Source organism: Pan troglodytes, chromosome X, assembly GCF_028858775.2.
Source record: "Pan troglodytes isolate AG18354 chromosome X, NHGRI_mPanTro3-v2.0_pri, whole genome shotgun sequence".
Taxonomy (NCBI): Eukaryota; Metazoa; Chordata; class Mammalia; order Primates; family Hominidae; genus Pan; species Pan troglodytes.
This window is the reverse complement of record NC_072421.2, coordinates 9,994,800-10,054,277: the sequence shown is the minus strand read 5'-3', so window position 1 is coordinate 10,054,277 and position 59,478 is coordinate 9,994,800. Positions and strand designations below refer to the sequence as shown.

General features: G+C 45.2%; 1 long non-coding RNA gene across 1 annotated transcript; it reads left to right on the top strand.

Annotated features, from left to right (window-relative positions):
- The first annotated feature begins 18,440 nt into the window (after window positions 1-18,440).
- Window positions 18,441-47,381, top strand: LOC107971213 (uncharacterized). Its single transcript, XR_008541967.2, has 3 exons — window positions 18,441-18,577; window positions 23,323-23,414; window positions 47,187-47,381. It is a non-coding gene; the product is annotated as an uncharacterized LOC107971213 (long non-coding RNA).
- Window positions 47,382-59,478: the final 12,097 nt, after the last annotated feature.

Below are 59,478 nucleotides of genomic sequence, written 5' to 3'. Positions count from 1 at the left end.
CATACCCCCAAATGTAAAAGGCAAAACTATAAAAACTCTTAGAAGATAACATAGAAAATCTAGATGACCTTGGGTTTGGCAATGACTGTGTAGCTAGAACACCAAAAGCATGATGCGTAAAAGAAAAAAAAATTGGTAAGTTGGGCATCACTAAAATTTGAAAAGTCTACAAAAGACACTGTTAAGAGAATGAGAAAACAAGTCACAGAATGCGAGAAAATATTTGCAAATTCCTTATCTGATTAGGGATTGTATTTGAAATATGCAGGCCAGCATAGTGGCTCACACCTGTTGAGGCTGCTGTGAGCTGTGATCTCACCACTGCACTCCAGCCTGGGCGACAGAGAAGACCTTGTCTCTAATTTTTTTTTAGAGTGTGTGTGTGTGTGTGTGTGCGTGCGTGTACAGATATATGTACATATGTGTATATGTATGTGTATATATATATACATATTTCTTAAAACTCCACGATGAGAAAATAAACAACTGAATCAAAGAGCAAACGATCAGAAAAAAACTCATCAAAGAGATATACAGATGGCAAATAAGCATATGAAAAGATGCTGAACATCATATATCATTAGGGAATTGCAAATTAAAGTAACAATGAGATACTACTACATACATTAGAATGGCTAAAATCCAGAAAACTGACAATCCCAGATGCTGACAGGATGCAGAACAACAGCAACTCTCATTTGTTGCTAATGGGAATGCACAATTGTACAGCTACTTCAGAAGACAGTTCGGCAATTTCCTACAAAGCCAAACAGAGTCTTACCATACAGTCAGCAGTTGTGCCCCTAGGTATTTACCCAACTAAGTTGAAAACTTACGTGCTCCAAAAACCTGCACACAGAGGTTTATGGCACCTTTACTCGTAATCACCAAACACTGGAAGCAACCAAAGTATCCTTCACTAGGCGAATGGATAAACAAACTGTGGCTCACCCGCATAATGGAATATTACTCAGCACTACAAAGAAATGGGCTATCAAGCCCCCAAAACACACAAAGGAACCTTAAATGCCTATTGCTAAGTGAAAGAAGCCAGTCTGAAAAGGCCATATACTGTATGATTCCAACCATATGACATTCTGGAAAAGGCGAAACAGATAAGACAATAATAAGATCAGTGGTTGCCAGGGGTTCAAGGAGGAAGAAGGGATGAATGGGTGGAACACAGTGGATTTTTACAGTGGTGAAACTATTCTGTGTAATACTATGATGGTGGATACACGTTATTATACATATAAGTGTGTGTGTGTATATATATTTGTCAAAATTCACAAAATGTACAACACAAAGAGGAAACCTTCATGTAACTATGGACTTTAATTAATAATAATATATGAATACTGGCTCCTTAGTTGTTACAAATGTACCACACTAACTTAAGATGTTAATAACACTGGAAGCTGGGGAGAGAAACATGTAACTCTGCACTATCGGCTCAGTTGTTCTGCAAATCTAAAGCTCTTCTAAAAAAGAGCCTATTATTTATTTTTTTTAAAAAAAGAAACACTGTGCCAAATGCTGTGGCTCACACCTGTAATCGTAGCATTTTGGAAGGCTGAGGCAGGAGAATCACTTGAGCCCAGGAGTTCAAGAACAGCTTGGACAACATAGTGAGATCCCATCTCTACAAAAAACAAAAATAAAAAAAATTAGCTGGGTATGGTGATCTGAGCCTGTAGTCCCAGCTACTTACTTGGGAGGCTGAGGCAGGAGGAACAGTTGAGCCTAGGAGTTCAAGGCTGCAGTGAGCTATAACCGTGCCACTGCACTCCAGCCTAGGTGACAGAGCCAGACTCTGTCTCTTAAAAAAAGAAAGAAAGAAAGAAAGAAAACAAAAGAAAAAGAAAAAAGACAGGAGGAAGAGATATTAAACTTCTCATGACTTACTGCCTGGTTTTCACTGACTTTAGTGTCTAATTTTCCCCAGGCCCATCTAATTTTCAAAGACTCTTGACACATGGGCCAATACTTGCTTCCATGACTGGCCTAGTCAGAAATCCCTGATCCTCCAAGGATTGACCCAAATTCCTGGGATCCACTTGCCTCACTGTTAGATTACAATCTTCATGCCTGCCCCTTTCCTACTCCACTTTTTTTTTTTTTTAGACGGAGTCTTGTTCTGTGGCCCAGGCTGGAGTGCAATGGCACAATCTCAGCTGACTGCAAACTCCACCTCCCGGTTCAAGCGATTCTCCTGCCTCAGCCTCCTGAGTAGCTGGGATTACAGGTGCCCACAACCATGCCCAGCTAATTTTTGCATTTTTAGTAGAGACGGGGTTTCACCATATTGGCCAGGCTGGTCTCTAACTCTTGACCTCAGGTGGTCCATCCTTCTCGGCCTCCCAAAGTGTTAGGATTACAGGCGTGAGCCACCACTCCTGGCCTTCTACTCCATTTTTTTTAACCAAAGTTTAGGTAGTTCTTATCATCTGTTTAGAGAGGAGAGAGGCCGAATGATATCCCTAACTTTTCATGTGATATGACTGTTATATGACTCAAAAGAAAGACCAGACAGTGCAAATAGGTCCCTAGGTACAAAGTCAAAGTAAAGTCCAAGTTTGCTTTAAATGACAATGGTATTCACTAGCTGCTATACATAAAGAACCACTCATGATAAAGCAAATTATTCATATCTGTTTCCTGAACTGATCTAGTGTGGGAAGCTCATGGTAGTGTTGTTTGGCAACCTCCAGATATATGTGTAGGCTGCACAAAAGTCCATTCTTGCTCTCCCAAGATATTGAAATTGAAGGCATGCTGGAAGTGATGATCTTTCCTTGATGTTTATAGATGTGACTTTTCTCTGAATAAGCACCCACCACGAGCTTCCCATATGAGATGAGGAAGGGGGGATGGACTTTTCAACTTCACTTACAAACCTCTGATCTTTCTTTGCTTTTGAATTTTGCTTCTAATTTTCCTTAGAGAGACTAGAACCAAAACTATGAAGGAAGCCACTTGTATAGGTGGCATTATGTGAGGTCCTACTTAGAGAGGTATACAAAGAGGAGTGAAGATAAAAAGGCCTATCACCTGTCATGGAGCTGAGATAAGGTGGATGAAAACCCCTTTTGTATCCCTTGACCTAGGTAGCCACCCAATACTTCTTTTCGTTTTTTGTTTTGTTTTGTTTGTTTTCCCTGATGTTATGGGCCAGGCTGAATAGTGTCCTCACAAAAATTTGTATGTTGAAGTCCTGATCCCCAGTACCTTAGAATGTGACTGTATTTGGAGATAGGGCCTTTAAGAAGGTAATTAAGGTAAAATGAGGTCATTTGGGTAGGCTCTAATCCAATCTGACTGGAGTCCTTTTAAGAAAAGGAGATTAGGACACAGACACGCACAGGGAGAAATCAGTCATCTATAAGCCAAGGATAGAGGCCTGAGAATAACCCAACCCTGCTAACACCTTGACCTTGGACTTTATCCTCCAGGACTGTGAGAAAATAAATGGGTGGTGTTTAAGCAACCCACTCTATTACAGCAGACTCAGCAGACTAATGCATGTGAGCTATTGCTATTTTTCTTTTTTCATTTCAAATTTTGCATTTAGTTATCATTTGAATCCTGAAAGTACTTTGCATTTGGCATGGAGGTGTTCATGTACAGTATCATATTTGATTCTTCCAGGTCCTCCCTGAAGGCCCAATATTCAGAGGATAAAATTGAACTCAAAAGGTTAAAGAATTGAGAGAAGGGCCGAGCGCAGTGGCTCACGGCTGTAATCCCAGCACTTTGGGAGGCCAAGGCGGGCGGATCACTTGAGCCCAGGAGTTCCAGACCCGCCTGGGCAATGTGGCAAAACCCCGTCTCTACAAAAATACAAATAGCCGGATGTGGTGGCGCATGCCTGTAGTCCCAGCTACTCAGGAGGTTGAGGTGAAAGTATCACTTGAGCCTGGGAGGCGGAGGTTGCAGTGAGCTGAGATCATATCACTGCACTCCAGCCTGGATGACAGAGCGAGAACCTGTCTCAAAATAAATAAATAAAATAAATAAACTGGAAGTAGAAAATTAAAAAAAAAAAGAATTGAGGGAAAGAATCATAATATGTCTATGCTTCAGACCTCCTTCAGCAATTTAGTGAATATTGTTTCTAAATGCGTAAAATAATGCATTGATACATCAAATAATGCATAAGATTACAAAGAAACCCAATTGTGTTAAAACATAGTCATCCAATATTTTTTAAAATTCTGATATAGTAATATATGTGCTGCTTTTTCAATACATTCAATTCAGACTGTAGAGGTGATTCTAATAAGTTCCATCATTTCAAAGTAGTCATGAGACCAAACAAAACAAAATCTGCTTCCACAGCAACCTGCTTGGAACACACATCAGATTTCTTTCTTTTCTTTTCTCTTCTTTTTTTTTGAGACACGGTCTCACTCTGTCACCCAAACTGGAGTACAGTGGCACAATCACAGCTCACTGCAGACTCCAACCCCCAACCAGGCTCAAGCCATCCTCTTGCCTCAGCCTCCCGAGTAGCTGAGACTACAAGCATGCGCTACCATGCCCGGTTATTTATTTATTTATTTATTTATTTATTTATTCATTTATTCATTTTTGAGATGGAGTCTCGCTGTGTCGCCCAGACTGGAGTGCAGTGGCGTGATCTCGACTCACTGCAACCTCCGCCTCCTGGGTTCAATTGATTCTCTCGCCTCAACCTCCCAAGTAGCTGGGATTGCAGCCACGTGCCACCACGCCTGGCTAATTTTTGTATTTTTAGTAGAGACAGGGTTTCACCCTGTTGCCCAGGCTGGTCTGGAACTCCTGACCCCAGGTGATCTGCCCGCCTCGGCCTCCCACAGTGCTGGGATTATAGGTGTGAGCCACTGCGCCAGGCCTAATTTTTTATTTTTTATAGAGATGAGGTTGTCATCTCTAAATGCAGTCATCAAGATAAATAATATTATAATGCCGTATTTTAAAACTCAAAAGTGATGCAAAAACTCCATTGTGAACAAAATACCAAAATGTTAGATAAAGCTCATTCTGTTTGGTGATGATGATGGATTCTAAAGAGCAGAAATGGTCAGTGCCTCGGGCCCAGCCCCCCATTTAGAAAAGGTAAAGGTCATTGGAAAGATTGGCCAAATCAAATGTACCCTAGGAGATGCAGAAGCCGGCCAGCAAAGGAAGAGCTGAGTGGGTAGGAAAAGTACTAGATCAAAGGGAGCAGCAGATTTTGTTTTCGATCTGGCAAAGCTTTTATAGTTTCGAAACATTTTCAAACATTCTGTCACTGATTGTCATAGTAACGTATGAAGTGGTTGGGGAAATATTGTCATGATCATATTCATTTTACAAGGGAGAAAAGTTGACTCTCAGAGAGGTTAGTGGCTGGGTTAGTTTCCTGTCACTGCTGTAACAAATCGCCACACACTTAGTGGTTTAAAACAGCACACATGTATTATCTGATGGTTCTGGAGGTCAAAAATCCCAAATGGGTGTCACTGGGGGTGATGGTTAATTCTGCATGTCAACTTGACTAGGCCTCAGGATGTCCACATAACTGATTAAACATTATTTCTGGATGTGTCTTTCAGGGTGTTTCCAGATGAGATTTAGCATTTGAATTGCTGAACTGGGTAAAGCAGATCACCCTCCTCAGTGCGGGTGAGCACCCTCCGAGCCACTGAGGGCCTGAACAGAACACAAAGGCAGAGCATGGCTGGATTTGCCCTCCCTTTGCCTGACTGTTGAGCTGAGACATTGATGTGCCCTCTATACTTCGGGTGCTCAGGCCTTCAGACCCAAATTGGAGTCTACACCATTGGCCCTCTAGCTCTCAGGCTTTTAAACTATACCGCTAGCCTTGCAGCTTGCAGATAGCAGATCACAGACTTCTCAGCCTCCATAATCTCATGAGCCAATACCTTAATAATAAATCTCTCTCTCTCTCTCTCTCTCTATACATATATATATATATATATATATATATATATATATATATATATATGATATTGGTTCTGTTTCTCCGGAGAGCCCTGACTAACACATTAGATAATATCAAGGTGTCAGCAAAACTGTGTTCCACGGCTGGGCATGGTGGTTCACGCCTGCAATCCCAGCACTTTGGGAGGCTAAGGCAGGAAGGTCGCTTGAGCCCAGGAGCTTGAGACCACCCTGGTCAACATAAGAAGACCCCATCTTTAAAAAAATGAAAACAATTAGCCAGGCATGGTGGCATGTGCCTGTACTCCCAGGTACGTGGGAGGCTGAGGTGGGAGGATTGCTGGAGTCCAGGAGGTCGAGGGTGCAGTGAGCTGTGATCGTGTCATTGCACTCTAGCATGAGGGACAGAATGAGACTCTATCTCAAAAAAAAAAAAGAAGTAGAAAGAGAAGGAGAAAGGAGGAGGAGGAGAGAAGAAAGAAAGAGAGAGAGGGAGGGAGGGAGAAGGAGGAGAAGGGGAAGAAGAAGGCGAAGAAGGAGAAGAAGGAGAAGGAGGAGAAGAAGGAGAAGGAGAGGAGGAGAAGGAGGAGGAAGAAGAAGGAGAAGGAGAAGGAGAGGAAGGGGAAGAGGAAGAGGAAGAAATTCTTTCTGTGGCTCTAGGGGAAAATCTGTTTCCTGACTTTGCCCAGTGTCTAGAGACTGCCGGCATTCCTTGGCACGGGACCTCCTTCCTCCACCTTCAAGCCAGCAACAGAAGGTCAAGTCCCTCTTAAACAGCATTATTCTGACCTCCTCTTCTTCTACCTTCCTCTATGTTTAAAGATCCTGTGTAACCCAGGATTTATAGCCTGTATAATCCAGAATAATCTCTCCATTGTAGAGCTCTTCATGTTAGTCACATCTGTAGTCCCTTTTGCAATGGAAGGTGATGTCTTCACAGGTTCCCAGGGATCCCAGCACGGACGATTTCAGGGGACCACATTCTGCCTTCCACAGTGGGCTTGTAGAATGTCTCCCACTAAAAGGGGGCAGAACACATACAAATCCAGCTCCTCTGATTCCAAAACCCACAGCCCACCTCACACCAACCTTGGTGTCTCTCAAGGGGTGAATATGTTCAGAGCCCACTCTTTCACCAACATGGAAAGCAAACCAAAAATCAAATAAATACAAAATGCTGCCTGTGTTTACTCAAAGAGCACATGACAGGCAAGAGTTGCAATTTCCCTCAAATAACACGTGGCTGTTATAGCTACAAAATAAGAGAGATTATCCTTTTCAAGGGTTTCCTCCCCTTCCCGCCTTTCTTTTGGTAACCATATTTCCTTGAAAGAAGTTATGGGCCTGTAATCCCAGCACTTTGGGAGGCTGAGGTGGGCGGATCACTGGAGGTCAGGAGTTCGAGAACAGCCTGGCCAACATGGTGAAACCCCGTCTCTACTAAAAGTACAAAAATTAGCCGGTGTGCTGGTGGGCAGCTGTAATCCCAGCTACTCGGGAGGCTGAGACAGGATAATCGCTTGAACCTGGGAGGCGGAGGTTGCAGTAAGTGCAGTGAGCAGAGATTGTGCCACTACACTCCAGCCTGGGCGACAGAACGGACTCGGTCTCAAAAAAAAAAAAAAAGAAGTTATGTACTTCTCCCCCACCCCACCATTTGTTTCCACTTCTGCATTTCTTTTCTTTTTTTTTTTTTTTGAGACGGAGTCTCACTCTGTCCCCCAGGCTGGAGTGTAGTGGCACAATCTCGGCTCAATGCACTCACTGCAACCTCTGCCTCCCGGGTTCAAGCGATTCTCCTGTCTCAGCCTCCCGAGTTGCTGGGATTACGGGCGCACGCCACCACAACCGGCTAATTTTTGTATTTTTAGTAGAGATGGGGTTTCATCATGTTGGTCAGGCTGGTCTCGAACTCCTGACCTTGTGATCCCCCCACCTCGGCCTCCCAAAGTGCTGGGATTACAGGCAGGAGCCACCACACCCGACCACACTTCTGCATTTCATGCTTAACTTTTAACACTGGCTGTAGAGAATAAGCATGGGAGACAGGAGGATTTTATAGACAGTTTCTTCACAAAAATTCATCTCCCACACAGTGAAGCTCCACACCACATTAACAAAGAAAATCCCTGAGGCAGGTGGATCACCTGAGGCCAGGAATTCGAGACCAGCCTGGCCAACATGGTGAAACCCTATCTCTACAAAAAATACAAAAATTAGCTGGGCATGGTGGCACGTGCCTGTAGTCCCAGCTACTCGGGAGGCTGAGGCAGCAGAATCGCTTGAACCCGGGAGGCGGAGGTTGCAGTGAGCTGAGATTGCGCCACCACATTCCAGCCTGGGTGACAGAGCGAGACTCCATCTCAAAAAAAAAAAGAAATTTCTTTAAGAAAAGCACAAGTGAAACTCAATGGGAGTGGAACGTGGCATTTTTCTCCAGCGCCTTTGTCACAAGGCCTCTTTGATGTTATTACTTTTACAAAATCAGCAGCCACTTGATAAGATGGGACACACATCATGTGTAATATACCCTGACAGTCCCCTTCCTACATGTATACCCAAGAGAAGTGAAAGCTTAGCTTCCTGCAAAAACTTGTATGCAGAAACCTTTATTCATAGTTGCCAAAACCTGGAAACAATCCAGGTGTCCTCCAACTGGTGAAGGGATAAATAAACTGCAGTATGTCCATACAAGGGGACATGGATATGGATATGGATATATCCCCTTGTACGGATATACACTTTTCAGTGTTGACTCCATGAACACTGAAAAGGAGGAAGCTATTGATCTGTGCAACAGCATGGATGAATCTCAAATGTAAATGGCTGAGTGAAGGAATTCAGATTCAAAGGTGACATATTCCATGGTTTTGTGTTTTGTTTCTGTTTTGTAGAGATGGGGTCTTGCTATCTTGCCCAAGCTGATCTTGAACTCCTGGGATCAAGCGATCCTTCCACCTCGGCTTCCCAAAGTGCTGGGATTACAGATGTGAGCCACCACACTCTGCCATATTCCATGGTTTCATATGGCATTCTGGAACAGGCAAAACTATTGGGACAGAAAGACCCTCCATTGTTGGGATTGAGAGTAGGTTGGGGAAAAGGTTGACTACAAAGGATCATGGGGGGATATTTTTGAGGGACTGAGCTGTTCTGTATCTTGATGGTAGTGCTGGTTGCAAAACTGTCAATGTTGGTCAAAACTCATAGAACTGTATAGTCGTCTCTCAGTATCCACAGGGGATTGGTTGCAGAACTCCCTGCAGATACGAAAATCCACGGATGCTCATGTCCCTGATATAAAATGGCACAGTATTTGCATATAACCTATGCACATCTTCCTGTATAATTTATTTTTATTTTATTTAGTTAATTAATGTATTCTTTTTTTCTTTTCTTTTTTTTTTTTTTGAGACGGAGTCTTGCTCTGTTGTCACCCAGGCTGGAGTGCAGTGGCACGATCTTGGCTCACTGCAGCCTCTGCCTCCCGGGTTCCAGCGATTCTCCTTCCTCAGCCTCCTGGGTAGCTGGGATTACAGGTGCATGCCACCACGCCCAGCTAAGTTTTGTATTTTTAGTAGAGACGGGGTTTCCCCATGTTGGCCAGGCTGGTCTTGAACTCCTGACCTCAGGGGATCTGCCCGCCTAGGCCTACCAAAGTGCTGGGATTACAGGTGTGAGCCACCGTGCCCGGCCATATTGACATATTATATTTATAGACAGGGTCTTGTTCCATTGCCCAGGCTGAAGTACAATGTTGCAATCATAGGTCACTGTAGCCTTGAACTCCTGGCTCAAGTCATCCTCCCACCTCAGCCTCCTGAGTAGCTGGGACTACAGGTATGTGCCACCACACCCAAGCTAATTTTTGTATTTTCTGTAGAAACAGGGTCTTGCTATGTTGCCTAGGCTGGTCTCAAACTCTTGGCCTCAAGTGATCCTCCTGCCTTGGCCTCCCCTAAAGTGCTGGGATGACAGCATGAGCCACCTCATTCAGCCTCCTGTATAATTTAGATCATCTCTAGATTAGTTATAATACCTAATACAGTGTAAGTGTTGTGCAAATAGTTGTTATAGTGTATTGTTTAGGGAATAATGATAAGAATAAAAGTCTGTACATTCTCAGTGCAGATGCAACCATCCATTTTTTTTCAAATATTTTTGATTTGAAGTTGGCTGAATTCACGCATGTGGAAGCCATGGATACAGAGGGCCAACTGTACACTAAAAGCTTGAATTTTAGCAAATTTGAGAAAGGCACAGTAAAGCTACATGGAATTAGAGCCCAGCCTTTCCCCCAGTACCTGTGTAAGGAGGCCTTTAAGGTTTGTTGTTATTTTCACTAGAGCACAGCCATTTGATAAGACCAGATACAGGTCTTATAGAAATTTTGAAATGTCCCTGAGGGAAGGGAGGGAAGGGAAAGAACATTTTAGTATACTTCTGAGATATTAGTGAGAATTGATCACGTTTTTAGAGATAACTATTTATTTATTTGTGTATTTATTTATTTATTTGAGATGGAGTCTGCTCTGTCGCCCAGGCTGGAGTACAGTGACGCAGTCTCAGCTCACTGCAACCTCCATCTCCCAGGTTCAAGCAATTCTTGTGCCTCAGCTTCCCAAGTAGCTGGGATTACAGGCGTGCGCCACCATGCCTGGCTAATTTTTGTATTTTCAGTACAGATGGAGTTTCACCGTGTTGGCCAGGTTGGTCTCGAACTCTCGACCTCAAGTGATCCACCCACCTCAGCCTCGCAATGTGCTGAGATGACAAGCATGAGCCACCACGCCCGGCCAGAGATAACTATTTAAAATAAAACTCCCCCCACTCACAAAAGGTTGCAGCAGCACACAGCTATCCAACTGCATGGATGTTGGGCGGATTGACATCAGCAGGTAGAGACGTTTCAAGGAATGGTTTCAGCAATGGTCAGGGCACCAGGCAAGGAATGTTTTCTGGAATGGGAGAAAAATAAGTATGCTTCTGGCCAGGCGTGGTGGCTCACGCCTGTAATCCCAGCTACTTGGGAGGCTGAGGCAGGAGAGAGAGTAACTTGAATCCAGGAGGCGGAGGTTGCGGTGAGCCAAGATCGTGCCATTGCACTCCAGCCTGGGCAACAAGAGCGAAACGCCGTCTCAAAAAAAAAAAAAAAAAAAAAGAAGTATGCTTCTAAAAGAGTAGTTTTCCTTTGCACAGGTCCCTTTAGATGACTAAAATAAACTTTTTCAGTTGACTACATAATTTCAAAGTGGTTTGAATTTTTAATGTTAAAGTTCTTCCCAGAAGTTTAAAATGGAAAGGTTTCACGTATGAGCTAAGAATATGAAATGGTGGCTGCCTCTCTCCTGGTTTTCTGTATTTTTGTATAAAGGGGACAAAGATAGACATTACAATAACTGCATTAAATATGTGATTCTATTTTTAAGATAGATTAATGTTTGTTGAAACATTAGGTATGCAATGAAATGTTGTAAATAAAAACCTAAGAATGTCCAAACATCCACAACCCCAGTCCAATCATGAGAAGGCATCATACAAACCTAAACTGAAGGAGATTCCACAAAATACCCAATCAGCCCTGCTCCAAACTATCGAGGGCATCAAAGACAAGGAAGCATGGTGAGCCAGTCACAGCCCAGAGGAGCCCAAGGTGATACGATGACTTAATGCAATGTATAATCCTGGATGGGGCCCTAGGACAGAAAAAGGACATACATGGAAAAACTGGGCATTGAGTTATTAGTTATGTACCAAGATCAGTTTCATAGTTGTAACAAAAGTACTATGGAGGCATAAGGCTTTAACAATGGAGAAACTGAATTATACACAGGAACTCTCAATCTTATCTTTCTGTAACTAAAACTATTCTAACATTTTACAAGTTTGCTTAAAAAATTAGAATGCTGCACTGCAGCTGATTTGAAAGATAATTATTTTGAAACATACAAAATTTCTATACTACACACATGTACAATTGCATTTTTTTTGAGAAAAGGTGTCACTATGCAAATTAAAAACCAACAAGTGGTAGAAGCTGGGTGTGGTGGCTCATGCCTATAATCCAAGCACTTTGGGAGGCTGACGTGGGAGGATCTATTGAGTCCCGAAGTTCAAGACCATCCTGGGCAACATAGTGAGACTCTATCTCTAAAAAAACAATTTTAAAATAATTATCAGGGTGTGGTGGTGCGCCTGTGGTTCCCAGCTACTTGGGAAGCTGAGGTGGGATCACTTGAGACCAGGAGGTCAAGGCTGCAGTGAGCCATGATCGCACCACTGCACTCCAGCTTGGTAACAGACAAGACCCTGACTCATAAAAACAACAACAAAAATACAGTGGTAGAAGACTCCATCTCCTCCCATTTTCCCTGCTCTTCTTTCTTCCCTGCACACCCACTCCTCAACATGCTTGTGCTGTTCCCTGAATGTTTGCAGCTTCTTGTCACCTGCACCCAGTGCTTCTTCTGTGAGGACGTCTCCTCCAGGAGGGACCCCAGGCTTCTCGGAGCATTTCGGTCTCTGCTCTGATGGGTGCCCTCTCCCTCCCTCTTCACCAGTCTTTCTTTCATGGGCTAACATGTTCATGTTCATTTGCTCATTAGTTTTTTGTTTTTGTTTCTTGAGACAGGGTCTGGCTGTGTCTCCTGGGCTGGAGGGCAGTGGTTTGACCATGGCTCACTGCAACCCTGGCCTCCCAGGCTCAAGCCATCTTCCCATCTCAGCCTCCTGAGTAGCTGGGTTTACTAACGAGCACCAACATGGCCAGCTAGTTTTTGTATTTTTTGGTAAAGATGGGGTTTGCCATGTTGCCCAGGCTTGTTTCGAACTTCAGGCCTCAAGTGATCTTCCTGCCTCAGCCTCCCAAAGTGCTGGGATTACAGCCATGAGCCACTGCGCCTGGCTTGCTCATTAGTTTTAATTGTCTGTTCCCCCAACCAGAATATGAGCTCAGTGGACATGAAGAGGGTTGAGATGGAGGGAAGGGAAGGGAAAGGAAGGGGAGGGGATGGAAGGGGAGGAGATGGAAGGGAAGGGGAAAGGAGGGAAAGGAAGGGAAAGGAGAAGAGAAGGGAATGGAGAGGTGGTGGTCTTTTGATGTGTCCACTTGCCTAGGCCACAATCCTCAGTTATTCCATCAAATACCATTTTCATTCTCTAGGGCTGCTCAAACAGGGAACCACAAACTAGATGGCTTAAAACAACATAAATTTATTCTGTCAGATTTCTGAAGGCCAGAAGTCTGAAGTCAAGATGTTGGCAGGGCCATGTTCCCTCTGAAGGCTCTAGGGGAGGATGCTTCCCTGTCTCTTCCAGCTCCCGATGACAGCTGGCAGTCCTTGGTGTTCCTTGCTTAGTACATGCATCACTCCAATCTCTGCCACCATCTTCACATGGCCTTCTCCCTCCCTGTATGTGTGTGTGTGTCCAAATCTCCCTCTTCTTTCTCTTATAAAGACACAGGTTATCCAGTTAATGGATTTACCGCCTCCCTTAATTCAGTATAGCCTTCATTCAACTTGATCACATCAGCAAAGACCTTATTTCCGAATAAAGCCCCATTCACAGGTACCAGGGGTTAGAACTCGAACTTATCTTTTTAAGGATACACAATCCAACCCACTACAAACACTAATCTAGGTGTTGCTTCCAGGCTGTTTTGAGATGTAAATAAGGTCCATAATCAGTTGACTTTAAGCCGGGGGAGAGATTATCTTGGATAATCAGGTGAAAGGCCTCTATAGCAGGACTGAGGCTTCCCTAAGGAAGAAGAAATTCCTCCTGTGAACAGCCAGTGCCCAAGAGAGTTCCAGTCTGCCTTCTTAACTGTCTTCCCTACAAATTTCAGGCCTGCCTGCCCAGCCCCACCCAATGACATAAGCCAATTCCTTGCAATAAATCTAGCATGTATCTTCTACTGGTTCCAGTTGTCTGGTTGAATCCTGACTGGTCTATCAGGATTGGAGAACTGCCTTGGGTTTCTTAGATACACACAAGTGATACAATTGGTTCTAGCATGACTAAGGGCCATTTGTGTTCTGTGAAGACCATTTGTCAGCAAGGCACTGGGGTTCCTGTTCCAGGGCACCTAAGCAGGAGTTCTTGGCCCACAAAAGTGAAAGTTGAATTTTACTGTGTAAGCTCCAAGGATTTAATTTTGAACTGAGTTTTCAGGAATTATTTTTCTACTTAAGCATACTCAATAAAGCACTTATAGACTTGTAAGGGATCCAAGTGTAAATGTTTTACACTGGACCAGACCGTGAACGTTGGAATCCAGACACCTGGCTTTGCCACTTAGTAGCTGTGTAGCTGGAGCAAATTATGCAGCTTCGTCCTTCTGAATTCCAAGATTTTCTGTTTGTAAATAAGGAAGGGATACTAATAATAATAGTAATAACAGTACCTTCCCACTTTCATGAGAAAAGTGCATTAGATATTATATGTAAAACTAATTTAGCTAAAAAATATACAAGGTAAATTTACACAAATCCTCATTAAATTATGTATTTGTGAAAGAGACTGCACATAAGGAGAAGGTAAGGGTTTTTTTTTCCTCCTTTGGGAGATCCTTCTGCTACAACCTCAGAAATTATTCAGGTTTAAATACTTTCTATTTTTTTAACTGTAAGTTCACTTGGTGTAAGAAAAAAACAACTTTGCCAGAACCTATGGGCAAATTTCAGAAGCTAAATAAATACGACAGAAATGTAGTTATAAGCATAAAGTTTTTTTAGACAGAATTTCGCTCTTGTTGCCCAGGCTAGAATGCAATGGCACAATCTCAGCTCACTGCAACCTCTGCCTCTTGGGTTTAAGCGATTCTTCTGCTTCAGCCTCCCGAGTAGCTGGGATTACAGGTGCTGCCACAACTCCCGGCTAATTTTTGTATTTTTAGTAGAGACGGGGTTTCCCCATGTTGTCCAGGCTGGTCTCGAACTCCTGACCTCAGGTGATCCACCCGCCTCGGCCTCCCAAAGTGCTGGGATTACAGGTATGAGCCACAGTGCCCAGCCCAAAGTTGTATATTTTATTTGCCATGTAAAATACTTTAGAGCGGAAATACCATTGGCTAAGTTAATCAAAAAGTAGGTAAAAATTTTTGTTAGGGTTCATTTATATGAAAGTCATTGACAACAGAGACTTGTATAAAATGAATGATCCAACTCTCTTTTCAAATTGCATTAGTTATAATTTCTAATGGATCTGGAAGTTTTTAGATACTACTTCATTTAATACAATTCTGACTTCCTAAGTCATGATTCAAAGCTATTCTTAAAATAGCAACTCACTGGCTCCTCTAGCAAAAATAAACAAGCTGAAAACAAAAACCCTTTTAGTAATACAAATTTAATTCTGATCAAACAAACATTCACTGAGTACATTTTATGGATTTGTGGGGGAAAAAATTTAAAAAAAAGACACAGCCTTATCTTCTAGAAACTTATCATCTCTTAGGAGACAAGCTCTTTTTTAAAAATTTTTTATTCTTTTTTCATTTTCCTTTTATTTTACGGTGCTCTACACATCCAGAGAAACTTCTCTAGTAACAAACTATAGAAATGATCCCTGAGTCTTAGGAGAAACTCTTAACTCTCATAAAAGTTCTGAGTGATAAATAGTAGAAATGAGTGTGTGTGTTTGGGGTGAAGGTTAATCGTCTCACGAGGATTTACATATCTATTTTTCTAAGTTTGGACTTTGCCTAATGGGTGTTCTAAAAGTTTGCTATTCTGTATTCCTTTCTTTTTGAAATTGCCCTATTTATAATTTTATTCAATGAAATGCAGAAATATTAAAATGAAAGGAGAAAACCATCTAATTTTCAAAGGCACATCTAGTGTGACTTCATGATATTCCACCATAAATTACCGAGGATAATTGAAGAAATTGTGTTCACCAACATGTTGAGGCCTGCAAATTCCACAATCTCCATTGCAGTGCGGGTCTGGAAAACTCAAAACAGCACACGCCTGTTCCCTGGCAGGAACTCTTTCTATCGCTTCCTTTCCTTTCACCTGCTTTCATCTGCTGGCTGGGTTTCTGGGAGATTATGGTGGGGAATGTCTGACATGTGCTCACGGTCTACCAGCACTTACTCAGTCCCTGGCCTTCTCCAAGAACCAAAGCAGGTATGAGACCCTTACTGGCCACTGGGTTGGAGAGAGTAGACAGGGAGGACCAAGGACACCAGCGCTCACATCTTTGTTCCCACTGCCACGGCCATTGAGGACGCCGAGAGGCTGTGGCCTTGCTGAGAAGCCATGCAGCTCTGCACACAGGGTGGGTCACTAGAAGCAGGTCACCATTTCCACTGGTGAGAACGATTCGGCTGAAGCTAATGCATCATTTAGCCTGTTTAGAGAAACAGGCAGCATCTTAGGGTGTTTTTTTTTTTTGCTTTTTCTTTTTTTGAGACAGAGTCTCGCTCTGTCGCCCAGGCTGGAGTGCATTGGCGCGATCTAGGCTCACTGCAACCTCTGCCTCGCGGGTTCAAGTGATTCTCCTGCCTCAGCCTCCCGAGTAGCTGGGACTACAGGCACGTGCCACCACGCCCGGCTAATTTTTTGTATTTTTAGTAGAGACGGGGTTTCACCATGTTAGCCAGGATGTTGTCAATCTCCTGATCTTGTGATCTGCCCGCCTCGGCCTCCCAAAGTGCTGGGATTACAGGCGTGAGCCACTGCACCCGGCCGTTGGGGTGTGTTTTGAGGCACACACTTTAGTCCCTGGGAACCCCAAAGAGCTAAGTGTTCCATAAACAAATGTGACAGGGGTCCCACGTCATGCCTAGTAGCAGGTTATGATTCTTCTGTGTGTCCTGTTGCTGTCTCCTTTTCCTCTGTGGAAGGAGTGCGACTCCACCCTAGGGGCTTGGGGCTGTATCTGTGGACTCCTAGTGATGATCTGGCCCAGATCTCACCCTTCACCCAAGGAAACTCTGTCCCTGTTACTGAATTTCCAACTTTTGTCAGATAGACAACCTTCTCCAAGTTACCCAAACCTTAGCCTTGAAACCTTCTGTAACTATTCTCCTCCCCGCCAATCCCAACAAGTCCCCACAAGCTTCCCATCCAGCTCCTCCTGCCTTTGCCAGCCGTTATCACCTGCCCTTTCCTTCTAGCTCCACTGCCCCTGCTCAGGACCTCTTTCCCCATAACTGGATTATTCTGATAGTCTCTGAATCGCCTCTGACTTTAGCCAGCTTTAACCGTGGTGTCTTTGTTCTCTCGGGTCGCTCCTGCAACTGTAATAATCTCCTGCTCCTCCCCACCTACTTCACTTCCTGCCTGCTTTTCCAGCGGCACTCAGCTATTCCTGTCTTTTCTGAGTATCAGGGAGCGCTTGGGGCCTCTACCAACCATGGGGAACTTAGCACATCCTGCCTCGTATCCCAGCTGAGGCTTTCACTTTACACCTCCTTCTGCCTGGCTGAGTTGGAAGGTCCATGATGTCCCCGCATCATTCGTGATGCCCAAGGTATACCTGGGTGGGGAAAAATGTCCTTTCTTTGATTGGTTGAGTAGTTATTCCAAGAGTATGATACACTAAGTGAGGATACAAACGAGGGAGGAGCTCTGCTTCAGAGCTGGAGCCGAGGGTTTTGAAGAGTGGGGAGGGGCCGGGCTCCATGGCTCGCCCTGCAATCCCAGCACTTTGGGAGGCCGAAGTGGGCAGATCACTTGAACCCAGGAGTTCCAGACCAGCCTGGCTGACATAGTGAAACCCTGTCTCTACAAAAACTACAAAAATTAGCCGGGCATGGTGGCATACCCTGTCGTCCCAGCTACTAGGGAGGCTGAGGTGGGAGGATCGCTTGAACTCGGAGACTGAAACTGCAGTGAGCCATATTCTCCCCAATGCACTCTAGCCTGGGCGACAGATCAAGACCCTGTTTTAAATAAATAAATAAATAAATAAATGAAGGAAGAGTGGGGAGGGGCAAGGAAGAGAGACACGACGGGAAACTTCTTTGAGAAGGGGGCATGACTGGAAACTGTTTTATTTATTTATTTATTTATTTATTTATTTTTTTGAGACGGAGTCTCGCTCTGTCGCCCAGGCTGCTCTGTCGTGCAGTGGCGCGATCTCGGCTCACTGCAAGCTCCGCCTCCCGGGTTCACGCCATTCTCCTGCCTCAGCTTCCCAAGAAGCTGGGATTACAAGCGTGCACCAACACGCCCAGCTAATTTTATTTATTTATTTATTTATTTATTTATTATTATTTTTAGTAGAGATGGGGTTTCACCGTGTTAGCCAGGATGGTCTCCATCTCCTGACCTCGTGATCCGCCCCCCTCAGCCTCCCAAAGTGTTGGGATTAAGGCGTGAGCCACTGCGCCCGGCCGACTGGAAACTGTTTTGGGACGCGGCCATGGCGGGAAACTCCCTCGGGAGAGGGGAATAATGGAAAACTGCTTTAAGAGAGCGGCCATGACAGGACCTTGGGAGAGGGGCATGATGGGAACCAAACTACGGAGAGACAGAATGCCCAGAGTTAGTCCCCCTCCCTCCGCCCCGCGCCGCGTGGGACCCGTTGAAGGAACCACCTGGGTTCCGTTAGGGCTGGCTGGGAAAAAAGATATGATGGAAAGACGCGGGGAGACGTCTCAGTGGTCTACTATGGTTGCTCCTGGGCTGGAGAAGATCAGGTACAAGGCGGGGGTTGTGGGCGGGGGCTGAAGGAAAGTGGGATGTTATTTTCCCGTTTGCTTCCCTTTCAAGTGAACCAACGTTGACATCGCTGCATGTTCGTTTCCAAACAAATCTTTCTAAACAAAATGGTCTGTGTCTCGTCTTTTAAAAAGGCCACGTGTATTCTCGCGGCCAAGTCTTTGTTCAAATCTTCCCTTTGTCCATGAAGGCCATCACCCTGCCTCTCCAAGTCTCCCTCCCGCCCCTTCCTCCAAGTCTCCCTCCCGCCCCTTCGTCCAAGTCTCACTGCTTCGGTGAGGCCTCCGGGACCTTTCACAGCCCTGAGCCTTGGGGGCCACCCTCTGTACTGGAGGAAGCCGTGTAGTCTGTGTCATCAGTTACCACTGCTGTCTGCATTTTGCGTTTCTACCCTGCAAGCTGGGCCTCTCCTGAGGGCCGACTCTTCTTTATGACAGTCACAGTGCTATGCTTTCTGTTCATTGACATATCATGAGTTCAAACGACAATTCTAAAATGGCTTGTGTGGTCTTGGGGGAAACGGATCTTGTCTAAGAAGGGGAGAAGGGAGGGTGGAAAAGCCTAAGAGTCACAGGGATTTGGCTACTTTGGGAACCAGCCACCTCTAGTAGTTTTATGTTAGAGACTGAGGCATGGGAGTGGGGTGCTGCAGGCAGGAGACTCATATGCTTGTGTCCTACAATTATTTCACAGAGAATGCCAACCTTTCCAGCATGCTATGTATAGTACAGTGCCTTGCACACAGGTGATCAATAAATAGTTGAACACAGGAAAATGCCCTTAAATATTATTTTCATTTAAAAATAAATTTAATGAATTACTGACACATGCTACAATGTGGAAGAACCTCAAAAGCATTATGCCGAGTGAAAGAAGCCAGACACAAAAGATCACATATCACATGATTTCATTTATATGAAATGTCCAGAATAGGTAAATCCATAGAGACAGAAAGTAGATTAGTGGTTACCAGGGGCTGGAAGAAGGCGATAGGATGGGGAGTGACTATTGAATGGGTATGGGGCTTTTTGGGGGGCTGGTGAAAATGTTTTGGCTCTAGACAGAAGTGAAAGTTGCACAAGTCTGTAAATGTGCTAAATGCCACTGAATTGAACACATTAAAGTGGCTAATTTAGTTATGTGAATTTCATCACAACTAAAAAAAACACAGGAAAAACTTTCGTAGAACTTTTTTCAAAATAAAATTAATTTAATACATGAAAAAGTAACCAGAAACCATTTCCCCACTGGACTGCAGAAGCACAAAAGACCATTCTACTTGATGTTTGGCCAAGTTTTTATTTCAGAAGTAGCAAAAAGGAACACCTGAAATCAGAACCTACTGCAAATATACATATTAGTGTAGGTTCAGTCCCCTCACACATTTCCCAGCACTGATTCCTCAGCCATCTATATTGAAACCAGAATGTTGATTGCTTGTGCTTCATTGGGCAAATAACTGTTTTCTTACTTCATAGAGGCAGTAAATGATAACAGCTTAGCTCATAGAAAAAGGATAAGCAATACCAGATTTGGAACATATTGAAAGCTGTATCGATCTATGGATTCTACCATCTACAGAAATGGTCAGTGGCTGTTAGCTACAAGAACCTGTCAAGCAAAATCAAAGTGTAGAAATACAATTTGTATGTCTTTGTCCAACATTGAAGGGTGGAATTAGAACACATCAAGAGGGAAATATGAATAATATAATATTAAACACTTAAGCACTACATTTTTGTGCCAAAGCTGGTTGAAAAAGAATAAAGTAACGTGCAGCAAAAATAACCCTTGGAGGGCAAAGGTGTGGTGGGGTGGGGAAGAGAAGGAAGAGGGTAAAACAGAATATTCCAGCTCATGGGTCTCCTGAATGGTTCTTGTTGAGTTTTAATCACTCATTTTATATTCTGTTGCAGTGTCTACTGCACCAGCCTTGGGCTAGGTTGGATTTTTGTCTTTATTTTATTTATTTATTTATTTTCGAGACGGAGTCTTGCTCTGTCACCCAAGCTGGAGTGCAGTGGCACAATCTCGGCTCACTGCAACCTCTGCTTCCCAGGTTCAAGTGATACTTCTGCCTCAGCCTCCCTAGTAGCTGAGACTACAGGCTTTTGGTTTCACGTGACTAGATTGTCTCTAGGATCAAATGTTTATCCTAACTACAGCTCAAAGAATTACAAGTGTATTTTCTGTTAGAGTCTTGTAGAGTCATTTTGCTTTCTTCCAAACACATCTTTTTCATTAAAGCCTCCTGAAAATGTTTGCTTAGTGGTTGCAAAAGCAACCTGTAGCACAAAAAATATCAAGTAAAAATAGTGAACAGAATCTGTGGGTGTATTTTCCCTGTGCCGAATTCCCCTTTCTTCCCCCTCCCCCATTCCCTGCTTCAACAGCTCCAGATCAGTAGGAAAAAATCCAATCGCTATATGCCCTACAAAGGGTGGTTTCTCCTCCCTCTTGCCAACATGATTTAGTTATGTAAAAAACATCAACTCTGAAAAGCATAATGCATTCATTCCCACCAAAAATAGTGCATTTAGGTTTATTAATGTTTGGGAACTTCAAGTAATGGAAAAACTGAGCCACATAAAAAGAGATGCATGATAAGTTGCTCTGAATTTAGCTCCATTTTATGATTAAGAACCCAGCACAACCAGTTGACAAGTCAGCCAGGCCTGTTGACCTTGCTTAACTTCCTTCTGAAAGCTCAGATGAAAACAAAAAGTTCCCTAAGCAGATGAAAATAGCTGCAAAAATAAATACGATATCTTGCTACAGGTTAAATAGGCTCTAATGGGGCTTCAGAAGATATTAAATGTTTTAAACAGAAGAGTGGTTAAAAATAGAGAGCAAATGTAAATAATCCAGGGGTTTTTTTTTTCCTCCAAGTTATTTTGGGGCTGAAAATTGCAGGTGGAGGAAGATGAGTAAGTGATACTTAAAACCAGTCTTTCCCTTGATCTTGTTTCATTACAGTCTTCATCTAAAGCTCTTGCAAAACAGTGACTGCTCCAGGTTGTTGGGGTGGATGGTCTAAAAGATAACTTTGGGGATTGGGTGAGTGAATGTGGCCCAACCTCAGGCAAACTTGTGAAGGGGCAAAATTTACCCTGTGCTGCTGGCTTTCTATTACTATTTTTTCTCTCATTTCTCCCACCCTCAAGGTGTGTGGAACAAACTTTGCTTTTGGCGGGGCGGGGAGAAGTGGGGGGGTCTTCATGATCCCTGTTCTTTTGTGGGATTCTGGCCTTCTGGCCTCTTAAGTGTGGGTAGGACGTATGTTTTGCTTCTTTTTTTTTTTTTTTTTTTTTGACAGAGTCTCGCTCCGTCTCGCCCAGTCTGGAGTGCAGTGGAGTGATCTCTGCTCACTGCAGCCTCTGCCTCCTGGGTTCAAGCGATTCTCCTGCCTCAGCCTCCCAAGTAGCTGGGACTAAAGGCGTGTGCCACCACGCTCGGCTAATTTTTTTGTATTTTTAGTAGAGACAGGGTTTCACCATGTTGGCCAGGCTGGTCTCGAACTCCTGACCTCAAGTGATCCACCCACCTTGGCCTCCCAAAGTGCTGGGATCACAGGCGTGAGCCACCGTGCCCAGCCTGTTTTGCTTCTAACCAGGAGAATATGGCAGAGGAGATGGGATGCCACACCAGTGACGAGGTTCCCTGATGCACAGTCTTGAAGAAGCAAGCAGCTATGGGGCAAGGAACCAAGGGCAGCCCCCCCAGGACCGCCCCCCAGCCAGCAGCCTGCAAGAAGCCAGTGCCCTGAGTCATGAAACCATTTTTTTTTTTTTGGAGACAGAGTCTTACTCTGTTATCCAAGCAGGACTGCCGTGGTGCAGTTACAGCTTACTGCAGCCTCGACCTCCAGGGCCCAAGTGATCCTCCCACCATAGCCTCCTGAGTAGCTTGGATTACAGGTGTACATCACCATACCTGGCTAATTTTTCAAATTTTTAAATTTTTTCTAGGGATGGGGTCTCACTATGTTGCCCAGGCTGGTCGCAAACTCATGGGCTCAAGGGATTATCCTGCCTCAACCTCCCAAAGTGTTGGGATTACAGGCATGAGTCACCACACCCAGCCTGAGGGATCTTGACGGTGGATTCTTTTCCATCCAAGCCTCTAGATGAGAATGCAATTCTGCTGACACATTGACTACAGCCTTGTGAAACCCTGAGCAAAAGGCACAGTTAAGCTGAGCTCAAATTCCCAACCCATGGAGATTCTGAGATAACAAATGTGTGTTATTTTAAGCCACTGCATTTGTGGCAGTTTGTTACTCAGCAATGGGCAAGTGTTATGGACTGAATTATGCTCCCCCCACAAATGCATATGTTGAAGCCCTAAGCCCTGGTACTTCAGAATGTGAATGTATTTGGAAATAGGATCTCCAAAGAGGCAATTAAGATAAAATGAAATCACTAGGGTGGGCCCTAAACCAATACGACTAGAATTCTTATAAGAAGAGTAGATGAGGACACAGATGCACATAGAGGGACCACCATGTGAGGACACAGGGAGAAGACAGCATCTACAGGCCAAGGAGAGGTCCCAGTAGGAACCAGCCGTGCTCACACCTTGATCTTGGACTTCCGGCCTCCAGGACTGTTGGATAATAAATCGATGTTGTTTAAGCCACCCTGTCTATGCTACTTTGTCATAGCAGTCTAAACAGACTTAATACAGTAATTAATACACAAATGCTTGTGTTTTATTTCTACAGGACCTATTCTTACTATCCATCGACTGATTCCATCCATCGCTACCCATCTGCCACCCATCTGTAACCATCTTTCTTGCTCTGAAAATAATACGGTAAGGATTTATAGCTTTACTTCTCCATTTTATTAGGGGCATTCTGCAAATGGAAATGTTTTAAGGCCCTAAAGGAATCAGCCAGTCCCCAGCGGAGACCTCTGAGGAGGAGGAAGATGCAGTTCTTCCTCTTTCCCTCAGTTTTCATGGTGCTCAGGCATTAGGTGACAATGTCTATCATTGGGGACTAGGGGGTAGGAGGCAGAATGGCCCATGTATGTGTCAGGGTTTGCTTAGGGACCCCCAAACATGATCATGGTGCCACACCCAATGTCAGAGAGATGGTCAATGAGTGCCTGAAATGCTGTGGAGGTTAGAGTGGAAGAGAAGGGTGGGCTTGGAAGGCTCCGGGGAGGGAGTTCAGGTGGGAGAGGGTGACACGAAGGCAGGCAGAGAAAGCTGATTCCAGGACCAGCTGGATGGAGCAGGGAGCTTGGAGCAGAGTAGAAAGGCCCCGCAGCTTTCACAGGGTGCCAGATTGACAGCGATAAGGAAGGCCTTGAAGTGCTTTTGGCATGGTCTGCTCTGTTCCTTAAAGAGGCGTGGGTCTTCCCCCAGAACAAAAGAGTACGCTTTGCAAATAAGCCTGCAGGACAAACACATTTCGTGGTTAAACAATTCAGCAAGAAGCACCCATTTGTTGCTCTTCCAAGCTTGACTGGTGGCACTTCGTGCTAGCTCCATCAAGCTGCTTTTTGTTGCAAAATACTTGGATGCCCTAAAAGATTGGTGCCTATTGTAAGACAGAGTCTAAGGTTCCAAGACTATTTAGTCTGGGGTCACAAACACCAACTTTGAAGCAAGACACTCCAGCCTGGGTGAGAGAGTGAGATCCTGTCTCAAACAAACAACCCCCCCAAAAATACAAAGGGAATGTGTCCTAACTGTTCTTTCATGCTAGCAATTTTTTGTTGGGGGGCGGGGGGAATGTCACAACTTTATTGAAAAAAAGTGCAATGAAATTTGTCAACAGCTTAAAAGAAAGAGGAAACTTAGATACCTTCCCTCAAGCACAGGACCAAAGGCAGACTGGACTCTTTCTGGATATTGTAGTCAGACAGGGTGTGTCCATCTTCCACCTCCTAGCAATTTTTAAAAGTTAGTAAAAATATATTAAAATGGTGACAGACTGAGGATGTTTTCCCTTGGGGGACTGGTGTGATGGTTAATGTTATTTATCCACTTGACTAGGTCATGGGGTGCTCAGACATTTGGTCAGACATTCTGGGTTTGTGTGAGGGTGATTTTGAGTTGCAAGTGCAGCATGACCTGCTATGGGAACATGCACACGTCACTTAAACAGCTGTGTTCAGATTCTGCCTCTGAGAACTGGGGCTAGCATTACCTCTCTCACAGGGTGGATTTGAGGGCAAGGTAATTTCTGTATTCAATACTAGGCTTGGTATACAGTATTTGCTCAACACATTGAAGCTATGATGATTCACTGAAACATGGATCTCAATTAGTACAAGTGTGAGCAGGCACAATATTACTTAGATGACTTTGCAGAATTCAGTGCAAAATACGAAATAAAACAACTACCAAGAAATTGGGGGGAAGAGACCTGAGAATTATGAAGGGGCTGATTGACCCAAAATACAAACCATTAGGCTAGAGCAGTGACTCTCTGACTTGCACACACATCAGAACCTTCCAGAGGGGTTATGGAACCCAGATGGCTGGGCCTCAGTCATTGAGCTTCTGATTCAGCAGGTGTGAGGGAGGCCCAAGTATCCGTTTTTGTTTTTTTGTTTTTTTTTTTTGAGACAGAGTCTTGCTCTGTCACCAGGCTGGAGTGCAGTGGCGTGATTCAGCTCACTGCAACCTCTGCCTCCCGGATTCAAGCGATTCTCCTGCCTCAGCCTCCCGAGTAGCTGGGACGACAGGCACATGCCACACCCGGCTAATTTTTGTATTTTTTTGTAGAGATGGGGTTTCACTATGTTGGCCAGGCTGGTCTGGAACTCCTGGGCTCAAGTGATCTGCCTGCCTCGGCCTCCCAAAGTGCTGGGATTACAGGCGTGAACCACTGCGCCTGGCCATATCTGCATTTCTAACAAGTTCCCAGCAGATGTGAATGTTTGTCCGAGGAACACACTTGGAGAATGAATCGCTGTGCAATGGAAAGTTGCTATTGGAATGCTTGTTTTTTTTTTGTTTTTTGTTTTTTGTTTTTTTAGACAGAGTCTCACTCTGTCGCCCAGAGCTGGACTGCAGTGGCGTGATCTCGGCTCACTGTAACCTCCACCTCCCGGGTTCAAGCGATTCTTGTGCCTCAGCCTTCCGAGTAGCTAATTTTTGTATTTTTAGTAGAGACAGAGTTTCACCATGTTGGTCAGGCTGGTCATGAACTCCTGACCTCAAGTGATCTGCCTGTCTCGGCCTCCCAAAGTGCTGGGATTACAGGTGTGAGCCACCGCGCCTGGCGTGGAATGCTATTAATAGTGCATGCACTTAACCAACATTGGAGGATTGCAAGTGCCCACTGCTAAGTGCTCAGGAAAACCCAGAACACTGAAGACATGACTCCTGCCCTGGAAAAGCATGAAGCCTATGGAAGGACATAAGCCCACCCTACATCAGACTATAATGAGTGCTGTAACGGGTGGGCAGAGGTGCCTGGGGGCTCTCAGAGCAGGGACCCTGCCCTTCCTTGGAATAAGGAGCTGCTGTGCTTCCCCGATCTCAGGGAGTGCAGGGGGCCCCAGAAGTCTGGGGTTGGAATTCAGGTACCTGAAAACCTTGCAGTGAACTTCATAAGTCTTAAAATAAAACAGCCACTTCATTATGCTAGAAAGTAATATTAAAGGCCTTCCTCCAGGACACTGAGTTCTCTTTGGCCAATCCCCGCTTCATTGAAGTCACACAAATAACTACAAAGTGTCCGGGTGTGGTAGCTCATGCCTGTAATCCCAGCACTTTGTGGGGTGGAGGCAGGCAGATCGTTAGAGGCCAGGAGTATCTGGCTTTCAGTAACCTTCAACTGATTGGACGAGTCCTACTCACAGTAGAGAGGGCAATTTGCTTCACTCACTCTACAGTGCAAATGTGAATCTCATCCAAGATCACTCTCCAGGCTGGGCGCAGTGGCTCATGCCTATAATCCCAGCACTTTGGGAGGCTGAGATGGGAGGATCCCTTGAGACTAGGAGTTCAAGACTAGCCTGGGCAACATGGTCTACAAAAATTAGCCAGGAGTGGTGGTGCATGCCTGTGGTCCCAAGTGGTGGTGCATGCCTGTGGTTCCAGTTACTCAGGAGACTGAGATGGGAGAATCACTTGAGCCCAGGAGGTCGAGGCTGCAGTAAGCTCTGATTGCACCACTGCACTCCAGCCTGGGTGACAGAGTGAGATCCTGTCTCAAAAACAACCAAAAAGCCCCCCAAAAAAACTATAAAGGGAGTGTGGCCCAACTGTTCTTTTCATGCTAGCAATTTTTTTCGGGGATGGGGTATGCCACAACTTTACTGAAAAAAAAGTGCAATGAGATTTGTCAACAGCTTAAAAGAAAGAGGAAACTTAGATACCTCCCCTCAAGCACAGGACCAAAGGCAGACTGGACTCTTTCTGGATGTAGTCAGACAGTGGGCGTCCATCTTCCACATGCTAGCAAGTTTTAAAAGTTTGTAAAAGGCCGGGTGTGGTGGCTCACGCCTGTAATCCTAGCATTTTGGGAGGCCGAGGTGGGCGGATCACCTGAGGTCACGAGTTCGAGACCAGCCTGACCAACATGGAGAAACCCTGTCTCTACCAAAAACACAAAATTAGCCGGATGTGGTGGTGCATGCCTGTAATCCCAGCTACTCGGGAGGCTGAGGCAGGAGAATCACTTGAACCCTGGAGGCGGAGGTTGTGGTGAGCCAAGATCATGCCATTGCACTCTAGCCTGGGCAACAAGAGTGAAACTCCATCTCAAAATAAATAAATAAATAAATAAAAGTTTGTAAAAATATATTAAAATGGTGACAGACTGAGGAAGTTTTCCTTGGTGGACTGGTGTGACAGTTAATGTTATTTGTCCATTTGACTGGGCCACAGGGTGCCCAGACATTTTGTCAGACATTCTGGGTGTGTGTGAGGGTGATTTTGGATGAGATCACATTTGCACTGTACACTGAGTGAAGCAGATTACCCTCCCAGTACAGGTGGGCCTTGTCCAATCAGTTGAAGCCTTAAATAGAACACAAAGGCTGAGTAAGAGGGAGCTCCTGCTGCCTGACTGCTTGAGCTGACATCAGTCTTCCTGCCTTTGGAATTGAGCTGAAACATCAGCAGCCTGCTGACTTTCCAGCTGGAACTTACGCCATTGGTTCTCCTGGTTCTCAGGACTTTGGACTCACCTAGAACTTATACTGTTGGCTCTCCTGGGTCTCCATCTTGCCAACTGCAGTTCTTAGGATTTCTCGGCCTCTATAATCACGTGAGCCAATTCCTTATAACAAATAATAAATCATATACGTATGACTATGATATATAATATATATTATATATGAACTTAGAAGCTTCACACATTTACTACCTTATACTTTACCTTGGTCAAAATTCTGGGCACAGCACAACCAGATCCTCTGCTCAGGGTTCACCAGGATGAAATCAAGGTGTCAGTTGGGTCTGGATCTCATCCCAGGCTTGGAGTTCTTTTTCCAGCTCATTGAATTTTGGCAGAATTCAGTTTTTTGTGGTTGTAGGGCTGTGGCCTCTCCTCTCCTTGAGGCTGTTCCTTCCCACAAACAGTTCACACTGTGGCTGTTTGCTTCATCTCTGAAGCCAACGGAAAAGTCTCTGTGTTTTTTAAGGGCTCACTTGATTAGGTCAGACTCACCCAGGATAATCTCCTGTTTGGCTGACTCAGAGGCAACCAATCAGTCCCCTAATGATGGGAATGGCATCTCATAACGGTCACGGGTCCTGCCCACACTCAAGTGGAGGGGATTATATGGGGCGTATACACCGGCGTGAGCACCTTTGGGCTGTAGTAGCATTCTGCCCACACACTTACTCTTTCCAGATCCCTCCCACCACATTGCTTTCACCTCCACATTGCCCCCTTTGCATCCCCTCCCCCAGCAGTGTTATCAAATCTAGACCACCTAGACTGGAAGAGGAGGGGCAGATGGGTTAATTATGCCGACTCCTGAGCCCCTAATCAAAGTCTCAATGGATGGTGATTGGAATTCCCCTCAATGAGTTTTGGGGACTCTAAACTTTACAGCTCCTTTCCTGCTGGCCCCAACATCTGCCTGCCAGTGGGGTTCCACCAACTCTGCCTCTCCTTCTTCCTGATGCCTCGTCCGCTTCTTCTGCCCCTGCCCAATGACTGGATCCATGCTGGGTTCTCTGTGTCGTTGTCTTTCAGGGACAGGCTTGTCTCTGGCCTCCAGGGATGGGGACACAGCCCAAGGATGGATCTTCTTTCAGATGGGTGTCTCTGTCCCTGGCTACTTGCTTGGACTTCTGGCAAAAATGACCCACCCCTCCCATCTTCCCTTCCTCTTCCTCCCTCCCTCCCTTCCTTCCTGTCACTGAAACTGGAGGGCAGTGGTGCAGTCATAACTCACTGCAGCCTCAAACTCCTGGGCTCGAGCAATCCTCCCTCCTCAGCCCCCCCAAAGCACTGGGATTACAGACATGAGCCACCTCGCCCTACCAAGAATGGCTTCCAGTTGCTAGGGTATACACACTCCAGGGGTGCCTACCCTCTAGTGCCATATTGAATTCTTCCCTGCCGCTGCCCTCCTTACCCCTAATCCTGCAAGTTTCCCAGAATTACCACCTTTTATCTACGTGTAGGCCCTGCCCCCTGACTCCTACAGCTGGATCTTTCTCAAACATCTCCTGCCTCGCTTCTTTGAATGGTTCTCACACTGTGATCCTGGGATCAGCAGCCCTAGCAGCACCTGAGAAACTGTTAGAACTGCACAGGAATTCTGGGAGTGGGTCCCCACCATTCATATTGTAACAAGCCCTCCAGTTGCTACTGATGCATGCTGAAGTTTGAGAACCATGGCTTTATTTATTTATTTATTTTTTTGAGACAGAGTCTCACTCTGTTGTCCAGGCAGTGGCACCTCGACTCACCGCAACCTCACCTCCTGGGTAGCTGGGGCTACAGGCCTGTGCCACCGCACCAGGCTAATTTTTGTATATTTTGTAGAGACGGGGTATCGCCATGTTGGCCAGGCCGGTCTTGAACTCTTAGGCTCAACCGATCTGTCCACCTCAGCCTCCCAAAGTGTTGGGATTACAGGCGTGAGCCACCGTGCCCGGCTGAGAACCACGGCTTTAGATCAGCCATTCTCAACGTCGGCTATACATTGAAAGTGCTTGAAGAGCTTTTAAAAATCCCAAAAGCCCAGCCGGGCGCGGTGGCTCACGCCTGTAATCCCAGCACTTTGGGAGGCCGAGGTGGGCGGATCACCTGAGATCAGGAGTTTGAGACCAGCCTGACCAACATGGTGAAACCCGTCTCTACTAAAAATACAAAATTAGCCGGGCATGGTGGCTCATGCCTGTAATCCCAGCTACTCAGGCGGTTGAGGCAGGAGAATCGTTTGAACCCGGGAGGCGGAGGTTGCAGTGAGCCGAGATCACACCATTGCATTCCAGCCTGGGCAACAAGAGCAAAAAACTCCGTCAAAAAAAAAAAAAAAAATTCCCCAAAGCCTAGGCCCCATCCCAGGACAACGAATCAAATTAATGTTGCTGGGGGTGGGACCCAGGCTGCACTTGTTTTTAAAGCTCAGAGCGTGTCATCAGGTTCTGCAGGATTCTCTGATTTTGAGGGCAGTGCCTACTTTCCCCCTCACTTCTTGGTGGGCGCAGTCCACGTGTGACATGATGAAATGGCCTCACAGGACATTTCTCCTGAGTCCCTTTACCGTCTGAGGTTGGGAACCTTTCTCCATTTTCTCTCAGGAATTACATATACTTGTTTCCTCCTGCCTACAATGCTTTTCCCATGCCCTGTTTGCTTGTGTCAACCTGTTCAATCTCACCTTTGCTATTGCTTCCCCTGGCTGGGCGTGGTGGCTCATGGCTGTAATTCCAGCAATTTGAGAGGCCCAGGCAGCAGGATCACTTGAGCCCAGGAGTTTGAGACCAGTCTGGGCAACATAGCAAGATCCTATCTCTAAAAAAAGAAAATTAGCCAGGTGTGGTGACATGCACCTGTAGTCCCAGCTACTCGGGAGGCCAAGGGGAGAGGATTGCTTGAACCTAGGAGTTCAAAGCTGCCTTGAGTTATGATTACACCACTTCACTGTAGCCTGGGCAATAGAACAAGACCACCTCTCTCTCTCTTTCTCTCTGTCTCTGTCTCTGTCTCTGTCTTTCTATTATCTATCTATCTATCTATCTATCTATCTATCTATCTATCTATCATCTATCTACCTATCTATGTGTATATTTCTTCTCCAGCAATGCCTTCCCTTACTCTGTGTGTTAGTCTAGGTCCTCCTGTTTAAGACTCTGTATTTCTCCCATATAGGATCCTAATTTAAAATGTTAGAAAATCAGATTTCTCGTTAGATTTTATCTCAAAGAAAAAACAAAGATGAGGTCAGACTGCCACCAAGACAAATGAGAAAATCCATTTTCTTGCCACTGTCCAGCATAAACTGTGCAGAGACTCCAACAAGGTGATGGGTAAATGACTTTGCCTGGAAAAGGCCCCAGTCATCCTGCGTTCTCACCCCCGCCCCCCCCCAGCCCCGTATTTCATGTATTTATTGCATCTCCTGGGGGAGGAGCCACTTGCACACATGCACAGCTGGAAGTATTTACTGGTGCATATTTACTAAAGTGTGCACTACGCATATCTGCAGAGTGCGAGGGTGGGTTCCTGACTTTAAGAAATTCACAGAAGGGTTGAGGAATGTCCTCAGGCTTATAAGGACAGACCTCCTGGGGGGCACCACTGTAACATGCAGGGCACCACTGTTCTGCCCGCCTCCTTGGGCACTACCCCAGCTATACTGCAAGCCCTCACAAGTCAAAGCTGAGGGTGGTCTTGTATGTGTGGCCTGCTAGAAGGGGACCACGTTGCCCTGGCTTGGCAATGTATCCCAGAATATTTCTGAGTCCTTCATGTGATCCCTTGTTATTTCTCCTTTTGTTATGGCACCAGAATATGGATCCAGTGAAAAACCTGGTTAGGAGACAAATTTGAGTGTTAGCATGATGCTCTCTCTGTTCGGAGCCCTCTCTTCACTCCTTTCCCCTCATTCAGCTTGTGGTGTTTGCCTCTTAGCCACACAGCTTGAAGTCTCTTGTCCTCAGCCCTTCATGGAAATGAATCTCCCTGCATTTCTCCCTCCATGCTCTCCTGCGTGGCTCTTCACAGTTTGCCCCCACATCCATTCTCGGCTCTTCTTTGCCCTGCTGTGTGTCATGGAGGCTGGTCCCTGCAGGCTGTACCATCCGGTTTGTCCGGTGTGCTTTTGCTTCTGCAGGAAACATTTAGTTCTTGTTCATAAGGCATGCAGGCTGTGCATCAGCTTTGCCTTTGCTGAGTTCTAACAGACTAGACTTGGCTCAGTTCCATGCACTCTTCCGATATCTGGAGCCAGATCCTATCTGGCACCTGCTCTTCTCAAGGCCAAAAGCAGACACTCAAGTGCATGCCAACCACACCAGTGCATTTCAAGTTCTGTTAGAAGTAGTGTTTGTCGGCCGGGCGCGGTGGCTCATGCCTGTAATCCCAACACTTTGGGAGGCCGAGGTGGGCAGATCACGAGGTCAGGAGATCGAGACCATCCTGGCTAACACCGTGAAACCCCATCTCTACTAAAAATACAAAAAATTAGCCGGGCATGGTGGCGGGTGCCTGTAGTCCCAGCTACTCGGGAGGCTGAGGCAGGAGAATGGCATGAACCCAGGAGGCGGAGCTTGCAGTGAGCCTTGATCACGCCACTACACTCCAGCCTGGGCAACAGAAAGAGACTCCGTCTCAAAAAAAAAAATAAAAATAAAAATAAAAAGTGGTGTTTGTCACATCTGCTTGCATTCCATTGACCAAAGCAAGTCATATGGCTAAGCTCAAGGTCAAAGGGGCAAGGAAGTATATTCTGCCTACAGGAGCACGTGACATTGGCTGGGAGGAATGGGTCAATTGAGAAGAAACAGTACAGTCTTCCACACCTAGCTCCCTTCCCCTCCAGCTTCTAGTTGGGTTCCCTTAACTCTATCCACCTTTCTCTGTAAATAGCTTCTGCATTTAACTGTCTTTACTTAACCCTTCTGTGTATGCCATCTGCTTCCTGCAGAGACCCTACCTGATACACCAGGACTGAATTGGGATCTGCCTACTTCTTTGACTCTTAATTCAAAGGCTGTATTTACACAGCTAACAATTTATTATAGGTAGATTTCCACTTTACTCTAATGAAGTATATCTGTAATGAACATGAGTACACACAGAAATAATTCTTTCACTGTGAAGAGCTCTTGTTTATACTGTAAGTGCACTTAGATTTTTAGTGTGGTTGATAATCTTTGGTTTTAGTTATAACCTTTATGATAATTTTTAGTTCAGTTTGTGATATAATTTAATAACTTAGTTATTTTAATACCAAAGAAGAGAGAAAAATTACAGATGAATATTTATGTTATTAAGCTAGATTAATTTCTTGTAAGTAATCCAATGTCAAACATATTGAGCCAGCCTATAATATCCCTCAGGTACAAGTGACAGTAAAGCTTATAGACTTATGAGAGATATAGTGATATGTAATGCATACAGTTCATAATAAAGTCCATTGAATTGACATGGGTGATCTTCCTATGTATTTCTTTTTTTAAAATTTATTTTTTATTTTTTTAGACGGAGTCTCGCTCTGTTGCCCAGGCTGGAGCGCAGTGGAGCGATCTCGGCTTACTGCAAGCTCCGCCTCCCGGGTTCACGCCATTCTCCTGCCTCAGCCTCCTGAGTAGCTGGGACTACAGGCGCCCACCACCACTCCCGGCTAATTGTTTTTTTGTATTTTTAGTAGAGATGGGGTTTCACCATGTTAGCCAGGATGGTCTCTATCTCCTGACCTCGTGATCCGCCCGCCTTGGCCTCCCAAAGTGTTGGGATTACAGGCGTGAGCCACCGCGCCCGGTCTACTTTCCTGTGTATTTCTGCATGTGATGATTGAAAAAAGAAATCACAAAGGAGATCTGTTTTGCAAAAAGTGTTTTTTTTTTTTTTTTGAGACAAAGTTTTTGCTCTTGTTGGCCAGGCTGGAGTGCAGTGGCACAATCTCGGCTCACTGCAACTTCTGCCTCTCTGGTTCAAGTGATTCTCCTGCCTCAGCCTCCCAAGTAGCTGAGATTACAGGCGTCACCACCACGCCTGTCTAATTTTTTGTATTTTTAATAGAGACAGGGTTTCACCATGTTGGCCAGGCTGGTCTCGAATTCCTGACCTCAGGTGATCCACCTGCCTCGGCCTCCCAAAGTGCTGGGATTACAGGCCTGAGCCACCGCACCTGGCCACAAAAAGTGTTTTTTGAACAGTTTTATTGAGACCAGGCGTGGTGGCTCACACCTGTAATCCCAACACTTTGGGAGGCCGAGGCAGGCGGATCTCTCGAGGCCAGGAGTTTGAGACCAGCCTGGCCAACATGGTGAAACCCCATCACTACTAAAAATACAAAAATTAGCTGGGAGTGGTTGCACATGACCGTAATCCCAGTTACTCAGGACGCTGAGGTTGCAATGAGCCGAACCTGGGAGGCGGAGGTGAGCTGAGTGAGCCGAATTCGTGCCACTGGACTTCAGCCTGGGTGACAGAATGAGACTCTGTCTAAAAAAAAAAAAAAAAAAAATCATAATTAAAAAAAAGCTTTAATGAGATATCCATTGACATAAAATAAACCATGCATATGGACAATTATAATTTGATAAGTTTTGTTATATGTATATATCTGTGAAACCATCACCACATTAGAAATAATGAGTGGAGCAGTATGAGTTCCCTATGACTGCTTTAACAAATTACCACAAACTTAGTGGCTTAAAACAACATAAATTTTTTTTTTTTTTTAGACAGAGCCTTGCTCTGTCGGTCACGCTGAAATCACTACAGCCTCAAATTCCTGGGCTCAGGTGTGCACCACCATGTTTGGTCAATTTTTTATTTATTTATTTATTTATTTATTTATTTAGACAGAGTCTCACTTTGTCGCCCAGGCTGGAGTGTAGTGGCGCAATCTCGGCTCACTGCAACCTCCGCCTCCCAGGTTCAAACGATTCTCCTGCCTCAGCCTCCCAAGTAGCTGGGATTACAGGCGCCCACCACCACGCCCTGCTAATTTTTGCTTTTTTAGTGGAGATGAGGTTCCACTATGTTGGCTAGGCTGGTCTCGAACTCCTGACCTCAAGTGATCCGCCCACCTTGGCCTCCCAAAGTGCTGGGATTACAGGCGTGAGCCACCTTGCCTGGCCTATTGTTTTTATTTTTTAAGAGATAGTCTTGATATGTTGTCCAGGTTGGTCTTAAACTCCTGGCCTTAAAGAAGCCTCCCTAGTAGCTAGGATTACATGTGCATCCCACCACACCCAGCTGAAACAACACAATTTTATCATCTTACAGTTCTGAAGGTCAGAAGTCTGCAAGGGGTCTTGGAGGGCCAAAATCAAGATATCAGCAGGGCTGTACTCCTTTCTGGAGACTCTAGGGGATAATCTATTTCCTTGCCTTTTCCAGCTTCTAGAGGTTTCTTGTATTCCTTGGCTCATGGCCCCTTCCTCCATCTTCAAAGCCAGCAATGTTGCGTCTCTCTGACCATTTGCTATGGTTTACACATGGTTTGTTCCAGTCCAAAACTTATGTTGTGAGTTGATTTTCAATGTGGCTATGTGGGAGGTGGGGGCTAGTGGGAGGTGTTTAGGTCATGGGGAAGATCCCTCATGAATAGATTAATGCTGTCCCTCAGGGGTGACTGAGTTCTTGCTCTCACTGGAATGGATTAGTTCCTGAGAGAGCAGGTTGTTAAAAAGAGTCTGGCTTCCTCAGTTTCTCTCTTGCTTCCTTTCTCACGATGGGGTCTCTTTGCACACACCCACTCTCCTTCTGTTTTCCACCATGAGTGGAAGCAGACTGAGGCCCTCACCAGATGCAGTTGCCCAATTTTGGAATTTCCAGCCACAGAATCATGAGCCAAATGAAACTCTTTTCTTTATAAATTACCTAGCCTCAGGTATTCTGTTACAGTAACTCAATATTGGCCAACACACCATTCTTCTGTAGTCATACTTCCTTCTGACTCTGAATGCTTTTGCCTCCCTCTTCCGTTTTTAAGGAGTTTTGTCATTACATTGTCCCAGCCAGATAATCTAAGATAATCTTAAAGTCAGCCGGCTAGCAACTTTAATTCCATCTACATCCTTAACTCCCCTTTGCCATGTAAAGTAACATATTCACAGGTTCTGGGGATTAGGACATGGAAGTCTTTGGGGAACCATGATTCTGTCCATTACTATTCTTATCACTTCTAAACATTTCCTCAAGCCCTTTGTAACCCCTCCCTCCAGCCCTTCCCCATTCTTCTATTCCCAAGTAACCACTGGTCTGCTTCCTGCCACATTATCTTGAGTTTATATAAATGGAGTTAGACAGTCTGTATTCTTTTTTGTCTGGATTTTTTCTTTCACTAAGGGTGATAATTTTGGGATTCATTCATGCTGTTTCATGTATCGGTCATCGATTCCTTTTTATTGCTGAGTAGTATTCCATTGTATGTTGCATTATGGTTTGTTTCTCTGTTCATCTATTGATGGACATTTGGATTGTTTATGGTTTTTACAGTTTCCAGCTATTACAAATAGAGCTGCTATGAGCATTTGCTTATCAGTTTTTGTATGGAACTATGCTATTTCTCTTGGATAAGTATCTATAACTGGAAAGGCTGGATCCTATTATAGATATATGTTTTAACTCTTTCAGAAACAAACTTTGTGAAGTGATAAAAAAAAAAACCAACAAAATGGTTGTATCATTTTACATTTGTACTAACTGTGTATGAGATTTCCAGTTTCCCCACATCCTCACCAACACTTGGTGTGGTTGGTTTTTAACATTTCAACCACACAATATATCATTTTAAAGATCAGGCTCTGATATTTACCCCCTGGGTGACTTTTGTTTGTTTAAGACAGGGTCTCGCTCTGTCCAGGCTAGAGAGCAGTGGCACAATCACAGCTCACTGCAGCCTCAGCCTCCTGGGCTCAAGTGATCCTCTCACCTCAGCCTCCTGAGTAGCTTGGATTACAGGCCTGTGCCACCATACCTGACTAATTTTGTAGTTTTTGTAAAGATGGAGTTTTGCCATTTTGCCCAGGCTGGTCTTGAACTCCTGGACTCAAGCAATCCTCCCACCTCAGGCTCCCAGGTAGCTGGGACTACAGGCATGCATCATCATGCTTAGCTAATTTTTAAGTTGTTTTGTAGAGATGGGGTCTCCCTATGTTGCCTAGGCTTGTCTCTAACTCCTGAGCTCAAGCCATCTTCCCAGATTGGCCTCTCAAAGTGCTGGGAATATAAGCATGGGCCACTGTGTCTGGCCCAGTTATGTGTTTTTTATCAACACACAAATATAATGAAAAATACCCAAATCCCCTTGATTTTTTTTCTATTTATATGTCTTAAAGATATAAAAGTGTTTATCATTTAATTGTCTATTGTAGTAACAAAGGAAAAAGACCACTAGGTAAATATCCTCAATGGTGACTACATGTGATACACAACATGCTATGCAGTATACTACACCTATTTTTTTTTTTTAAACTTGGATGTTTCTGGCTACAGGTTGAACAAGTTTGTAGGAACAGTATTCCTAATGAATTTACGGCCCCCTGTGTTGCTCAGAGACTAGGGCTTATCGGATAGTAATGTCAGTTAAGCAGAAAATAGCCTTTTCCCCTCTGAGTTATCTTGCTCTACTCAGAGCATTGTAAGGTGAAAGAGATCCACATGTGCATTTCTTCCTGTTGGTGTATAGACCCTGATTGAGGGATATAGGCCAGGCCTCCATATTCTGGAAAGGCTAATGATAACATAAACCCAGTGCACAGTTTATGATCCCTGTCCCATGTCATTTTCCTTCTAACCCCTCACTTCTCTACTCCTCCTTCCCAGAGGCTTCTTTTGCTTCCTAATCACCCAGTCCCCCTGTTCTCTGCAGCACCAAAATTAGATCTTCAATGTGTTTTTCTATCAAGAGTGAGTGTTGCTCATTCCTACTAGGATGGCTAAAATTAAACAACCAACCAAACAACCAACAGAAAATAACAAGTGTTGGTGAGGATGTGGAGAAATTGGAACACTCGCACATGGCCAATTGCAATGTAACACAGTGCAGCAGCTGCTGAAAGAGCTGGGCAGTTCCTCAAGGAGTTAAACGTAGAATTACCAAATGATCCAGCAATTCGTCTTTGTAGTATACACTGCAGGATTGAACGCAAGAACCCAAACACATACTTACACACCAGTGTTCATCGCAGGGTCGTTTACCATAGCCAAAAGGTAGAAGCAGCCCAAGTGAATGGATAAACAAAAGGTGGCATATCCATACAATGGAATATTATTCAGCCTTAAAAAAGAATGAAGTTCTGAGTCATATTGCAACATGGATGAACTTTGAAAGTATTGGGTTAGATGAAATAAGCCAGATGCAAAAGGACAGATAGCATATGATTGCACTTCTATGAAATATCTAGAATGGGCAGAATCAGAGACAGAAAATGCATTAGAGGTTACCAGAGGCTGCAGGAGGAAGGCATGAGGAGTTATTGCTTAGCGGGGACAGAGTTTCAGTTTGGGAAAAGGAGAAAGTTCTGGAGACAGGTGGTGGTGATAATTGTACAACATCATAAATGTGATCAACATCATGAACAGAACATTTAGAAATGGCCAAAAGGGCAATTTTTATGTTATATATATTTTATCACAATAAAAAAATTCAGAAAAATAGAGAATGGCTGGGTGTGATGGTTCATACCTGTAATCCCAACACTTTGGGAGGCTGAAGCAGGAGGATTGCTTGAGCCCAGGAGTTCGAGACCAGCATGGGCAACATAGCAAGACCCCGTATCTACAAAATAAATAAATAAATAAATAAAAAATTAGCTGAGTGTGGTGGCACATGGCTGTAGTCTTAGCTATACAGGAGGCTGAGGTGGAGGATCTCTTGGTCCTGGGAGGTCGAGGCTGCAGTGAGCTGTGATTGCACCACTGCACTCCAGCCTGGGTGACAGAGCAAGACCCTGTCTCAATAAATAAATAAATAAATAAATAAATAAAATATTTAAAGAAAAATTGTAGTGTTTTTTTTTCTTTTTTTTTTTCGACAGGGTCTTACTGTGTCACCCAGGCTGGAATGCAGTGGTATGATCACAGCTCACTGCAGCCTTGAAGAGTCTCAAACTCCTGTCCTCAAGTGATCTGCCTACCTCAGCCTCCCAAAGTGCTGGGATTACAGGCATGAGCCACCTGGGCTGCCTGGCCCAATTTTTAAATTTTTTTGAAGAGATGGGGGTCTCGCTATGTTGCCCATGCCGTTCTCGAACTCTTGGACTCAAGCAATCCTCCCACCTCAGTCTCTTGAGTAGCTGGGACTACAGGTGCTCTACCATGCTCAGCTAATTTTTTTTTATTTTTAGTAGAGATGGGGTTTTGCTGTGTTCCCCAGGCTGGTCTCCAACTCCTGGGCTTGAGCAATCCACCCTCCTTGGCCTCTCACAGTGTTGGGATTACAGGTGTGAGCCACTGTGCCTGGCCTAATTATACTTTTATTAAGCTGGGAACATATAATAATCTGGTTTCGGTTAATAAATCATGATCTTAAGGATATCTTTTGAGGGCTTGCTTTAATGAACAAATGAGAATAATTCCTAATTAGTATAGCACTTTTTGGGGGAAGCTTGGAGGAAAAAAAAACAACCCAGTAAAATGAGATAATAATTACTATGCTAGAATCCAACAATATATCTGGAATATCCAAGGTCACATTTTTGGATGCATGCTAACAATATCAGCACCACAGTAAGGGAAGACACAATTTCTAGTTATGTAATATTTACTAATGCATGAAAAACAATTCATTAGCTTTGTCGAAGGAGAATTTGTGCCAATTAATTGATCAGAGCTATATATATATATATATATATTTTTTTTTGAGACGGAGTCTTGCTTTGTTGCCCAGGCTGGAGTGCAATGGCGTGATATCAGCTCACTGTGAGCTCCACCTCCCAGGTTCATGCCATTCTCCTGCCTCAGCCTCCCGAGTAGCTGGGACTACAGGCTCCCACCACCACGCCCGGCTAATTTTTTGTATTTTTAGTAGAGACGGGGTTTCACCGTGTTAGCCAGGATGGTCTCGATCTCCTGACCTCGTGATCTGCCCGCCTCGGCCTCCCAAAGTGCTGGGATTACAGGCATGAGCCACCATGCCCCGCCCGATCAGAGCTATATTTTAATACACTTTTGAAAACACTTGTCCTGAATCGGCTAATTATTCGTAGATGGTTATTGAAACATTATACTAAAACTCAAAAGCCACATTCCGGTATTTATTTATTTCCTGACAATTAGTTCAAAGGTGATTGCAGTGTCATTGCATGGGGACTCCCCTCACAGCTCATGTACAGATTGGCAATTACCAGTTCTTTTTCTCTGACTGGAATATGTATTCCTAGTGCTGGAGGCTTTGCCTCAAATGTCCCTGTTTCCAAGTTGGGAGTATGTATTTATCCTGTCTGTGCCATCTTTAGGAAATTCACAGCAAGGTTTTGCTCGTTGATTCAGAAAACCTTTTTCCTGTTTTAGCAGTCTCTCCACCTAGGGTTGGTTGTTACATAAAGGATCTAACATCGCGCAGCTTCTGAAATGCCAGACGCGTAGGGTTTTAAGAGACGAAAACAGAACATATTTACCCATTCTCGGGTCGGTGTGGCCTGCAAGATGCTTTCTGGGACACAATAACAGGTCAAATGCAAATGTAACAACAAAGCAAAAAGCAAAAGGACACTCAAGTTACCCAAGGATGAGGTAGCTGCACTGAGAGTCCTGAAAACCGAAGAGCAGATACTGTGTACAAAAGAGCAAGTAGAAAACAGCATGAACTGTTTACATGTATGTAAACAATCACATGGCTCCATGACCTGCCATGTTTACGCCATTAAAATGATTAGCAAGCCTTTTCTTCGTGCAGCAAAGGTTCGATATTGCCAGCTTCTGTCAAAACCATCCCGTAATGCAAATTAGTGGAGTCCAAATTCCTTAGATCTCATTAGTTATGAGCTTGCTGGCACCTAGCAAGAAACATGCACAGGTTTGAAATTCAAACCCTGAAAGCAGGAAAGTTGAATAAGGCAGGAAGGAAAAAATAAAATGTGTTCACAGTTGAAAGACAGGATGGACTAAAATGTAATGGCAACATAATTAAGTGGGAGTTTCACATTTGAAGGTGTTACTGGACAGAGGTTAGATATGTTCTCCTGCCTTTGGCTGACTTTCCCTGGGGGTACTGGCGGGGTGGGGGTGAGTGAAGGGAACTAGACTCAGGGTGATTACGGCAGGGGGCTGGGGGCCGGTCTCAGCACCAGGCTTTCATTTCTGGTCAGGATGGAAGCTGGCAGGAGCATTTAGAACTAAGAACTTGCTCTCAATCTCTGGTTTAAATCCACTTTGCGAAAGTCTGGATTTAAATCCACTCTGCAAAATTCAGTCCAACACCCACAGACTTTCTTTATTTCAGAGTAAACCATTTCATGGCAAAACGCCCAAACATGTCTGACTCTGCCCCCAATTGTGCAGGCACCCCACAGAGACAGGAAGCTGCCACTCACGGTGAGAGCATGAAGTTTGGAACCGCCCCCAGGGACACAACCTGGCTACCCCCTGACCGTCCCTGGGCCTCAGTTTCCTCATCTGTAAAATAGGGACAGAAACAATGTCTTCTTTAGGGTTGTTACGGGGAGTCAATGAGGTCATTCTTGTAGAAGGGTGTGGAAGTGTCCAGCTGATGGCAAACGCTATTTGACAAATGCATAGGGGGCATGCTCTTGGCTGTTGTTTTAAGATGACAAATACGAGGGAGGAATCTTTTGCCTCCTAAGCAGACGTAAAGGGATTATATTCTCCTTAAGCCTCCTGGGAACCTGGAGGAGAGAGACGTTGGTGGGAGAGGGGGATGAAGGGAAGGAGGGGCATGAGGAGAGAGAGAGAGAGAGAGAGTCCTTGATGTCTTCAGCGACATGGGAAAGAGACAAGGTGTGCCCTGTATTCCTCTCTCCTCACCCTCTGTCTCTCCAATCCCTCTCCCTGCCTGAGCCCAGTTCCCCACGCCTGAGGCCCACTGAGGCAAGGTCTCGTCTCTGCTGGCTGTAAGCCAGTCTTCTTCTTATTTATTTATTTTTGTAGAGACAGGGTCTCACTATATTGCCCACGCTGGTCTCATACTCTAAGCGCTCAAGCAGTCCTCCCGCCTCGGCCTCCCAAAGTGCTGGGATTACAGGCATGTGCCACTGCACCTGGCCCACCAGTTTTCTTTTTGCACGTTGCTCAATAAAGGCTGAAGCGTCGCCCCTTCCAGGAATTGTTGGTTCTTTAGCAGGAAATGTTGAAACCCTAAGAAATCCTGCAGGATTCCAAGAATCTCAGGCCATGCCCTGGGGACCTGAGAAATCCTCGGCAGTGACATGACCTGGTGTGACCGACACCTGCTGGGAAGGTTGGCGGGCTGCAGTCCTTAAGTCCCTCTTCTGCCCTCGAGCACTTGAGCACCAGGACTCTTGTGGCTTTAGGTGTGACAAGGTGTGTGGGAACCCCAAATGCCCATGGCGTTCAGAAGCCGTGGCCTCACCAGGAGGACCTCTGGTCCCAGAGGGGGACTTTAGCAATGACGGCATAGGAGGCATGATTCTGGAAAGATTCTGGAGGGACACAGCACAAGCACAAGCACAGAGATTAAATGCCAATGAGGACCACTGTGGGCACCCCAGAGCACCAGGGATGGACAGAAGGCTGTAGAACTACACAGTCATGTAGCGGCTGTCGGCTCCAGTGGCTGTGGAGCTCTGAGCACATGACAGGTCCACACTGAGATGTGCTGAGAGTGTGAAATACACTCATGATAACAAAGGCATAGTAAAATGTCTCACCGAAAATTTTCATATTGATTGCAGCTTGAAATGATAGCATTTTTAAATATACTGGATTAAATAAAATACATTATTAAAACGAATTCCACTTCTTTCTTTTTACCATTTAAATTATGTCTATTAGAAAATTGAGGACGGGGCCGGGCGCGGTGGCTCACGCCTGTAATCCCAGCACTTTGGGAGGCCGAGGCGGGCAGATCACAAGGTCAGGAGATCAAGACCATCCTGGCTAACACGGTGAAACACTGTCTCTACTAAAAAATACAAAAAATTAGCCGGGCGTGGTGGCAGGCGCCTGTAGTCCCAGCTACTCAGGAGGCTGAGGCAGGAGAATGGTGTGAACCCGGGAGGCAGAGCTTTCATTGAGCCTAGATCGTGCCACTGCACTCCAGCCTGGGCGACAAAGCGAGACTCAGTCTCCAAAAAAAAAAAAAAAAAAAGAAAGAAAAATTGAGGACAGGTGCGGTGGCTCACGTCTGTAATCCCAGCACTTTGGGAGGCTGATCGGAAAGTATCACTTAAGCCCAGGAATTTCAGACCAGCCTGGGCAACAAAAAAAAAATTGTTTTTTAATTAGCTAGGTGTGGCGGCATGCACCTGCAGTCCCCACTACCCAGGAGACTGAGGTGGGAGGATCACTTGAACCCAGGATGTGGAGGCTGCAGTGAGCCGTGATCGCATCACTGCACTCCAGCCTGGATGACAGAGTGAGATCCTGCTTCACACACACACCCAAAGAAAAAATAAGTTGGGGAAACGTGGAAATGAAAGAAAAATTTTAAGTTAAAAAAAAAGAAAGAAAATTGCGATTGACTTTGGTCAGCACTAGGCTAAAAGTTTCTACAGAGGCTAACAGGCCACACCTGACAGTTCAAAGGCGGCAGATTCCTTAGGGCTAATACTGCGGGGGAAGTGGAGCAATGGTAAATTTCTGAGGAGGGTGCAGTGCAGAGAGCACTCACTCGGGCAGAGTGATGAGGGCAAAGTTAACAGGTCGTTAAATGTGCAAGGACGAAAAATATATCTCTCCTGTACACGTCTCTGTAGGAGCTACTAGGGAATGTATTTCAGCAACACAAAATAGTAAACCAGGAAGGGAGGAAGACAAGGAAACCAGGAGACAAGGTCCCATGCTGGAAAGAGGTTGGGGTATTTTAGGACACTAGCCATGTGCTGGGTTTAAAGCTAAACTGGTATATTGCAGAGCAGGAGGACACATGGCTTTCAGTGGCAGTGTTTGGGTGGAGACATGGGCGAGTTAGGTTATTTAATGTGTGTGAGCATTTGGGGAAAGCATTTGGAAAAAAATCAGAGAACATCTCTAGAAAACTAAGCAATTACATGAGACAGTTATTAATCCCAGAAAATACTCAGAGTTGTACAAGAAAGGAAATGCAGTCATAGTTTGCCACGTGGATCAACAGAGAGCATATTAAGCTATAATAACAGAAAGACTCTATTAGGGGCCAGGCGTGGTGGGTCATGCCTGTAATCCTAGTGCTTTGGGAGGCCTAGGTGGGAGGATTGCTTGAGGCCAGGAGTTCAAGACCAGATTGGGCAACAAAGTGAGACCCCTTCTCTATAAAGTTTTAAAAATTAGCTGAGTTTGGTGGAGTGTGTCTTTAGTCCTAGCTACTTGGGAGGCTGAGGTGGGAGGATCACTTGGGCCCAGGAGGTTGAAGCTGCAGCGAGCCGTGATTGTGCCACTGTGCTTCAGCCTGGGCAATGAAGTGAGACCCTGTCTTAAAAAAAAAAAAAAAGACGATTAATTTTTTTTTAACTCATAGTATCCAAATTGAGGGGATGGGTCAAGGCAAACTGGGGTAGTTAGGCCAGAAAAATCCTCCAGTATCGTAACAGAAGTTGATAAAAATGACTAAAATTAATAAATTGAGAAATAACAGTATATGAAAATTATTTAGAAATATAGAGGAAAATTCTAGAAGGAACAGAATGGAGTGGAAAGTTGTTGCTCCTGGGGTGGAGGATGGGGGTGAAGAAAGATGGAACAAGGATTGCTAGTACCTCAGATTCAATTATGTACATGCTTTAGTTGGATTTAATAATAATTATTTTTTAAAGCACGTGGCAATTTCTCACCCCATGAGCTTCTTTGGTGACATTTCAATTCAATTCTGGTGATATTTCAATGGGTTAATGCATTTTCTGTGAGTCACTTGCTACACTCAGTCCTGCCCTCTCTGCTGAGGGGCTGATGCCAAGTACCCACCCCTTACCACGGAGCCAGCAAGCTGTGCCTTTCCCTCAGGGCCCCCCATGCACGTCTCCTCCTTGCAATCTTTCTCCTGTCATTCTACAGCTATTCAGGCCACCATAGATTATTTTAGAGACAGTGGATAAGACGCTAATGAATACTTGGAGTAGCATTTGTTGAAAATGAAATGCTGGCATGCATATTTTAACAGTAATCAGTTTGGATCAGCAAATAAACACAGAGTTGGGGAAGACATGCAAGGGGACCTCTTCTCTCCTCTAGTGTTTCATCAACTCAAGGAAACTTGTTTTTCAAGGCAGCTATTTCTCTACCTAACTGCATCATTTTTCCCCGGCTACGTTTTCAGAGAAAGAGTTCCCCATCTTGTATTTCACAACTGACAGTATTTGCCAAGAATTCACTAGGAAAAACACAAAACATGTCTTTTCTGTATGGATGTGAGCACATGTAAAAAGCTGAGTTCTGACTGTGTGGTGGATTTTTAGAACCACCATTTTTAATGGCTAGAGTGGAGGTCTCCCATTTGTACTTTCTCTCTCTCCCCCTCTTGTCCCCTCCTTCCCTCCTCCACCTTTTCCTTTTTTTTTTTTTTTTTTCTCTCTCTCTCTCTCTGTCTCCTTCATTTGCAAGCTCACATAACCTTGTACAATTGAATCCTTACCCTGGAGATTGTCATAGCAGAACCAATTGTGCCCTAGGGAATAAATGATACGAGAATTGAAACACAGTGTCAACATATGGTAGAAAAATTGTCAATAATGTTTTGAAAAAGTGGGGAGATTGGAGGCTATTACCCTGGGAGGAGGAAGCAATTGTTTAATAAATGTAAAAGTCACAGAAATGCAACAACGTCTTGTCTGGCAAATATTTCATTTGTGGGAACCACTGACTGAAGTCATTTGAAAATGTAGCAGAAGCATCCCAAACAAATTAGAGGATCAGAACTGGCCATGTCATTGCATCAAGGTAGCCACCTTCTACTGCAGAAGCATCTTTCTGAAAGAGGGACTTTTTGTCATGCTCATTGTGGAATGCTTTTTTGTGTGTGCGTGTGTAAGAAATATTAGTTTTATTTAACCAGTTTTCACAGGTGAATATTTATTATATAAAAACTTTACAGATTGTACAGTTTATGTATAGTTCAAACTAATGAACGAAAAGGTAGGTCCCACAGATGCCAAAACACTGCATGAATCAAGGTAAAGGCGGCTTTACACACGATACAGCTCTCCATGTGGCCAGGGAGGTGGTCAGTTCTAAGTATATATTTCAAAAATGTACAAAAATAAGGTTTTGATTTTATTTTGCTCATCATACATTCAATATGATTGCAAGCTCAGAAGCCTAACTAGAAATAGGGATCTGCAGTCTGGAGTCAGTACCCACTCCTGGAAGGAAGGCACGTGTCTATCAATGCAGGGCACACTTGGACACCATACTGAATTCACCATATTATATAAACATAAAAGCACAGACCAAGAACATTCAATGACGAATATAAGGTAGTTCTTTTTTGGTTGGAAAGGAGATTTTGCATTTAATAGTGTACCGAAATAATTTTAATTTATTAAATAAAATGTATTCTAAGTGAACCTAAAAATTACACTATGTAAACATAAAAATACTTTATTGTGGTGTAATACATCAATCATATCTGCAAAAAGAAAACCAAAACTGTATATAAAGTAGCATTTCTCACCCAGCAACAAGAAGTACTCATGTAGTTATTTTTCAAAAGGGTCAAAAAACTATTTAACACCCGCCAAAGACTAACTTGTAACTTAGATATTCAAACTTAAGCTCTTCAGTGCTTCACTAATAATACTGCAAAGAAAGCTTTCTTCTAGAGACATTGCTTTGCTTATATTAACTGGGTAAGAACTGGATGTATTTTAAAAAGAAGGGGAAACCAACTGATATCTCAGCATGAATCTTAAACATATGTCTGGTTTAGGAGTATGCTCCTCAGTGAATGTTTCATCAGAAGTATTTGTTGTAGAAGCTAAGTCTTACTTTTGATTTGGAATTTCCCGAATCTGAGATATCGGTACCTACTTGGAGAAAAAGCCAATGCCTCAGATGACTCTGTGTCTCTATGTAGGCCAGGGGAGGTGAGGCGGGCTAATACCCCTTTAGATTCTCTGTTCTAGAAGGAAAACCTGAGCCAAACAAACATTATTCCAGATTTTTCTGTCACCAAAATCAATAAAACACACTTCTGGTTTTATACAGTACTAGCCAAAGACAAGAGAAATTAGAGCTTCTAAGAGCAATCCTGTGCTCACCATTACACTGTTACAGTTGTGTGTATATGACTATAAAATACTGATGCTTAGACAGAGAAACATTGTAGTATTTCATTTTATTTTACTTTATTTTATTTTATTTTAAAGCTACAGTACTTTGAAACCACTCGATAATACATAGCGTGGATTTTCCGAGTCCTGCTTCCACACGTGAGCTACCAGCGAGCATGTCTCAGGCTGTGAGAATGGATAAGGACAGCTGGAAGCAATGGTGTTCTTCTCAGCCGGAACCCGGTGTGGTCAGTGTGCAGCCTGACACTCGAAACTCATTCATCTTCCTGTGTAAGTCCTTTCACATGGAGTCCAACCCTTGGGCAGAACCCAAGATTTTCTTCAGTACTTCACATGTTCTCTCGTTGGCCTGTTCCAGATCCCTCTTCATGTTGCAGCACACCAAGGCTTTGGATTCCTTCAGCACTATTCGATTACATGAGACAAGCTTCTTGATCTGAGCCACCACTTTCCTGAGTGAAGGTCCAGGAACCAAACAGCTGGGAGAGAAGGCCGTTGCCAAATGCCTCCTGTGTGATCAGTTTCAACCCACTGAGCATCGTCTCGCTTGCAGCTGGTCGTCCCATGATTTCGGAAACGTAATGGTAGATCAGCTATCTGGAATCTGCTCAGAGGTAGAAGAGGGTGTTGGAAACCAAGTCTTTTCATTAGCCTAAACCATATCACAAAGAGGCAGTACGGATGCTCCTAGCTGAACGGCTGGGCTGTTGACTGCTTTAGTAATAGACAGATTAAGTTAAATGATAGCATTCACAAAGTTCCTTCCATCCAACTATGAAACAGGCCCCTACCTGGGCCCAATCTCGTCTACTCTGTACATCAGAGGCCAGACGAGATTGGGAGCGTTCACGGTGGTATGGGTGTAGATTGTTCACGATGTTTCTGGTAGCTTCTGCGATTTTAATGCTTGCTCTCTTTCTGTCCTCTGTCAAACGTCGTAAAAAATAAATAAGGCCAAGTGCACCCCAGAAGACCCTACCAATGGTGCTGAGCAGTACAAGCTTGCTGTAGTTTCTGGAGTTAAATGATAGCATTCACGAAGTTCCTTCCATCCAATACCCTGTGCTACCTCCGGGAAGATTCCAGATACCTGACCTAGCATTACATTTCCGAAATAATGGGATGATTTGTTCAGAGTACTCCCGAATAAATAGTGTGAATGTTCCCGGTCCTGCTTCCAAGCATAAGCTACCAGTGAGCTTGTCTCAGGCTGTGAGAATGGATAAGGACAGCTGGAAGCAATGGTGTTCTTCTCAGCCGGAACCCGGTGTGGTCAGTGTGCAGCCTGATACTCGAAACTCATTCATCTTCCTTTCTAAGACCTTTCACATGGAGTCCAACCCTTGAGCAGAACCCCAGATTTTCTTCAGTACTTCACATGTTCTCTCGTTGGGCTGTTCCAGATCCCTCTTCATGTTGCAGCACACCAAGGCTTTGGATTCCTCCAGCACTATTCGATTACATGAGACAAGCTTCTTGATCTGAGCCACCAATTTGCTGAGTGAAGGTCCAGGACCCAAACAGCTGGGAGAGAAGGCCCTTGCCAAATGCCTCCTGTGTGATCAGTTTCAACCCACTGAGCATCGTCTCGCTTGCAGCTGGTCGTCCCATGATTTCGGAAACGTAATGGTAGATCAGCTATCTGGAATCTGCCCAGAGGTAGAAGAGGGTGTTGGAAACCAAGTCTTTTCATTAGCCTAAACCATATCACAAAGAGGCAGTACGGATGCTCCTAGTCGAACGGCTGGGCCATTGAGTGCTTCAGCAATACGCAGCTTAGGCTGAACAATAGCATTCAGGAAGTTCCTTCTATCAAACCACGAAACAGTCCCGAACCTGGGCCCAATCGCATCTACTCTGTACTTGAGAGACGAGACAAGATTGGGATCATTCACGGTGGTATGACTGTAGATTGTTCACGACGTTTCCAGTAGCTTCTGCCGTTTTGATGCTTGCTCTCTTTCTGTCCTCTGTCAAACGTCGTAAAAAATAAATAAGGCCAAGTGCACCACGGAAGACCCTACCAATGGCGCTGAGCAGTCCAAGCTTGCTGTACTTTCTGGAGTCAGTACTCCCGAATAAATAGCGTGAATGTTCCCAGTCCTGCTTGCAAGCATAAGCTACCAGTGAGCTTGTTTCAGGCTGTGAGAATGGATAAGGACAGCTGGAAGCAATGGTGTTCTTCTCAGCCGGCACCTGATGTGGTCAGTGTGCAGCCTGACACTCGAAACTCATTCATCTTCCTTTCTAAGTTCTTTGACATGGAGTCCAACCCTTGGGCAGAACCCCAGATTTTCTTCAGTACTTAACATGTTCTCTCGTTGGCCTGTTCCAGATCCCTCTTCATGTTGCAGCGCACCAAGGCTTTGGATTCCTCCAGCACTATTCGATTACATGAGACAAGCTTCTTGATCTGAGCCACCAATTTCCTGAGTGAAGGTCCAGGACCCAAACAGCTGGGAGAGAAGGCCGTTGCCAAATGCCTCCTGTGTGATCAGTTTCAACCCACTGGGCATCGTCTCGCTTGCAGCTGGTCGTCCCATGATTTCGGAAACGTAATGGTAGATCAGCTATCTGGAATCTGCCCAGAGGTAGAAGAGGGTGTTGGAAACCAAGTCTTTTCATTAGCCTAAACCATATCACAAAGAGGCAGTACGGATGCTCCTAGTCGAACGGCTAGGCCATTGAGTGCTTCAGTAACAGACAGCTTCAGTTAAATGATAGCATTCACGAAGTTCCTTCTATCCAGCTACGAAACAGTCCTGAACCTGGGCCCAATCGCATCTACTCTGTACTTGAGAGACAAGACAAGATTGGGAACGTTCACGGTGGTATGACTGTAGATTGTTCACGACGTTTCCAGTGGCTTCTGCCGTTTTAATACTTGCTCTCTTTCTGTCCTCTGTCAAACGTCGTGAAAAATAAATAAGGCCAAGTGCACCCCAGAAGACCCTACCAATGGTGCTGAGCAGTACAAGCTTCCTGTAGTTTCTGGAGTTAAATGATAGCATTCACGAAGTTCCTTCCATCCAATACCCTGTGCTACCTCCGGGAAGATTGCAGATACCTGACCTAGCATTACACTTCCGAAATAATGGGATGATTTGTTCAGAGTACTCCTGAATAAATAGCATGAGTGTTCCCGGTCCTGCTTCCAAGCATAAGCTACCAGTGAGCTTGTCTCAGGCTGTGAGAATGGATAAGGACAGCTGGAAGCAATGGTGTTCTTCTGAGCCGGAACCCGGTGTGGTCAGTGTGCAGCCTGACACTCGAAACTCATTCATCTTCCTTTCTAAGTCCTTTGACATGGAGTCCAACCTTGGGCAGAACCCCAGATTTTCTTCAGTACTTCACATGTTCTCTCGTTGGGCTGTTCCAGATCCCTCTTCATGTTGCAGCGCACCAAGGCTTTGGATTCCTCCAGCACTATTCGATTACATGAGACAAGCTTCTTGATCTGAGCCACCAATTTCCTGAGTGAAGGTCCAGGACCCAAACAGCTGGGAGAGAAGGCCGTTGCCAAATGCCTCCTGTGTGATCAGTTTCAACCCACTGAGCATCGTCTCTCTTGCAGCTGGTCGTCCCATGATTTCGGAAACGTAATGGTAGATCAGCTATCTGGAATCTGCCCAGAGGTAGAAGAGGGTGTTGGAAACCAAGTCTTTTCATTAGCCTAAACCATATCACAAAGAGGCAGTACGGATGCTCCTAGTCGAACGGCTAGGCCATTGAGTGCTTCAGTAACAGACAGCTTCAGTTAAATGATAGCATTCACGAAGTTCCTTCTATCCAGCTACGAAACAGTCCTGAACCTGGGCCCAATCGCATCTACTCTGTACTTGAGAGACAAGACAAGATTGGGAACGTTCACGGTGGTATGACTGTAGATTGTTCACGACGTTTCCAGTGGCTTCTGCCGTTTTAATACTTGCTCTCTTTCTGTCCTCTGTCAAACGTCGTGAAAAATAAATAAGGCCAAGTGCACCCCAGAAGACCCTACCAATGGTGCTGAGCAGTACAAGCTTCCTGTAGTTTCTGGAGTTAAATGATAGCATTCACGAAGTTCCTTCCATCCAATACCCTGTGCTACCTCCGGGAAGATTGCAGATACCTGACCTAGCATTACACTTCCGAAATAATGGGATGATTTGTTCAGAGTACTCCTGAATAAATAGCATGAGTGTTCCCGGTCCTGCTTCCAAGCATAAGCTACCAGTGAGCTTGTCTCAGGCTGTGAGAATGGATAAGGACAGCTGGAAGCAATGGTGTTCTTCTGAGCCGGAACCCGGTGTGGTCAGTGTGCAGCCTGACACTCGAAACTCATTCATCTTCCTTTCTAAGTCCTTTGACATGGAGTCCAACCTTGGGCAGAACCCCAGATTTTCTTCAGTACTTCACATGTTCTCTCGTTGGGCTGTTCCAGATCCCTCTTCATGTTGCAGCGCACCAAGGCTTTGGATTCCTCCAGCACTATTCGATTACATGAGACAAGCTTCTTGATCTGAGCCACCAATTTCCTGAGTGAAGGTCCAGGACCCAAACAGCTGGGAGAGAAGGCCGTTGCCAAATGCCTCCTGTGTGATCAGTTTCAACCCACTGAGCATCGTCTCTCTTGCAGCTAGTCGTCCCATGATTTCGGAAACGTAATGGTAGATCAGCTATCTGGAATCTGCCCAGAGGTAGAAGAGGGTGTTGGAAACCAAGTCTTTTCATTAGCCTAAACCATATCACAAAGAGGCAGTAGGGATGCTCCTAGTCGAACGGCTGGGCCATTGGCTGCTTCAGTAATAGACAGCTTCAGTTAAATGATAGCATTCACGAAGTTCCTTCTATCCAGCTACGAAACAGTCCCGAACCTGGGCCCAATCGCATGTACTCTGTACTTGAGAGACGAGACAAGATTGGGAACGTTCACGGTGGTATGACTGTAGATTGTTCACGACGTTTCCAGTGGCTTCTGCCGTTTTAATACTTGCTCTCTTTCTGTCCTCTGTCAAACGTCGTAAAAAATAAATAAGGCCAAGTGCACCCCAGAAGACCCTACCAATGGTGTTGAGCAGTACAAGCTTGCTGTAGTTTCTGGAGTTAAATGATAGCATTCACGAAGTTCCTTCCATCCAATACCCTGTGCTACCTCCGGGAAGATTGCAGATACCTGACCTAGCATTACATTTCCGAAATAATGGGATGATTTGTTCAGAGTACTCCCAAATAAATAGCGTGAATGTTCCCGATCCTGCTTCCAAGCATAAGCTACCAGTGAGCTTGTCTCAGGCTGTGAGAATGTATAAGGACAGCTGGAAGCAATGGTGTTCTTCTGAGCCGGAACCCGGTGTGGTCAGTGTGCAGCCTGACACTCGCAACTCATTCATCTTCCTTTCTAAGTCCTTTGACATGGAGTCCAACCCTTGGGCAGAACCCCAGATTTTCTTCAGTACTTCACATGTTCTCTCGTTGGCCTGTTCCAGATCCCTCTTCATGTTGCAGCACACCAAGGCTTTGGATTCCTCCAGCACTATTCGATTACATGAGACAAGCTTCTTGATCTGAGCCACCAATTTGCTGAGTGAAGGTCCAGGACCCAAACAGCTGGGAGAGAAGGCCCTTGCGAAATGCCTCCTGTGTGATCAGTTTCAACCCACTGAGCATCGTCTCGCTTGCAGCTGGTCGTCCCATGATTTCGGAAACGTAATGGTAGATCAGCTATCTGGAATCTGCCCAGAGGTAGAAGAGGGTGTTGGAAACCAAGCCTTTTCATTAGCCTAAACCATATCACAAAGAGGCAGTACGGATGCTCCTAGTCGAACGGCTGGGCCATTGAGTGCTTCAGCAATACGCAGCTTAGGCTGAACAATAGCATTCAGGAAGTTCCTTCTATCAAACCACGAAACAGTCCCGAACCTGGGCCCAATCGCATCTACTCTGTACTTGAGAGACGAGACAAGATTGGGATCATTCACAGTGGTATGACTGTAGATTGTTCACGACGTTTCCAGTAGCTTCTGCCGTTTTAATGCTTGCTCTCTTTCTGTCCTCTGTCAAACGTCGTAAAAAATAAATAAGGCCAAGTGCACCACGGAAGACCCTACCAATGGCGCTGAGCAGTCCAAGCTTGCTGTACTTTCTGGAGTCAGTACTCCCGAATAAATAGCGTGAATGTTCCCAGTCCTGCTTGCAAGCATAAGCTACCAGTGAGCTTGTTTCAGGCTGTGAGAATGGATAAGGACAGCTGGAAGCAATGGTGTTCTTCTCAGCCGGCACCTGATGTGGTCAGTGTGCAGCCTGACACTCGAAACTCATTCATCTTCCTTTCTAAGTCCTTTGACATGGAGTCCAACCCTTGGGCAGAACCCCAGATTTTCTTCAGTACTTCACATGTTCTCTCGTTGGGCTGTTCCAGATCCCTCCTCATGTTGCAGCGCACCAAGGCTTTGGATTCCTCCAGCACTATTCGATTACATGAGACAAGCTTCTTGATCTGAGCCACCAATTTCCTGAGTGAAGGTCCAGGACCCAAACAGCTGGGAGAGAAGGCCGTTGCCAAATGCCTCCTGTGTGATCAGTTTCAACCCACTGAGCATCGTCTCGCTTGCAGCTGGTCATCCCATGATTTCGGAAACGTAATTATAGATCAGCTATCTGGAAACTGCCCAGAGGTAGAAGAGGGTGTTGGAAACCAAGTCTTTTCATTAGCCTAAACCATATCACAAAGAGGCAGTACGGATGCTCCTAGTCGAACGGCTGGGACATTGACTGCTTCAGTAATAGACAGCTTCAGTTAAATGATAGCATTCACGAAGTTCCTTCTATCCAGCTACGAAACAGTCCCGAACCTGGGCCCAATCGCATGTACTCTGTATTTGAGAGACGAGACAAGATTGGGAACGTTCACGGTGGTATGACTGTAGATTGTTCACGACGTTTCCAGTGGCTTCTGCCGTTTTAATACTTGCTCTCTTTCTGTCCTCTGTCAAACGTCGTAAAAAATAAATAAGGCCAAGTGTACCCCAGAAGACCCTACCAATGGTGTTGAGCAGTACAAGCTTCCTGTAGTTTCTGGAGTTAAATGATAGCATTCACGAAGTTCCTTCCATCCAATACCCTGTGCTACCTCCGGGAAGATTGCAGATACCTGACCTAGCATTACATTTCCGAAATAATGGGATGATTTGTTCAGAGTACTCCCGAATAAATAGCGTGAATGTTCCCGGTCCTGCTTCCAAGCATAAGCTACCAGTGAGCTTGTCTCAGGCTGTGAGAATGGATAAGGACAGCTGGAAGCAATGGTGTTCTTCTCAGCCAGAACCCGGTGTGGTCAGTGTGCAACCTGACACTCGAAACTCATTCATCTTGCTTTCTAAGTCCTTTGACATGGAGTCCAACCCTTGGGCAGAACCCCAGATTTTCTTCAGTACTTCACATGTTCTCTCGTTGGGCTGTTCCAGATCCCTCTTCATGTTGCAGCACACCAAGGCTTTGGATTCCTCCAGCACTATTCGATTACATGAGACAAGCTTCTTGATCTGAGCCACCAATTTGCTGAGTGAAGGTCCAGGACCCAAACAGCTGGGAGAGAAGGCCGTTGCCAAATGCCTCCTGTGTGATCAGTTTCAACCCACTGAGCATTGTCTCGCTTGCAGCTGGTCGTCCCATGATTTCGGAAACGTAATGGTAGATTAGCTATCTGGAATCTGCCCAGAGGTAGAAGAGGGTGTTGGAAACCAAGTCTTTTCATTAGCCTAAACCATATCACAAAGAGGCAGTACGGATGCTCCTAGTCGAACGGCTGGGCCATTGAGAGCTTCAGCAATACGCAGCTTAGGCTGAACAATAGCATTCAGGAAGTTCCTTCTATCAAACCACGAAACAGTCCCGAACCTGGGCCCAATCGCATCTACTCTGTAGTTGAGAGACGAGACAAGATTGGGATCATTCACAGTGGTATGACTGTAGATTGTTCACGACGTTTCCAGTAGCTTCTGCCGTTTTAATGGTCTCTTTCTGTCCTCTGTCAAACGTCGTAAAAAATAAATAAGGCCAAGTGCACCACGGAAGACCCTACCAATGGCGCTGAGCAGTCCAAGCTTGCTGTACTTTCTGGAGTCAGTACTCCCGAATAAATAGCGTGAATGTTCCCAGTCCTGCTTGCAAGCATAAGCTACCAGTGAGCTTGTTTCAGGCTGTGAGAATGGATAAGGACAGCTGGAAGCAATGGTGTTCTTCTCAGCCGGCACCTGATGTGGTCAGTGTGCAGCCTGACACTCGAAACTCATTCATCTTCCTTTCTAAGTCCTTTGACATGGAGTCCAACCCTTGGGCAGAACCCCAGATTTTCTTCAGTACTTCACATGTTCTCTCGTTGGGCTGTTCCAGATCCCTCCTCATGTTGCAGCGCACCAAGGCTTTGGATTCCTCCAGCACTATTCGATTACATGAGACAAGCTTCTTGATCTGAGCCACCAATTTCCTGAGTGAAGGTCCAGGACCCAAACAGCTGGGAGAGAAGGCCGTTGCCAAATGCCTCCTGTGTGATCAGTTTCAACCCACTGAGCATCGTCTCGCTTGCAGCTGGTCATCCCATGATTTCGGAAACGTAATTATAGATCAGCTATCTGGAATCTGCCCAGAGGTAGAAGAGGGTGTTGCAAACCAAGTCTTTTCATTAGCCTAAACCATATCACAAAGAGGCAGTACGGATGCTCCTAGTCGAACGGCTGGGCCATTGACTGCTTCAGTAATAGACAGCTTCAGTTAAATGATAGCATTCACGAAGTTCCTTCTATCCAGCTACGAAACAGTCCCGAACCTGGGCCCAATCGCATCTACTCTGTACCTGAGAGACGAGACAAGATTGGGAACGTTCACGGTGGTATGACTGTAGATTGTTCACGACGTTTCCAGTGGCTTCTGCCGTTTTAATACTTGCTCTCTTTCTGTCCTCTGTCAAAGGTCGTAAAAAATAAATAAGGCCAAGTGCACCCCAGAAGACCCTACCAATGGTGCTGAGCAGTACAAGCTTGCTGTATTTTCTGGAGTTAAATGATAGCATTCACGAAGTTCCTTCCATCCAATACCCTGTGCTACCTCCGGGAAGATTGCAGATACCTGACCTAGCATTACATTTCCGAAATAATGGGATGATTTGTTCAGAGTACTCCCGAATAAATAGCGTGAAAGTTCCTGGTCCTGCTTCCAAGCATAAGCTACCAGTGAGCTTGTCTCAGGCTGTGAGAATGGATAAGGACAGCTGGAAGCAATGGTGTTCTTCTGAGCCGGAACCCGGTGTGGTCATTGTGCAGCCTGACACTCGAAACTCATTCATCTTCCTTTCTAAGTCCTTTGACATGGAGTCCAACCCTTGGGCAGAACCCCAGATTTTCTTCAGTACTTCACATGTTCTCTCGTTGGGCTGTTCCAGATCCCTCTTCATGTTGCAGCACACCAAGGCTTTGGATTCCTCCAGCACTATTCGATTACATGAGACAAGCTTCTTGATCTGAGCCACCAATTTGCTGAGTGAAGGTCCAGGACCCAAACAGCTGGGAGAGAAGGCCGTTGCCAAATGCCTCCTGTGTGATCAGTTTCAACCCACTGAGCATCGTCTCGCTTGCAGCTGGTCGTCCCATGATTTCGGAAACGTAATGGTAGATCAGCTATCTGGAATCTGCCCAGAGGTAGAAGAGGGTGTTGGAAACCAAGTCTTTTCATTAGCCTAAGCCATATCACAAAGAGGCAGTACGGATGCTCCTAGTCGAATGGCTGGGCCATTGAGTGCTTCAGCAATACGCAGCTTAGGCTGAACAATAGCATTCAGGAAGTTCCTTCTATCAAACCACGAAACAGTCCCGAACCTGGGCCCAATCGCGTCTACTCTGTACTTGAGAGACGAGACAAGATTGGGATCGTTCACGGTGGTATGACTGTAGATTGTTCACGACGTTTCCAGTAGCTTCTGCCGTTTTAATGCTTGCTCTCTTTCTGTCCTCTGTCAAACGTCGTAAAAAAATAAGGCCAAGTGCACCACGGAAGACCCTACCAATGGCGCTGAGCAGTCCAAGCTTGCTGTACTTTCTGGAGTCAGTACTCCCGAATAAATAGCGTGAATGTTCCCAGTCCTGCTTGCAAGCATAAGCTACCAGTGAGCTTGTTTCAGGCTGTGAGAATGGATAAGGACAGCTGGAAGCAATGGTGTTCTTCTCAGCCGGCACCTGATGTGGTCAGTGTGCAGCCTGACACTCGAAACTCATTCATCTTCCTTTCTAAGTCCTTTCACATGGAGTCCAACCCTTGGGCAGAACCCCAGATTTTCTTCAGTACTTCACATGTTCTCTCGTTGGGCTGTTCCAGATCCCTCTTCATGTTGCAGCGCACCAAGGCTTTGGATTCCTCCAGCACTATTCGATTACATGAGACAAGCTTCTTGATCTGAGCCACCAATTTCCTGAGTGAAGGTCCAGGACCCAAACAGCTGGGAGAGAAGGCCGTTGCCAAATGCCTCCTGTGTGATCAGTTTCAACCCACTGAGCATCGTCTCGCTTGCAGCTTGTCATCCCATGATTTCGGAAACGTAATTATAGATCAGCTATCTGGAAACTGCCCAGAGGTAGAAGAGGGTGTTGCAAACCAAGTCTTTTCATTAGCCTAAACCATATCACAAAGAGGCAGTACGGATGCTCCTAGTCGAACGGCTGGGACATTGACTGCTTCAGTAATAGACAGCTTCAGTTAAATGATAGCATTCACGAAGTTCCTTCTATCCAGCTACGAAACAGTCCCGAACCTGGGCCCAATCGTATGTACTCTGTACTTGAGAGACGAGACAAGATTGGGAACGTTCACGGTGGTATGACTGTAGATTGTTCACGACGTTTCCAGTGGCTTCTGCCGTTTTAATACTTGCTCTCTTTCTGTCCTCTGTGAAACGTCGTAAAAAATAAATAAGGCCAAGTGTACCCCAGAAGACCCTACCAATGGTGTTGAGCAGTACAAGCTTCCTGTAGTTTCTGGAGTTAAATGATAGCATTCACGAAGTTCCTTCCATCCAATACCCTGTGCTACCTCCGGGAAGATTGCAGATACCTGACCTAGCATTACATTTGCGAAATAATGGGATGATTTGTTCAGAGTACTCCCGAATAAATAGCGTGAATGTTCCCGGTCCTGCTTCCAAGCATAAGCTACCAGTGAGCTTGTCTCAGGCTGTGAGAATGGATAAGGACAGCTGGAAGCAATGGTGTTCTTCTCAGCCGGAACCCGGTGTGGTCAGTGTGCAACCTGACACTCGAAACTCATTCATCTTGCTTTCTAAGTCCTTTGACATGGAGTCCAACCCTTGGGCAGAACCCCAGATTTTCTTCAGTACTTCACATGTTCTCTCGTTGGCCTGTTCCAGATCCCTCTTCATGTTGCAGCACACCAAGGCTTTGGATTCCTCCAGCACTATTCGATTACATGAGACAAGCTTCTTGATCTGAGCCACCAATTTGCTGAGTGAAGGTCCAGGACCCAAACAGCTGGGAGAGAAGGCCGTTGCCAAATGCCTCCTGTGTGATCAGTTTCAACCCACTGAGCATCGTCTCGCTTGCAGCTGGTCGTCCCATGATTTCGGAAACGTAATGGTAGATTAGCTATCTGGAATCTGCCCAGAGGTAGAAGAGGGTGTTGGAAACCAAGTCTTTTCATTAGCCTAAACCATATCACAAAGAGGCAGTACGGATGCTCCTAGTCGAACGGCTGGGCCATTGAGTGCTTCAGCAATACGCAGCTTAGGCTGAACAATAGCATTCAGGAAGTTCCTTCTATCAAACCACGAAACAGTCCCGAACCTGGGCCCAATCGCATCTACTCTGTACTTGAGAGACGAGACAAGATTGGGATCGTTCATGGTGTTATGACTGTAGATTGTTCACGACGTTTCCAGTAGCTTCTGCCGTTTTAATGCTTGCTCTCTTTCTGTCCACTGTCAAACGTCGTAAAAAATAAATAAGGCCAAGTGCACCACGGAAGACCCTACCAATGGCGCTGAGCAGTCCAAGCTTGCTGTACTTTCTGGAGTCAGTACTCCCGAATAAATAGCGTGAATGTTCCCAGTCCTGCTTGCAAGCATAAGCTACCAGTGAGCTTGTTTCAGGCTGTGAGAATGGATAAGGACAGCTGGAAGCAATGGTGTTCTTCTCAGCCGGCACCCGATGTGGTCAGTGTGCAGCCTGACACTCGAAACTCATTCATCTTCCTTTCTAAGTCCTTTCACATGGAGTCCAACCCTTGGGCAGAACCCCAGATTTTCTTCAGTACTTCACATGTTCTCTCGTTGGGCTGTTCCAGATCCCTCTTCATGTTGCAGCGCACCAAGGCTTTGGATTCCTCC